At 35.4% G+C, this 59,774-nt stretch overlaps 9 protein-coding genes and 1 pseudogene across 12 annotated transcripts; 8 read left to right on the top strand and 2 right to left on the bottom strand.

Moving 5' to 3' along the window:
* Window positions 1-444: 444 nt before the first annotated feature.
* On the top strand, window positions 445-3,103 carry LOC106619968 (larval serum protein 1 beta chain-like; annotated as a pseudogene).
* A 1,838-nt stretch (window positions 3,104-4,941) lies between these two features.
* LOC118681657 (larval serum protein 1 beta chain-like) lies at window positions 4,942-7,639 on the top strand. Its single transcript, XM_070111205.1, has 2 exons — window positions 4,942-5,207; window positions 5,289-7,639. Exons 1-2 carry the CDS (start codon window positions 4,998-5,000, stop codon window positions 7,419-7,421), a joined length of 2,343 nt encoding a protein of 780 aa, XP_069967306.1. The 5' UTR covers window positions 4,942-4,997; the 3' UTR covers window positions 7,422-7,639.
* A 3,974-nt stretch (window positions 7,640-11,613) lies between these two features.
* LOC106619961 (larval serum protein 1 beta chain-like) lies at window positions 11,614-14,300 on the top strand. Its single transcript, XM_014238318.3, has 2 exons — window positions 11,614-11,882; window positions 11,954-14,300. Exons 1-2 carry the CDS (start codon window positions 11,673-11,675, stop codon window positions 14,084-14,086), a joined length of 2,343 nt encoding a protein of 780 aa, XP_014093793.3. The 5' UTR covers window positions 11,614-11,672; the 3' UTR covers window positions 14,087-14,300.
* Window positions 14,301-16,224: 1,924 nt separating this feature from the next.
* On the bottom strand, window positions 16,225-19,594 carry PolH (DNA polymerase eta). Its single transcript, XM_036358139.2, has 4 exons — window positions 19,313-19,594; window positions 18,973-19,240; window positions 18,386-18,897; window positions 16,225-18,316 (listed from the first exon to the last, which is right to left on the bottom strand). The coding sequence occupies exons 1-4, from the start codon at window positions 19,471-19,473 to the stop codon at window positions 16,426-16,428; spliced, it is 2,832 nt and encodes a 943-aa protein (XP_036214032.2). The 5' UTR covers window positions 19,474-19,594; the 3' UTR covers window positions 16,225-16,425.
* A 1,086-nt stretch (window positions 19,595-20,680) lies between these two features.
* On the bottom strand, window positions 20,681-26,583 carry dbo (Kelch-like protein diablo). The gene is made up of 7 exons (XM_014238341.3): window positions 26,034-26,583; window positions 24,848-25,615; window positions 24,214-24,783; window positions 24,028-24,149; window positions 23,764-23,953; window positions 22,322-22,509; window positions 20,681-22,248 (listed from the first exon to the last, which is right to left on the bottom strand). Exons 2-7 carry the CDS (start codon window positions 25,559-25,561, stop codon window positions 22,224-22,226), a joined length of 1,809 nt encoding a protein of 602 aa, XP_014093816.1. The 5' UTR covers window positions 25,562-25,615; window positions 26,034-26,583; the 3' UTR covers window positions 20,681-22,223.
* A 412-nt stretch (window positions 26,584-26,995) lies between these two features.
* Window positions 26,996-28,703, top strand: Atg3 (Autophagy-related protein 3). Its single transcript, XM_014238321.3, has 5 exons — window positions 26,996-27,248; window positions 27,311-27,446; window positions 27,507-27,697; window positions 27,758-28,081; window positions 28,156-28,703. Exons 1-5 carry the CDS (start codon window positions 27,177-27,179, stop codon window positions 28,435-28,437), a joined length of 1,005 nt encoding a protein of 334 aa, XP_014093796.2. The 5' UTR covers window positions 26,996-27,176; the 3' UTR covers window positions 28,438-28,703.
* A 644-nt stretch (window positions 28,704-29,347) lies between these two features.
* On the top strand, window positions 29,348-37,594 carry LOC106619975 (uncharacterized). The gene is made up of 9 exons (XM_036358212.2): window positions 29,348-29,673; window positions 29,728-30,065; window positions 30,124-30,325; window positions 30,385-30,700; window positions 30,769-31,677; window positions 31,746-32,472; window positions 33,184-33,252; window positions 33,299-36,489; window positions 36,733-37,594. Exons 1-9 carry the CDS (start codon window positions 29,462-29,464, stop codon window positions 37,576-37,578), a joined length of 6,810 nt encoding a protein of 2,269 aa, XP_036214105.2. The 5' UTR covers window positions 29,348-29,461; the 3' UTR covers window positions 37,579-37,594.
* Window positions 37,595-40,357: 2,763 nt separating this feature from the next.
* On the top strand, window positions 40,358-50,574 carry Cln7 (CLN7/MFS domain-containing 8). Of its 4 annotated transcripts, XM_070111704.1 has the most exons (7): window positions 40,358-40,535; window positions 47,604-47,618; window positions 47,697-47,954; window positions 48,015-48,521; window positions 48,589-48,740; window positions 49,047-49,667; window positions 49,731-50,574. In XM_070111704.1, exons 3-7 carry the CDS (start codon window positions 47,778-47,780, stop codon window positions 49,957-49,959), a joined length of 1,686 nt encoding a protein of 561 aa, XP_069967805.1. In that variant the 5' UTR covers window positions 40,358-40,535; window positions 47,604-47,618; window positions 47,697-47,777; the 3' UTR covers window positions 49,960-50,574. The 4 variants fall into 4 exon arrangements, with proteins under 4 accessions (XP_069967805.1, XP_069967804.1, XP_036214108.2 ...); XM_070111703.1 differs by having other exon boundaries at window positions 47,604-47,954; XM_036358215.2 differs by lacking the exon at window positions 40,358-40,535 and adding an exon at window positions 47,413-47,544 and having other exon boundaries at window positions 47,604-47,954.
* Window positions 50,575-51,498: 924 nt separating this feature from the next.
* On the top strand, window positions 51,499-52,933 carry LOC106619964 (farnesol dehydrogenase). Its single transcript, XM_014238322.3, has 2 exons — window positions 51,499-52,153; window positions 52,607-52,933. Exons 1-2 carry the CDS (start codon window positions 51,575-51,577, stop codon window positions 52,775-52,777), a joined length of 750 nt encoding a protein of 249 aa, XP_014093797.1. The 5' UTR covers window positions 51,499-51,574; the 3' UTR covers window positions 52,778-52,933.
* A 4,201-nt stretch (window positions 52,934-57,134) lies between these two features.
* Window positions 57,135-58,384, top strand: LOC106619966 (farnesol dehydrogenase). The gene is made up of 2 exons (XM_014238324.3): window positions 57,135-57,816; window positions 57,920-58,384. The coding sequence occupies exons 1-2, from the start codon at window positions 57,241-57,243 to the stop codon at window positions 58,088-58,090; spliced, it is 747 nt and encodes a 248-aa protein (XP_014093799.1). The 5' UTR covers window positions 57,135-57,240; the 3' UTR covers window positions 58,091-58,384.
* The last annotated feature ends 1,390 nt before the right edge of the window (window positions 58,385-59,774 follow it).

The following is a 59,774-nucleotide window of genomic DNA, read 5'->3' as shown; positions in this document are numbered from 1 at the left end:
AAAAAATTACTTAAAAAAATTTTAGATACTCATAAAATTTTGAAATTTCACAAAACCAACCTCAATTTTTTAAATAAATAGCAGCTGCGCTTAAACAAATGACGCGACAAAAATGTGTGCACATATGTCTGTTCACCTTATTACCTTCCATAATGAGAAAAATCCAGCTAGCTCAAATATTTGTGGTGTTTCACTTTCCTCACAATAAAATAAATAAATTCAAAGCATTCCAATTTTTGTAATTAATCAGTTACAAAAATAAATAATGCTCGAATATAAAATAAGGTCAACCACTGCACAAACAAAGAGGAAAAAAAAGATATAAGGCATATCAGATTAATTTTTTAATTTATTTTTAGCAAATAGCATATCACCAAAATGGAGTCATCAAATAGAAAATTTCGATATAAAAGCTGTAGTCGATGCTTCTGATATCAACAGTCTTAGAGCAAGGAGCTGAATATCTACTCCGAAGCTTTTGTAGCAATGAAGACAGCCATCGTTCTACTGGCCTTTATTGGCCTAGTGGCTCCCACCGGCGTTTCTTCACCCAACATGCTTACCACCGCCGATAATGCTTTCTTAGAGAAACAAAAGTTCCTCTTCGAAATCGTTTACCGCGTGGCGGATCCAATGATGTTCGAGGAGTACATCAAGATGGGTCACACTTTGGTTTACGACAAGGCACTTTACACCGTAAGTTTCAATTAACAGCCGATTCACTACTGCTCAAATGAAGCTAATTTGTTATTAAATATAAACTTTCTAGCATTTCGACCAACATATGGTGAAATTCTACGAGTCCTATAAAATGGGCGCACTCTTGCCCAGAAGTGAATTCTTTGGTGCACTCGTTAAGACTCACCACAAACAAGCTTACGGTTTATTCAACTTCTTCTACTACGCCAAGGATTGGGAAACGTTCCAAGCCAACGTCGCATGGGCTCGCATCCATGTCAACGAAGGCATGTTCGTCTATGCTCTGACTTTGGCTGTCATCCATCGCGATGATTTCAAGGGTTTGATGTTGCCATCCATCTACGAAATCTTCCCACAATATTTCCTCAACAGCAAATTGATTTATCAAGCTGAGAAATTCGATTACAACACCTGGAGCAAATACAGTCAATACGAAAAGGAATTGAACGATGTCTACCACAAGAACCACCAATATTACAACCAGGGCTATTTCTATATAAAGGATTTCAAGACATACCAATGGTGGAGACTTATGGGTTTGGATGAACAGTGGTATGCCGCCGAGAGGAGCTTGCCTCTGCGTGAAAACTCTTATGAACCTGTTTCTGACGATATATATGTGTCATTAATGAAGAATATCAACATGTTCTGGCATCCGGTTGATTACACACGTGACATTGTCTCATACAACGAACACTCTGTATTGTCATACTTCACTGAGGATTTGGGTTGGAACTCATATTGGTACTACTTGAACATGGATTATGCTTTCTTCTTGGATGCAAAAACTTTGGGTTTGAATAAAGATCGTCGTGGTGAATGGTGGTTGTACAATGTGGACCAAATCTTGAGACGTTACTATTTCGAACGTTTGTCTCATGGTTTCGGTGAAATTGACGACTTCTCCTGGAATCACGCTTACGAACATGGTTATGATCCCGAACTAACTTCATATAACGGTATTGGATTCAGCTGTCGCTGCAACTACTTCGAACGTAAATCTCATGGCAAATACGACATGTTGAACCAAATCCAAAGCGCCTTCAAGCGTATCTATGATATCATAGACTATGGTTACTACACCACCGCTGATGGACACAAGATCGATATGCGCAAACCCGAATCTATTGAGCTCATCGGAAGTTACATGCAATCGAATATGGATACTTTCGATAAGTTCTTCTTCAGCTATTGGAATATGTTGAGTCATATGTATCTCGCTGATGTGGACTACAATGATTCTGAGGTACATCCAAATGTTTTCCTCAACTTCGAAACTATGATGCGTGATCCAATGTGGTACAGCTTCTACAAGAAAATTTCCGATGTGTTCTACCGTTTCAATTATCATTTCACACCATACACACAAGAAGAACTGGTTGCTCAAGTTCAAGTCAAGGATGTCAGCGTTAGTGAATTGGTCACCTATTTCGATTTTGTTGATATTGATGTTACTAACTTGTTGAACGACAAAATGGTCTTCGATGATGGTAAATTCGTGTGGGACAAATCTTTGTACGCTCGTCAAATGCGTCTCAATCACAAACCATTCCACTACGATGTCACTGTGGAATCTGATAAGGCACAAAGGGTTGTCCTTCGCACCTTTTACGGACCTAAATTTGACGAATATGGACGTATTATCTCGCTCAAAGATAATCGCATGAACTTTATTGAATTGGATGAATTCGTCTATGAACTAACCGCTGGTGTAAAAGTCATCAAACGTTCATCTGAAGACTTTTACTGGACTATTAAGGATCGCACTACGTACACTGAATTGTATCAATATGTGATGGCTGCTGTGGATGGTAAATACGAATTGAATCCCACGGTGGATTCCCAGATCGTCTGCTCTTACCTAAGGGTAAGGAGTGTGGATTGCCAATACAGTTCGTATTTTTCATTACTCCATACGATGGCTCTGTCGAACACTCCTCGAACATTGATATTAACCACTTTTCTGGCATTGCTTCCGGACCACATTTCGTTGATAACAAACCATACGGCTATCCATTTGATCGGTCCGTCGATGAATTCGAATTCTTCGTGCCCAACATTTACTTCAAGGATGTGAACATCTACCATTATGACACACTGAAGCAATACTACGAGAACTACAACAACTATGGTCAATTCGACCACAACTTCTACAGCGAATACTACACCAAATACTTCAATTAGAACGAGCAATCAAATCAGGCGATCTTAAACATAACCAATATATAAAATTGGATATTTTTAAGGAAATAATGAAAATCTTGTCAATCAAATGCACTGTGATGTGGTTCTAGTACCTACTTAGTAATTGAAAATCAAGTGTTAGTTTAGTTTGTGTTTAGTGTTTTTCAAGCAAATGAATAAAAGCAATTGCAAAGCAAATGCTAGGGCAATTCAAAACTTATGGAAATGTGTATGACTTCGGTTTATTTGCATATAGCAGTTGAAGTTGATTTCTCTTTGTATATACATACATATTCCTTGGAAAGATGTGAATTCTATGTTATACTGTACATATTTAATAATGGCTTAGTTATTGAGATATGAACCAATTAAAAAAAATTATGGATTAATCATTTTATCTGAAGACTGATCACGTATATGTGGACTGATATTCTGGATGAACTTCGTTTTTGAAAATATTATGTTACACAATTTCAACGTACTCGTACGTCGATAAATCGTAATTATTGTAGAGCAGTTTGCCGCGAAGTTCGTCGGAGATCCTACAAAGTATATATACAAATATAAAGCAAACAGCTGAGTCAATTTACCTATGTTCCTCTTTCTACCTCTTACTATATATGTGTATTTATTTTTATTGGCGAATTAAAGACACGTTTTCAAATATTTTTTATGTTTTCTTTTCGTAATAATATGCATATATATATATATATATATACATATAAAAAAATTAAACTTCTGACCACAGCAACTAAGCGCTACATGAACAGGTGCTTAAAATCGGAAATTGTTCAAAGACACTGATAAATACAATCATTTTGTACTTTTAATGAACCAACAATTGAGTTAAGCTCCATTTCAAGTATCCCGAATTACTGATAACAGATGCTGTATTGTATATACATGTGTACATATCTGTGGAGATGAAACTAATATGATTTTGCACATCTGTTCGGAAATTAATTTTGTTTATAATTTTTTTTTTTTTTTGGTTCAACTGTAATGAAATATTGCTGTGAGTTATATTTATTCCACACATGAATTGGTTCAAATGTTCCGGATCTAAGTGACCCCTAAATTTGCATGAGTTAAGCCACGAAAAAATTCAAAAATAAATAAAGTAAAACACGCTTTTAAAGAACTTCAAACTAAAACGTGAAAAATAATTCTTAATATTAACCGATAGTAATATTGACCGAAAATACTTGTATTATTGAGAGAAAATGGTGATACGCTCGATATACGAAAAATATGGCACCAAGCACCCCACGCTTTTCTCACAATAATGCAAGTATTTTTTGGTGCTGGCAGCGAATTTGCTTGTAATAGTTCTGAACAAACAGATTCCGCTTCAGAAACTGACGTTTGTGAAGAAATTACCTCTGACGAGAATAAAGGAAACTACGACGAATCACAAGGACGAAAAGTCCATCACTCTTGAAAGCCATCCAGACTTCAAGCCAAAGCACCAATATCCGTCTGATGGAACTAAAACGCTTATGGATTGTCCGAAAAACATTAATGAATATATAGTAATGAGTGCGTTCGATTATTCAGACCAGAAGACTGATTCCTATGATTTCTACCGCAAACCTCAAAAGCGGTGAAAAAAAGTCTGCTATAAACGCCAAACGATTGCTTTAACTAATTCATGGATCACCTACACATAAAAATACTAAGCTAATAAAAATAAAAATAAAAGCGTTATAATAAAAAAAAAACGATGCGGATTGTTTTCTTATTGTCTCTGGTAGTAGAGAAAGATTATAATGTCAAACAATCGAAAAAAACTGCATCAACAAATTTCTAAAACATCCGATAAAGTGTACTCCGCCAAGTATAGAACTTAGCAGAGAAAATTAGCTCAAGCCTAAACATATTTTTATCAACTTCAAAATACATATGAATAATATGTTTATAATGCGACGTGTTAGATCACTATCACGGTCATAAAAGGTCAAGTAGAATTGCAATGGAAATATACAAGAACAGACAATAGGCAAGAACTTAACGTTAATGATAAGTGAATTGGTATAAAAAGGCTGCCAAGTTGTCGAAACATCAACAGTCTTTAGGCATTGGAGCTGAGTATCTAATCCGGAGCAGTTGTAGTAATGAAGTTAACTATCGTACTATTGGCCCTCGTTGGCCTAGTGGCCGCCACTAGCGTTTCTTCGCCCACCAAAGTTACCGTAGCCGATCATGCTTTCTTGGAGAAACAGAAGTTCCTCTTCGAAATCGTTTACCGCGTGGAGGATCCACTGATGTTCGAGGAGTACATCAAGATGGGTCACACTTTGGTCTACGACAAGGCACTTTACACCGTAAGTTTCAATTAATTATCGCTTTACGTCTCCCCATCATGAAACTAATATTATACATATATACACACTTTGCATTTCTAGCACTTTGATCAATATATGGAGATGTTCTACGAATCCTATAAAATGGGCGCACTCTTGCCCAGAGGTGAATTCTTTGGTGCACTCGTTAAGACTCACCACAAGCAAGCTTACGGTTTATTCAACTTCTTCTACTACGCCAAGGATTGGGAAACGTTCCAAGCCAACGTCGCATGGGCTCGCATCCATGTCAACGAAGGCATGTTCGTCTATGCTTTGACTTTGGCTGTCATCCATCGCGATGATTTCAAGGGTCTGATGTTGCCATCCATCTACGAAATCTTCCCACAATATTTCCTCAACAGCAAATTGATTTATCAAGCTGAGAAATTCGATTACAACACCTGGAGTAAATACACTCAATACGAAAAGGAATTGAACGATGTCTACCACAAGAACCACCAATATTACAACCAGGGCTATTTCTATGTCAATGATTTCAAAACATACCAATGGTGGAGACTTATGGGTTTGGATGAACAGTGGTACGCTGCCGAGAGGAGCTTCCCTCTTCGTGAAAACTCTTACGAATTTGTTTCTGACGATAAATATGTCTCATTCATGAAGAATATCAATATGTTCTGGCATCCCGTTGATTACACACGTGATATTGACTACTACAACGAACACTCTGTATTGTCATACTTCACTGAGGATTTGGGTTGGAACTCATATTGGTACTACTTGAACATGGATTATGCTTTCTTCTTGGATGGTAAAACTTTCGGTTTGAATAAGGATCGTCGTGGTGAGTTTTGGTTATACAATGTTAACCAAATCTTGAACCGTTACTATTTGGAACGTTTGTCTCATGGTTTCGGTGAAATTGACGATTTCTCCTGGGATCACGCTTACGAATATGGTTATGATTCCGAATTGATTTCCTATAACGGTGTTGGATTCAGCACTCGCAGCAACTACTTCGAACGTAGATCTTATGGCAAATACGACATGTTGAACCAAATCCAAAGCGCCTTCAAGCGTATCTATGATATCATAGACTATGGTTACTACACCACCGCTGATGGACACAAGATCGATATGCGCAAACCCGAATCTATTGAGCTCATCGGAAGTTACATGCAATCGAATATTGATACTTTCGATAAATTCTTCTTCAGCTATTGGAATATGTTGAGTCATATGTATCTCGCTGATGTGGACTACAATGATTCTGAGGTACATCCAAATGTTTTCCTCAACTTCGAAACTATGATGCGTGATCCAATGTGGTACAGCTTGTACAAGAAAATTGCCGATGTCTTCTACCGTTTCAATTATCATTTCACACCATACACACAAGAAGAACTGGTTGCTCAAGGAGTTCAAGTCAAGGATGTCAGCGTTAGTGAATTGGTCACATATTTCGATTTGGTTGATATTGATGTTACCAACTTGTTGAACGACAAAATGGTCTTCGATGATGGTAAATTCGTGTGGGACAAATCTTTGTACGCTCGTCAAATGCGTCTCAATCACAAACCATTCCACTACGATGTCACTGTGGAATCTGATAAGGCACAAAGGGTTGTCCTTCGCACCTTCTACGGACCTAAATTTGACGAATATGGACGTATTATCTCGCTCAAGGATAATCGCATGAACTTCATTGAATTGGATGAATTCGTCTATGAACTAGCAGCTGGTGTAAATGTCATCAAACGTTCATCTGAAGACTTTTACTGGACTGTTAAGGATCGCACCACCTACACTGAATTGTATCACTATGTGATGGCTGCCTTCGATGGCAAATACGAATTACCTTTGGACATTAGCGAACCACACTGTGGCTTCCCAGATCGTCTACTCTTACCTAAGGGTTGGGAGAGTGGTTTGCCATTACAGTTCGTCTTCTTCATTGCTCCATACGATGGCTCTGTCGAACAGTATGCTAACTTTGATTACACCTATTACTGCGGCATTGGTTCCGGTGCACGTCACATTGATAACAAACCATTCGGCTATCCATTTGATCGTCCCATCGATTTATCTCAATTCTTCGTGCCCAACATTTACTTCAAGGATGTGAGCATCTATCACAATGACACACTGAAGCAATACTACGAAAACTACAAGAACTACGGAAAATTCGACTACAACTTCTACAACGAATACTACACCAAATACTTCCATTAAATCAAGTGCTCAAGCTGGCTGTGGACTTAAATATCGCCGATTTTCAGATTATTAATCGTTATATAAAGAACACTTCTCAGATTGAGCTGATGTTCCATTGTTTAATTGTTAATGATCAAAAAATGTTTACTTAGTTTTATAGAATGTAATCAAGCAAAGCAATAAAATAAAAAATAAGCAAATAATTGCTAAGGAAATTAAAAAAATTAAACTCGAAACGTGTTACATATTTTTACAGTAATTTTTATGATTCTGACGACAAGTAATTTTTATGATTCTGAAAAGTAGTAGTGTTATGATAATGAATGAATCCAGTTTACAAAAACTTTAGCAGCTGTCTCTAAAACCGAACCCTTTTGTGACTGATCTCAATGTTTGAGATTCAGCAATTAAGGAAAGAAACGTTACAGAGAACGAAAATACAGCGTTATATTGCGGAAATTACTAACTTTAGTCGAATAAAACCTCTGTAAATTTCGGTAACGTAGAACCATCTTTCGAATCCAGAGCTACAGTTTTCATTTGAGACTCGCAAAACCATTGCTCAGCAAAGGACTGTATACTGTAGCAGGTTAAACACACACCTATTTGACTCCAACATACCATATGTTATGTACAGGGTTCCAAACCAAATTATATATATACATTTTTAGTTGGTCCGATTCTGTCGTCACAGCTCATTTCCTCAACGTCTTGTTAGATAACTTCAACGACAATACCTAATTTATTGTATATTGTAGAATAATTTATGTAGCTGTTATATAAAAAACAACAGGACGAAAATCCACAAAAGGGACGATATGATAGACTTTCTGTATGAACTATTTAAGAATTTGGTTATCTGTCATGAAAGAAATTTGACCCAGTAATTTGACTCCGACATAACAATTGTTTCTTTAAGATAAGAACTCTAGACTCTCTCTATATATACTATAGATACTCTATAAAGCATAGCTTCAACAAATGATCAGGGATATATAGAACCGCATTATAAGCTAACCAAACAAGCGGTAAGGCACACAACACTTCGGCTTTTAATACTATGAATAGGATAGAAAGTTTAACTTAATTATTTGGTATTGACCGGAAACGATGAAGTACCGTCTATATGTAAATACACAATACTAAGCTGATAAATAAGAATAGAGTTCACTCCGTTTTCGATTTCGTCTTGCTTTGCTCCCTGTATATAATAGCAGGAAACCTACGCATATAAAATAAAAGCATAGGTAATCATGACATACAAGGAGCGTTCCAAAGTAAACAGGATTTTTAAAAAAATACAAATGGTTTTATCGGCAAAATCAATTAATTTTATTCAAAATAGTCTCCTTCTGCTTTAATACAGCTTTTTGCATGGTCCAAAAGCATGTCGAAGGAGTGTTTTAGCTCGTTGCCCGGTATGGCCGCCAGTATGCCGGTGCAAGCCTTTTGAATGGCCTCTACGTCTGCATAACGCTTTCCTTTCATCGGCAAATTCATTTTTCCGAAAAGGTAGAAGTCGCACGGTGCCATATCAGGTGAATACGGGGAGTGGTTGATTGTTAAAATGTGATTTTTGGTCAAATAATCGGCCACAAGCGTCGATCGATGAGACGGCGCATTATCGTGCAGCAAACGCCAACTTCCATCTTCGAGATATTCGGGCCGAACACGGCGCACCAAATGCTTCAAAACTCCAAGGTAGAATACCGCATTAACGTTTTGGCCGGGTGGAACAAATTCTTTGTGGATAATACCCTTGGAATCATAAAAATAAATCAGCGTTGTCTTTACTTTTGACTTCTCCAGGCGCGATTTTTTGGGTTTCGGCTCATTTCTCATTTATGTCCTCACGACCACTTTGAAAACGTTTAAACCACGTGAATATGGCTACGGCATAGGCAATTATCGCTATAAACTTGTTTCATCAATTGAAACGTTTCGGTAAAAGTTTTACCATTTTTAAAACAAAATTTAATGTTGGCTCTTTGTTCGAAGCTCATTTTCGCACCGATGACAAAAACATACTGACACTTAAAACGCAATAACTTCATTTCCAATAGATTAAATGTCATGAAATTTTTACTGGAAGTCGATAAAGGATAGCAGATTCTAACGCACTAGTCGACATATAGATGGCGCCACTAGAGTTTACTTTGTTACTTTTTTACAGTTTACTTTGGAACGCACCTTGTGAAAGAACTTAGATCTTAGCTCTAAACCGGGTACAGAAGAAAATCTGGATTCACATATAGCAGAAAACTATTTCTTCACCGACAGAAACATAAGGGAACTGCATAATGAGCATTTAGATAGTAGAACACATGCAACTGGCTTAAATTATTTACAATAAAATGTTTTATGACCTAAGGCAACATGTACTTTTTGGGTTTGATCTAAGCCCTTTTAGAATATAAATGTTCTAGAGATAACAAACATTGAAATTGTTTAGAAAAGTATGCTCCTGGAACTCATCGAAAAAAGTAGTTAATTCACTGAGAAAATTTCCAACAATTTTCTGCTACTAACCCATGCTCATCTAGACTTAGAAGATATCATGATGGTTGATAAACTGAGTCCTCATTTAAGAGTTGCCGATGATAGAAAATCGAAGATATAATGTCGAATTCACATTAATATGTTTTGTTCATGCCACTTTGTCGGAATTCAGAATAATCCTATTCTTCACCAAAGGATAGCTATTATCTCTAAATTTAGGCTAATTAGCACTTTCGACGACTGCGAAACCCAAATGAAAGTCATAGGTGTATTAATGAATATATATTAATTCGAACTATGGATACAAAGGTGTACTAAAATAGTGTATTCAGTTAGGCTGCTTCAAAAAAGCATAAGTGAAACCTGGTGAACCAGCCAAATCAACAACAAAACCGAATATTCCTGACACCAAGATAATGTTCAGCGTTTGATGGGATCAGAAGGGTGTGCTGCATTGTTGTATGAACTTCTAAAACCGGCTGAAGTCATTAATGGAGAACGCTATCAACAACAATTCGTCAAATTTAGCGAGCAATTGTCGAAAAAAAACCGGAATTTGCGACCAGACACGAGATAACAATTTTTCATTCGGTCTCATATTGCAAGTCCGGTTAAGAAGTATTTGGAAAACAGTGGCTTAGTTTACTTTAGTTTTAAATATCCTGCCTTATATCACAGATCTTGTCCTTTCTGACCATCACTTGTTCCGATGCAAAGCAGCCTCACTGGAATAGGGTTTACAACAGGACAGAGTATCGAAAATTGGCTCGATTGATGGAAATTGACAGAAAGTTGGGAAAATGCTTTAGCTTCAGATAAACAATACTTTGAATAGCACTATTGTACATGCTTTTTTAAATACATTTTTAAACTTTGAAAAAAACACACGAATTGGGTATAGACCCAACAGTAAGCGTGCTTCTTCTGTCGTTGGTGTTAAGGACTGTAAAGTCTGTTCCAGCGATATTTCGGTAGAAGTAAACGGGATGGGTCGAGATTTTCTTCCAACCAAAAATTATTAACTCGCCAATATTACTCAAAATTATTTGGAAAATGTTATCCTCCACTATAACACCCAGTAAAGTCTGGTTAGATCGCTACCAATATAATACTTCCAAGGACTTCTTAATAATATTCTGAGAGAAGAAGCATATTTTTCGTAGTGGTATCTAACTTCGAATACCAAATTTACTTTGCAGTTTCGTTCTTCAGCTCTATAAATGCAACAGGAAAACTATGAAACTGTCCACGAGTCCTTAATTTACACTGACCGGAAAATATCCTTGATCAGTATATGAGGTACTGTATAATAAATATGTTCTGCGCATATGCAAATATATAATCAAAGTGTCTGCATATAGCTTATCTCGAATAAGTAAATGACTGCCTACGTGAAGCATTAAATTAAAAGACAGGTTTTTATTACTTTGTTTGTTGTTGGTGTGAGGCTTCACATCCGTTATCAACATAATTATTTTTTTTCGGTTTCAATGCAATTTTATAAGAATATACATATAATTAATTTCGATCTATGCCTACACCAATTTCGTTAACATACAACCAAACTAACACTTAGAACATATAAGATGAGTATAATTTATTTTTAGCAAATAGCATATCACCGAAATGCAATCATTAAATTTTGACCCTAAGTAATGCAAACAATAGAAGTTCAAAGAAAATTTCGGTATAAAAGCTGTGGTCTATGCTTCTGAAATCAACAGTCTTTAGGCATTGGAGCTAAGTATCTAATCCGGAGCAGTTGTCGCAATGAAGTTAACTATCGTTCTTTTGGCCCTCGTTGGCCTAGTAGCCGCCGCTAGCATTTCTCCGACCAACAGGGTTACCACCGCCGATCATGTTTTCTTAGAGAAACAGAAGTTCCTCTTCGAAATCGTTTACCGCGTGGAGGATCCACTGATGTTCGAGGAGTACATCAAGATGGGTCACACTTTGGTCTACGACAAGGCACTTTACACCGTAAGTTTCAATTAATTGTTGTTACATGGAATATAATATACTAATATTATATATACACCTTGGGTTTCTAGCACTTTGATCAATATATGGAGATGTTCTACGAATCCTATAAAATGGGCGCACTCTTGCCCAGAGGTGAATTCTTTGGTGCACTCGTTAAGACTCACCACAAACAAGCTTACGGTCTATTCAACTTCTTCTACTACGCCAAGGATTGGGAAACGTTCCAAGCCAACGTCGCATGGGCTCGCATCCATGTCAACGAAGGCATGTTCGTCTATGCTTTGACTTTGGCTGTCATCCATCGCGATGATTTCAAGGGTCTGATGTTGCCATCCATCTACGAAATCTTCCCACAATATTTCCTCAACAGCAAATTGATTTATCAAGCTGAGAAATTCGACTACAACACCTGGAGCAAATACAGTCAATACGAAAAGGAATTGAACGATGTCTACCACAAGAACCACCAATATTACAACCAGGGCTATTTCTATGTCAATGATTTCAAAACATACCAATGGTGGAGACTTATGGGTTTGGATGAACAGTGGTACGCTGCCGAGAGTAGCTTCCCTCTTCGTGAAAACTCTTACGAATTTGTTTCTGACGATAAATATGTCTCATTCATGAAGAATATCAATATGTTCTGGCATCCCGTTGATTACACACGTGATATTGACTACTACAACGAACACTCTGTATTGTCATACTTCACTGAGGATTTGGGTTGGAACTCATATTGGTACTACTTGAACATGGATTATGCTTTCTTCTTGGATGGTAAAACTTTCGGTTTGAATAAGGATCGTCGTGGTGAGTTTTGGTTATACAATGTTGACCAAATCTTGAACCGTTACTATTTGGAACGTTTGTCTCATGGTTTCGGTGAAATTGACGATTTCTCCTGGGATCACGCTTACGAATATGGTTATGATTCCGAATTGATTTCCTATAACGGTGTTGGATTCAGCACTCGCAGCAACTACTTCGAACGTACATCTTATGGCAAATACGACATGTTGAACCAAATCCAAAGTGCCTTCAAGCGTATCTATGATATCATAGACTATGGTTACTACACCACCGCTGATGGACACAAGATCGATATGCGCAAACCCGAATCTATTGAACTCATCGGAAGTTACATGCAATCGAATATTGATACTTTCGATAGATTCTTCTTCAGCTATTGGAATATGTTGAGTCATATGTATCTCGCTGATGTGGACTACAACGATTTTGAGATATATCCAAATGTTTTCCTCAACTTCGAAACTATGATGCGTGATCCAATGTGGTACAGCTTCTACAAGAAAGTTGCCGATGTCTTCTACCGTTTCAATTATCATTTCACACCATACACACAAGAAGAACTGGTTGCTCAAGGAGTTCAAGTCAAGGATGTCAGCGTTAGTGAATTGGTCACATATTTCGATTTGGTTGATATTGATGTTACTAACTTGTTGAACGACAGAATGGTCTTCGATGATGGTAAATTCGTGTGGGACAAATCTTTGTACGCTCGTCAAATGCGTCTCAATCACAAACCATTCCACTACGATGTCACTGTGGAATCTGATAAGGCACAAAAGGTTGTCCTTCGCACCTTTTACGGACCTAAATTTGACGAATATGGACGTATTATCTCGCTAAAGGATAATCGCATGAACTTCATTGAATTGGATGAATTCGTCTATGAACTAACCGCTGGTGTAAATGTCATCAAACGTTCATCTGAAGACTTTTACTGGACTGTTAAGGATCGCACCACCTACACTGAATTGTATCACTATGTGATGGCTGCTTTCGATGGCAAATACGAATATCCTCTGGAAATTAGTGAACAACAGAGAGGATTCCCAGATCGTCTACTCTTACCTAAGGGTTGGGAGAGTGGTTTGCCAGTACAGTTCGTATTTTTCATCACACCATACGATGGCTCTGTCGAACACCCCGCGAACATTGATATTAACCAACTTTCTGGCATAGTGTCCGGACAACGTTACGTTGATAACAAACCATTCGGCTATCCATTCGATCGTCCAATCGATTTATCTCAATTCTTCGTGCCCAACATTTACTTCAAGGATGTGAGCATCTACCACAATGATACACTGAAGCAATACTACGAAAACTACAAGAACTACGGTCAATTCGACTACAACTTCTACAACGAATACTACACCAAATACTTCAATTAGAACGAGCGATCGATTGAGCGGATCTTGAACATAACCAGTATATAAAATTGGATATTTTTAAGGAAATAATGAAAATCTTGTCAATTAAATGCACTGTGATGTGGTTCTAGTACTTACTTAGTAATTGAACATCAAGTGTTAGTTTAGTTTCTTAGTGTTTTTCAAGCAACATGAAAATAAAAAAAATGCAACTTATTGCTAAAGCAATTCAAAACTTCTAGAAATTTTTAAGTTTTCGCTTCAGTTATGGTAGTTAAGGTTATGATAGCACCTTATGCAAATTTTGTTTCTTCGGTTTTGGCTCCTTTTTGGCGCACTATTCATTCAATATTTGTACAGTTTCGACGCCATATTCATAAATCGATATTTGGTAATGATGTGAGAATGAATATAGGGTCTTCAGCTACATTGTCAAGCATATCTCTTGCGACTACTACACGACGTCATTTTTGCAAAAGATTCAGGTCTTTTGGTACGAGTCTAGCGCTGACAAGCTTCATACCCAAAACATTAACCAAAATAGTTGAGTCGATGCATAAGTGGCGTTGAGATCCTCTGTTAGCTCTCTGATGCCAACACGACGATGTTCAAGTACTGTTTCTTTAACTTTTGAATCGTCATTAAAAGAGGTGGATGGACGACTCGCATGAGCCAAGTTTTCGGTGACTTCATGACTTTCACTGAACGCCTTGAGCCACTCAAATAGTTGTGTTCATGATAACTCTCATTCGTGATAGACTCTCCAAAAGACTTCTGCAATATTTTCAACCATTCCGTAATCATGATTTCATTGGAAACCCAAATTATCAAGCAAATTCGTTGTTGAGACAAACTTTTCGCAACAAACACTAGTTGACATATGTAGATCAAATTGCGCAGGAACATAAAAAGGTGGTAGCAGTTTAGGAAAAATATATATACAGTCCGAGTCAAATTTGATCAGATGGTAAATGCGAAAACTCAAACCTACAGACCAAAATAGTTGCTTAAGCGAGTGAAGGTATAGAACGACTAATCTCATTTTCTTTGTATGCGGCTAAAGAAAAAGATAAAGTGATCTACTTAACTTTTGGAATAAAATCGCTAGATGTAAAGCTTGGTTTAAATATGTTTCTTGGCACTTGAGAATTTTAGGAAAAGAGAAAGCACAGCTGTTAATTAACAGTTTACAGCAACATTTGAAAGACGCAACGATAAAGGAGCAGAGCTCGCTTGATTTTTTGAGTATTAAAAATAATAAGGTATCAATTGTTTTAAAATTGCAGGGATATATTTATATATATTTAAAATTTTTGAAAAATTATATTAAATATTTTTCGAGTTTCACGCGATCTCCGATGGTGCTAAAATTTCACTACTGCAGTGATTTCGGCCTACTCCGTGGATAAAACCTAAAAAAATTCTCTATCAGAAGATATTGTCCATAGAATCATCTACGCTCGAAAATATTAAAGATTGATAAATTGGCGGCGTTTTGAAAAAAAAAAAGTTGAATTTTACACAAAATTTTGTTCGTTTTTGGTTTGCTAAAATTCGAATTTTGATCAGATCAAAAAACGGGTAGCTCATTGTATAGAGAACTGTATACAGAGCATTCAGAAAAATTGGATACTGATTGGATCATTTGTCTACGAATAATCATTGCAGCAAATTCGAAAAATGCTGTTTCGAGGAGAACGCGTTAACTCAAAAACTATTTGAGATATCGCTTTAAAATTTGAGTATGGCTTTTTTGAAGCTATAGACTATCGAAATATGCAAAAAAAAAAACATATTTAATAAAAAAAATATTTTCAAAATTTCACAGCAGGCGTGTTCCTTAAAAAAGCATTGAACGTTGCGCTGACGTATTGTTGTTGTAATTTTATTTTTGACAGTGAAGCCTTCGCATTCGCAAATCGCTTGTATAACTTGAACAGTTATTTTCGATTTATTTTTGAATTATTTAATATGAAGTTATATAATATTTTTGAGGCAAATTTGGATTTTTAGATTTTCATATTTTCATATTTTTTGTCATATTGGTTGATTTTTATACAGTAGGGAAACAGGAGCCGCAAGTGCTAACCTAACCTCAAAAATTTAACTTGAATACGCGAAATATGAAAATAAATTGAAATAATAATAACACGCTTACCTTATGCTTTTTGTATGGTAGTAATAGTAGTAAAAATTGAAATGAGTGTGTGTATTTGAAAGGCTCCACACACGGCATATGATAATCTTAATGATGACCTTAATTCATAGATATTTACTTGCTTACTTAGAACACTTATACTGGCTTACTTGGAACACTTATGTATGTATGTATGTGTGTAGGTATGTATATATTTATTTGACTAACAATTTGATTGTGAAAAGAATTGCGTTATTGATTTCGCATTTTTAACACTCGCAGGACTTAAATGCAAGCTATTATTATTACTAAGTGCATGTGGCTTTTTCGCCACCGACACAGTGCGCACTTCCAACATGTTGAGTTGACGTTGCAGAGCTTTGGCAACATGAAAATCTTTATGCGCTTGCAGCTCACTTGTGGCTATGGACACGTGACACTCTTCACAAACCACTGCATCCTGCAGAGAGGCATCTAGAAGATCTATTAACACAACAGCAGGCGCTGACTCGACAACAACTGAAGTTGCATTTGCGGCAGTTGTTGTTGTACTAGCAATATTGGGTTTTAGAAATTTGGTTATGCTGTTGTTGGCGGCTTTTGTTGCTTGCACTGGTGACTTTTTGGATTTTTTGTTGTTAACCGCTGTAATTGCTGTGGACTTTTGAGCATTGAGTTTAGTTTTGACCGCCGTGCGATATTCGTCACGTATTTGTTGGCTAAGCTGCATGGCTAAGTGGTGGTCCTGATGCAATTGCATGGAACGTGCATCGCCTGGTATATTAGCTTGGCAAGTAGCACATTTTGTCATCTGTATGAATTCTGGACGCAATTCAGGCACCGCAAATTCAGCATAACTTGCTTCATAAGTTGGTGAAGGCGTACGCGTCACCGTTACTGGTAACTCATGTTTTAGTGATTTAGGAGTTGGCGATGTGTTGTCGAGCAAAACGGTATATTTACGTTTATTTGTTGTTGTATTAATATTGTTAGTGGTTTCTGTTGTCGCTAATGCATTGGTTACGGCCGCTGCCTCGTGAATTGGTTGTTCTGGTTCAAGCGATGAATCTGTTACAATGGTTGTTGTTGTTATAGTAACGGTTTCTATTATACTGTTGCTTTGGCAGGTTGCCTTATGGTTTGCGATGTTTGCGCGTTGATTCGTGTTTTCTTGTGCTACTTTTGTCATATTATTTGCTTGTATATCCGACTTTTTCAAGAACTTTGCGAAGAAACTTTTGGAAATATCAGCTTCTGGCTCTTCTACATTATTATTGATGCGCATATTGTTTTCAGCTGCAACAATAGTGGTAGTTGACGTGCATGTATTCTCCTTAGATTTCTGCTGCTTTAAAGCATTAAGAAAGAAGCTGCGTACTTCTGTTGGCTTTGAGTTATTTTCAGTAATACTTGTTAAATTTACAGCAGTTTGCTCTGCATCGCTTACTGTTGAATTTCTATCCACTTCACTTGTACTGTTGTTAGCTTTTGAAATAGTTGAGTTATTTGTTTTAGCGTCACGTTGCAAGAAATTTTGCATAAATGTTGGTTTTTTTGCAGCAGGCTCTACGTTAACTTTTATGTTCTTATCGGTGATTGCATTCGCTTGTGTCGACGCATGGTCCGCTTCGTTTTTCTTCTTAGTTGCCATATTGGCAAACATTTCCTGCAATTTATTTTGTCCACTTTGTATTGTTTCAAACTTGCCCACACTAATACCCAAAAATTTAATGGGATTGTTTAAAGCTAGCGTGCTGCCGGTTTTGAAAAACTGTTTCGTATGTGTCTGCAGCACTTCCAAGCTGCTTTTGGTTAATGTCTCCTGCTCGTAACCCTTAAGCGGCACTGAACGTGAGCTAGATATCTCTTCGCCATCGAATTCTTGCACAAAGCTGAGCACCATTTGCTTGGCACGCCGGTTATTCTCCAGCATATCTTTCTCCATGCGTTCGCAAATTTCGTTAGCCAACTCGCCCAGCCAATGACGCAGTGTATTTAGACCAGTTATATTATTGCGTCCGGGAAATTTCTTGCAACAACCGATACTTTTGGAATAAAAACGCGGCGTTACCGCTTCCAAATCAATGCCGCGGCAAATATTATATAACCAAGTGCTAGTAAACAGTTGAATATAATGAAATAATTAATATTTTTCTTACTATGCTACGCTTTGTAGAACTCACCCATTTTTCTCATCGAATTTCCGTTGCAACTCTTGCTCAGAAAATGGCAATAGCTCTGCTAGAAAGCGTATATTCAAACTTGTGCATATGTTTTCGCCAAATTTTCCACCTAATCCTTGTATTTTGGTAAGTGGTAATGTTTGGAATAACTGGGGTATCTGTGCCAACGGCAAGATGGTCTGCTTATTCGGCTTATTAATGCCGCAAGCCAATTTTGCGAGAATTTTATTGTGCGCAATTCCAGCGGAACATTCATAATCTGTTTCGGCTTTAACAGCAGCACGCACTTCACTTGCCACCGCTGCGCCTATGAGCAAGCGAATATCACTTTGACGTACAATCGCCATATCGGCATCATCATGTGCTTGTGAATAGCAACCATAATCGGCATCTAAATCATCCGCATTAGGCTCATTAAAACGTTTTGTGATTACATTTAAATAATCACCAATGCCAGCATAGCCAACAGCATAGGTATTTATAAGCGCTTGCGGTTGGAGCATAAATGAACCCTTCGAAAAATGGCGAAAAAGTACATTATTCATTCAGTAACGATTAAAATTATTTGCATAATTAAGTATATTTACCGCATTCATGTCACCTAAGCGTTTATTAACCTCTTCCGTTATATCTAAGTAAGCCTCATCGACCGAAGCGCGCCCCAACAATGGTGTAAAACGTTGTAGCACATTCGCCACTTCTTTGCCTGCCTCACGATACTTGCCCAAATCGGCTTTTTCCCGTATATTTGGTACTTTAACCAATTGTATTTCCGGGCAACGTTCCTTCGCCTCATCACCGCGCATATGGCGCGTTACACCTTTGGCACGCGCAGCGTAGTTAACAGCAATTATGCTTGATATAAATATAAAATAAAATAAAATTATATTTGATAAATTATTTATATGGGATATTGTTGTAGCTTACCCGCCACCACGCCATGCATTATACTGCACTACGGCCAGCGGCTGTCCTTTAAGCTGCGGATTAAGTTTCTCCTCCACTTGACAAAAGAAACAATCCATGTCCACTAGCACAACTACACGATTATACTTTTGCTGCATCGGCACACAACTGCGTGTAGACATTTTTGCAACGGCATAAATATATTTTTTCAAACAAATTTATATTTTGCACACTAAAAATTAAGGCACGAAATTTCATCACAAACAAATTAGTTGAGATTGCGCGCCAAACCTGTTATTTACAAACGTCAGCTGATATAAATCAAGTACAGTAAGCTCCATATTAATGTTACCATTTCATTGTGCTAAATTGTAGTTTTTTTTTAAATATAGTTTTTTGAGCATTTTTTGACAGTAAATATCTTTTATTTATTGTAGAAATTTATAATGTTGCAATTTGACTCTTTGCACCATAATGTATTTCAATAAAATCCATAATTCACTTGCTGAGAACTTGAGTTGCCAACCATGACATTTGTGCATGCGAACAGTGAAGTCGTATGTATGGAGACATTATTGCTATTCCTAGGTTATGTTGGATATATTAAAATATATTTATATTAATACTATAATGCTATATTTATATATATCTTATAATATTTTTTACTTACCAATCTTCACAGGGCAAAATCCTCGTAATACAGCAATTGGCCGGGTAAAATTCAGCTCAATTCCGATAACATGGAACGGTCTGCTATGGTTATTGGATTATTTACTTACCGATCCAAACAGGATTTGATTTGGATTTAGATTTTAAAACCTTCTTTAAACTTACCTTAGAAAGTACACCAGTGTCCAAATGGATTTAGCCAAGCCAAATATCGGACTATTATAGCATATTACTGCCATACACACAGACCCATAAAAATCCAGTCCTTGTGGGAGAAACTGTTCTATTTTACAAGATATCTTCCCGAAATTCAGTATATATTATTGTAAGGCAATGTTACAATCTCTGAACCATTTTTTTAAATCGGAAATCTATAGCATATAGCTGTCTTACCAACTGAACGATCCAAATTAAGTTCCTGTAGGAAAAACTTTTTTATTTGACGAGATATGTTCACGAAATTTAGCATTGATTATTCTCCAAAACAATGCTATAATCTGCGTACAAATTGTTGACATCGGACAACTATAACTAATATGTAACTACCATTTGAACTGACTAACAAACGCATAGGATCACAAATCTGTGGAACAACTAATAAATTACCGTTCAGTTGGTATTGCCATCACCCATTATTCTAAATATTTACAGTTACAGAGTGAAGCTCAGCGCATTTAACCTAAAAGGTAAACATTTTCTATATAAATTAAATACAAAATATTTAAAACATATGAAATAACTCATTGATCACGATCAACAATGTTTTGTCCAATTATTTATTAATATATTCGTTAATTTCGTCACAGTAGAACGCGATTTCAAGTTACAGCTTTTACCAACGTTCTTTACGGTTTTATGATCATTACTATATTATAATAAATTCTTAATTTAGCTGTCAACATTTGATTTCCAGCAAAGAACAATGTTTTCATTAAGTTTACAAACACATGCGTGCATACATACACATGGACATGTGGTGCATGCTTACACAAATACGCACACGTACATACAATATATATATTTATATTACTTGTATTTTTAATGCATTAATTCATTGAGAAATGCAGTTTAACTAAAATTAAAATAAAGTTACGATTAAAAAATATATATTTTTTCGAAAGGAAAATTTATACGGTTTAACAACAAATTTTATATTAAAATTAGCTGGTAATAAGCTGACTACTCCGATATAATTATGTATATTTTTGGTTCTCAACGCTTGCGTTTTTATAGTTTTTATTTAGCTGCTTTTTAGTTTTTTAATTATTTTTATTTTTTTTTTTGCTTTTATAGTTTTTTAATTATTAATATTATTACTAGTTTTTTACATGTATTTAGGTGCTTACTACTATGAGTGAGAGCTGTCAGCTTCAGGTTCGATTTTATATTTTTATATTCAAGACAACAAATAAAGTTAATTAATGCGAGCTTAAGTGTACTGTACCCAATGCAGTTGCAAATTAGAAAATTCACTTAACGGTCTCAAAATATATATCATATTAGCACAACAATTTGTAGTGCTTTTTAAAGCATTAGTAAAAGATTTAAAGATATTTTCGTGTTTGAACTGCTAATGGATACTGGTGCTAGGCTTACATAATTATTAAATGAAAAAAATTTCTTATTTTTTATTTTTATTTGCAATTAGAAGGCAGCTAAAATTTTTATACCGTTATTTTCATACAACTTTTTAAAAACGAGTTCAATCTTTCAATCTTTTTTTTTTCACGCAACTTTTTAACTTTCGTTACATTGCATTTTTATTCGTTTACAAAAAAAATTGGTTTGCATGTCCCGTGCACCGCACAAGCAATTGCTTTATTTTTTTAGTTTACTTGTTTCAGCAATGTGTTACAGCGCACGGGACAAATAGCTGTTCCAAACAGCTTTGTGGAAATGTTTGTTTATCAATTTTACAAAGTGAAATTTGGCTAAGCGCAACATGACGACCTCTCGCACAATTTCACAATCCACATTTTCATCACAGGCAAGCGGCAAACAATGAATTTCATTTGTTCTAATGTAAATGGAATTCATGCGCAATAGTTTTTTTTTTGTTTTTGTGTTTAATTTATATATATATAATTTTTGTTATAATTAGTTTTAATTAGGTTATTCGATTTTTTGTTTATGTTTGTAGTTTTCAATATATATACTCTGCTTATGAATTTAATTTAAGCTTAAAAGCCTTAAAATGTACCGTAGCAACGCGCAAAATGTTTAAGGCGTGGCCACGGCTTTAATGACACTCCTCTGTATGCAATCAAACAACGGAATCTTTGCGTATCCTAGAAGGGCAATAATAAATTATGTTAATTTTTGCACAATTTCAAGCAAATATATATGCACACAAAAAATTACCACATATAGTTTTCAGTCTGTGGTGCTCTCATCACACCAACGCCACCACCTAAACGACGGTAATTCATACAACCACATAAACGCCATTGATTGGTTTCTGGATCGTAAACTTCAATTGTTTTTAAGTAGGCCGAGCCATCAAAGCCGCCAACGGCATACAGCTGCCCATTCACTACGGCCAAGCCAACCTGATAAAAGCAAATATATTAAATTTATATATGTATTTACATATTTATAACCTAAATAGGGTATATTAAATCACGACAGTCGGGAGCCATATAAAGTTATATCCATATTTTTATACGCGAACTAGTCCCTCAGTTTTTTAGATAATAAGCTGGAATTTCGCACCTGTCTTTCTCTTCCCAAGCAGCTACTCATTTGTTGGAGCCGCCAATATCGGTTTACTATAGCATATAGCTGCCATACAAACTGACCAATCAATATAAAGTCTTGTATGAAAAACTTTTCAAATTGACGAGATATCTTCACGAAATTTCGCACAGATTATTGTTTAAGGCAACACTACAATCTCCGAAGATATTATATAGATCGCACCACTACAGTATATAGCGGTCATACAAACTGATCGCTTCAATTTTAAGTGTTTGTATGGAAAACTGTTTTATTTGACGAGATATCTGCACGAAATTTGGCATGGATTATTGTCTAAGGCAACGGCACAATCTCAAAAGAAATTTGTCGGATCAAACTACTATAGCTATCATTCATACAATTGTTGCTATAAGAAATGCATCTGTGAAGGGTATTGTAGCTTCGATGTAGATTAAGTTTAGGGAGTTTCTTGTTATAAATTGTCTTAGTTGTTGTTGTTGTATCATGTAATTAAGTTTGGGGAAATAACTAAGACCAATTGGCTTCTAAATCATTTAGCGGTAGGCCTAGGAAACGTGCTGTTCCGACGGGTTTGACCATAGGAAGAAGGGTGTTAGATGCGTGAGGTTCGTTGAGCATGTAAAGAGGTGGTTAGTGTCATGCGAAGACTCGTTGCATGCTGGACATATATTTGGTATGTCGTGGTCGATTCTGGATAAATAGGAGTTTAATCTGCTACAGTACCCTGAACGAAGTTGCGTAAGGGTTACTCTAGATTCTCGTGGCAACTCGAGCTCTTCGTATGTAACGGGCTGCTTCGATGGGGCCGGACCAAAGGGAGTGGGTTTTGTTAAGTAAGTAGGTTTAACGGGGCATGCAAAGAGGTGGTTAGTGTCATGCGGCAACTCTTGTCACGCATTACATAACTTTACTGAATCGGGGTCTATTCTGGATAAGTAAGAATTTATTCTGCTACAGTATTCAGAACGAAGTTGCGTTAAGATCACTCTAGTTTCACGCGGCAGCTCGAACTCTACGATGGTCATATCCAAGGGCATACTATTTTGTCGCGACATATATTGTTTTAGTTAGATAACTGCACTTACACCGCTGCGACGCGAAGTCATTGCCACGATGGGGCTCCAGGTATTTGTATGCGGGTTATAACGTTCAGCTGATGATAATTCCATGCAATCATCACGTCCACCGACAGCGTATATGTAGTTATTGAAGACTGCGCAGCCTAAATGCTTGCGACGTGTGGACATTGGATTAACAGCGCACCACTTATTTTGTCTAAATAAAAAAAAAATATATAAAAAATTTATTATATGAGTAATATTTTGTATACTGAATTGTTTATGACTCACCTTGGATCATAGCGCTCGACCGTGTTTAATGGACATTGACCGTCAGAGCCGCCAATGGCGTAGAGATAACCACCCAAAACGGCTACGGCTACTCCTAAACGACGGGTTGTCATTGGTGCGACCTTGTATTGCAAAAATAAATAAATTAATATATATACATATAAATTTAAAGCATTACACACGCACCTTTGACCATTTGTTTTCCTTAGGATCGTAGCGCTCAACATGATTCAGACACTGTACGCCATCCTGCCCGCCAACAGCATACAGAAATCCGTCCAAGACGGCCACGCCAACACTAGTGCGACAGGAGGTGGTTGGCGCGACATCACAAGACCATTGATTTGTTTGCGGATCATAACGTTCGATGCTATTCAAATAGCTTTGTCCATCATGACCGCCAACGGCATAGAGTAGATCATTGAGTACAGCAACACCGACGCCACAACGACGTTTACTCATCGGTGCAACCATTTTCCAATCATTCGTTTGCGGATCAAAACGTTCGACGGAGGCAATGGCGTCACCTGAACACCAGCCACCGACAGCAAACAATACTTCACCACGACGTGTTGGTTTACGTGGACGTGTGCGTGGACCTTGCATTAGTGGACGTTCTTGTGGTAACAGCAAATAGTTCTTAGCTTCATCAACGAGATCACGACATGCTTCATCGGAACGCACTAACAAATCAGAGCCAACAGTACCAACGAGGAATTTCGGTGACAATAGCGGTAAACGTACATGTTGCAAAACCTGAACATAATTTTTATCAATAATTAATTTGCATTAAATAAAAAAGTATACAATAAGAGTTAACCTGTGCCAAATGTTGTCGACGATCGGCCACATTGTATTTCAGCCAAGACATAACAGCATTGAAAACCTGCTCTTCAGAGCGCACATTCAACTCATCGCTGCATATAATATCCACAAGTTGTCCGACGGGTAGCAATAGAAACTCCTCACTTTCCATAACATCTTGGAAGTTGTGTTGTGTAAATTTGTCGGCAATGCGTAACAATTCTCGACACGAGTGTGTATCGGCAAAAGCGCGTATGCCCAAACAATTTGTCGGATCTAATTGTCGCTTTAGAAATTCGCAGCAAATATCCTGTATTTCGACCAACTGCAGTAGGCATGCTGCTGGTAGCAAAGTCTGCACATTGGACTCCTCGACAATGATGTGTGCAGTGTAGCAAAAGTCGATAAGTAACTCCATGGCATTTTCATCTATATCTCGTATGGTTACTTCTGTTTGACGTGATTCTTCCAATTCACCAGTGAACATGGCGCGAAAATATGGACTGCAGGCGGAAAGTATAACGCGATGTGCGAATATTTTACGACCACCAACATTGAGTACAACATCACAAAGTTCCCGATGGCGTCGCAGCATGTTCAACTCCGATAATGTAACCTTGGGGTGTTTCTCCGAGGTGTGCGATAGACGTGCCGGAGACGGTGGACGATCGATGGCACCAGTTGAAGTGCCAGCGCTGCCAGCCGCTCCTGCCAGCATTGGATCGCCCATCCTGTTCGCCGCTAAACGCAGCGGGGCAGAAGCCCAACCCCACACCGCGTCTATCTGTAAACGATATTGAATTACAAATTATTCATTACTTATAAACTTATGTGTATTAAAAAAATTGCTAACATATTACTACTCACGAGAATTTATGCAAAAGCCCATTTTATTTTTATATGACACCAGCAACATTTAAAACATTTTTATACGTCTCAACTTCAAAAATATCACAAAAACACGTTGGTGTGAAGAACTAAAACAAAGAAATCTATTTTCGCCCACCAATTCAATTTCAATGTTTATGCCCACAACAGCTGTCACGGCTTCGCCCTACCACACACCAGACCATAAATCAACAATTGAAGTATCTATGCCATTACCATAGTTTGACGAAAACTTTTGCCTACTTTTTCTGAGCTAATTAACAATTGCTACCTAACTGAAATGCATATGTATAACATTTGTTGTATTTACTTACCTTAGCGTTTTTGTCTACGGCAAGCCCAAAACACCACGACCAACTCCAAGTGGCAATTCTCGAAAAGGCAATTTTCGCTGTTATCTCAGTATCTCTGTTGCATTGAAAATTCTAATATGTAAAATTTTAGAAACGCGACATATATAAAATATACGCCGACTTTTAGTTTTTCGCACACTACTTTTGCCCTCGGTCAAATAATCGACCGACCTTCCTTCCAAAATGCTCGTCTGCGTGATTGCTGCCGCCCTAAGCTGGTGCCACACCGTTCTGCTGCTGCTGCTGCTATTTTTGTTTCGTTTTGTCTTGACTTTCGTACGTTTTTGCAAGGCAAAATTTTCCAAACGTCACTATAGCATACTAACTTGCGAAAAAATTCGCTTAATAATGTATTTTCATTATAATTGAATTCATCTTTACGTTGATTATATAAAAATGTTAGTTTTCTCACTTATTTTCACAATAAATTGCGAAAATCTTAACTTTTTCTCGATTCACCTCACTGCACAACACCAACACACATCCGACTTGTAATGCTGCCAACTGCGGATATGTTTGACCAAAAATATGTTTTGAAAACAATTATTAATTGATTATGAATTATAAGCTTTATTATTTTTATAAAATATATTTTTTTAAATTCTAAAAAAAAATAAAAATTGCTTTATACACTATTATCTGAGTTATTAGTTTTACTGATAATTATCAAATATGGCAGTTCTATTTTACATTCTCTGGTAAGCGCAAAGATAACAAAATAATACAGGGTCGACCAAGTGATATTAAAATTGTTCATGTCAACAAATCAATAAATACTATGGTTTTCACGCATTATATTATTTAAAATGTTTTGAAATCATTTATAAATACTGCATATAATTATGTAAACTTATTATTATGCCTTCCCTACTAAGTCTGAATTCACAACTTGAATATCAACACTTATATTTGGCAACGCGATTGGATGACATTTAACGGCTCCAGACGGTCGACGAGAGTTGAGGAAATAAAATCTCCTATTACAGTATATTTATGCGAGTAGTGAAAAAAGTGATAAATTATTAAATTCCAGCTAGTTTAATTATATACTTATATACTTTATATTGTTGACTAGTGAAAGTATAATTTAATAGTTTTGAAATAATGCAAAGTGTTTTAAACACTGTGAAAGGGACAGCCCTAAATGTGGCAGAGTATCTTACTCCAGTTTTAAAGGTGTGAGGATTGGCTGAACTCTTAATCCCATATTAAAATTAAACAACACTAAAAATTTCCAGGAATCTAAATTTCGAGAGACAGGTGTTTTGACGCCGGAAGAATTCGTAGCCGCTGGAGATCACTTGGTGCATCACTGCCCAACTTGGCAATGGGCTGCAGGCGATGAATCGAAAACAAAAACATATTTACCTAAAGGTTTGGTTTATATAAATAGTGAATCGGGCAGTGGTTGAAATATTATATACTATTTTGTAGATAAACAATTTTTGATTACTCGAAATGTAGCCTGCTATAGGCGTTGTAGACAAATGGAATATGTGGGTGAGGAGACTGTGGTTGAAGAGGAAGGTGGTGACGGTGGCTGGGTCGAAACACACCAACTAAACGAAGACGGCACAGCAGAGTTGGAAGAAAAAGTGTGTGAATTGACACTTGATGAAAATAAGGTATGTATATGTGAGTTTTGATTACATACACGTTATTAACAAGCTTTTTTATAATTTTAGGATGAAATGCGTACACCAGATGAAGATAAAGGTGCAAATGGCGTTGCTATGTGTGATAACGATAGCGATGACGAAGAAGATGACGAAGCGATTGATATGGATGAATTTGAGGAAAGTGGTATGCTGCAATTAGTCGATCCTGCAGTAGCCACTACAACACGTAAATTAGATGCGGAATCTGGAATAAAAAAATCAAGTTCTAATGAAGCTGCTGGAGGTGCTGACGCTACCGACTCAGTGTTGCATACACGCACCTATGACTTACATATTACTTATGATAAATATTATCAAACACCACGGCTTTGGGTTGTCGGTTATGATGAGGTAAGTTAATATTTTTTTATTACAAATTTATCTTAAATAAGATAATTAAATTTTTATTTTTGCTCTTTACACAGAATCGAAAACCTTTAACTGTTGAACAAATGTACGAGGATGTTTCACAAGATCATGCTAAGAAGACTGTAACAATGGAAAGCCATCCGCATTTGCCAGGACCAAATATGGCTAGCGTACATCCTTGCCGCCACGCTGATATTATGAAAAAGATTATACAAACAGTTGAAGAGGGTGGCGGTGAGCTGGGCGTACATATGTATTTGATTATTTTCTTGAAATTCGTGCAAACTGTTATACCGACCATCGAATACGATTTTACACAAAACTTTAATATGTCTTAAACCATTTACTTATAGTGCTGAAATAAGGCTTTTGATCACTACATAGGCAATTTTAAATGTTAATTATAAGGTTAAAACTTGAAAAGCTGCTAAAATTGCTTATGCCTTTAGAAATAAAATATTTTGTATATGATTTATTACCACTTTAAAATATATGTTTATTTTTGCAAAAAAATCCGTAATCCATATAATTAAAAAAATATATCTAGGATTATAAGAACTATTGCTTTAATTTCGAAATGCACGAGAAATTGCAAAAACAATAATGACTTTTATTTTAAAGAATGGTAAAATGGGTACTTGGGCTAAAAATCATTGGCTCCTCCAACATTTCGTTAGCGGTTTGATAATTGTGAAGCTGCGAACCATTTAAAATAGGTGTTCGCTTGGCGATTGATCTGCGCGTTTGAGTGAAATCTTTTTCCAGCGAGCCACGTTATGAATATGGGTGCCAAATCTGGCGACTATGCTGGAAATAATAATAGGGTAATTGCTTCAAATTTTCTATGATATCAAAAGCGGAACTGAAGTGTTTTCTTTGTAAAAAAAAATTCGTTCGTTAAATATGGGCTCTTGACTTTGATCTCTTCCATCAGGTCATTGTTTTGCATCAATGGTAGTCTCCAAACAGAAAACAACGTATTATCCAAACTCTGAAACCTACTTTTTTTTCATTGAAAACTAAAATAGCAGGGACTGCTAACTTGAGAATAATATTCAGGTTTATTTATTAGATATCATATAATTAAAAAACAATTTTCTATATGGTTACATATTTTTTAAATTTGTAAACAAAACTCATAAAAAATAAATAAAAAACAAATAATATCAATTATAACAAAGAGCAAAGAATACTTAACTTGTTGACTCCTATCTTTATGACACACTATAATAGTTGGCAACGCTTACACTTTGACATTGCTGCAACTCGTCAATACACAATTTATATTATTGTTATATTTCGTGCCGCCAATATTATCTTATTTCAAACTTTCTTATTTAAAATTTTTTTGGTATCGAAATTATGAAAAACATGAAGAAGGCGAGTTGTCACAATCAAAGTATAAAACGATTTTTATCGCCACAGCCTTCAAACATTCCTTGTAAAAAGCAATGCAAGCAAATGGATATGACAAATAAGTGCACTACTACTCGAAGAGACAAGAACATTTGCCTCTTTTCACTTAACGCCACTAAACAATCATCTGATGAAATGGAAAAAAGACAGGATTTGAAGTAGGTATTTAGATAGAAATCAGTTTAAAATAATAAGCAAACTTCTGTTTTCAGTACTAACAATGCAGTGAATAAGTTTGATTGGAACAGTTTTGTGCGAGATCCTGGCGAAATACAAGAGAGCCGATATCCAGTAACCCTTAACACTTTCAAAACTATGACCCTTTGTTTGAGTATCGTCAATTGCATACTCGAGGATATAAAAAGTGCAACAAGTCTCGACTTTTTAAATGATGACCTGATGAAAGAGCGAGTTATAAAAAACTTTTATATTCAATTCTATGAAAACCCACAAATTCGCAATATATATAAGCTAGAAACAAAGCCATGCCCAACATTTGTAAAAAAGAAAATAATGCAGGTACCAACATTGGAAAATATTGAAGCTAAAGGTAATTTTGAAAAATAGTTAAAATTAAGATACTAAACGTGCACATTATACATTTCCAGATAGTACTACTAATGCTGCCAAAGTAGCCACTGCAAATATTGCGGACGGTGAGGATGTTAGCAAACCAACAGAATTGAGGGTACCTGTAGAACACGCTCTTAAAATCGCTGAACCTATAGAACCGTTAAACAAACCAGCAGATCTGGAACGAGTTGAAGCAAAATCAACCAAATCACAAGAATATGAAATATCGCCACAGCAGTAAGTCATATACGTCCTTTTTCTGATCTTGGTAACTAAATAGTATTCTAATGGTTTAGGGCTAAGGCAAAATCGAATATATTGTATATATCGAAAAATACATTATTTATGGATGAGACATTTTTACGCAGGCATGTGAGTCGCAATATTCAACAAGAGGAAAAACTAGAAAAAATTTTAGAGCAGATATATGCCGAGTTGCTGCCACGAAAAAAGTCTGAAGTAAAACAAAAGCTAAAACCTACAACAGTGCAGGAAATAGCAGATGAAGTCGCAATTGACATTAGCAAAAGTCCTGAAGACACTACAGCTTTAATATCAAGGGAACAGCGCTTGGAACAAGCTAAGCACTTATATTTTAAAGACTATACAAAAGTATGTTTACGTGAATATTAATATGAATTTTATGCAATTTAAGCAATTTCTATAATTTTTTATTGCAGACAAATACATTAGCATATGCTTTACGTTTTTATAACGGCTTAAAGAGGCGCATAATTTCAGCCGTTCTGGATATGTCAATCGATGAGTTCAAAAAGTATACAAAAATTCATGATGCTCCAGAACTTTATGATGATGCCAAATTACTAAACGATTGTTACAATTATGCGATCAAAGCACCTCAAATTTGGCCTGTCAATCTGCATATGCAGTTGAGTGATTTATATGAATATCTCAAATCAAGAAGTGTTACAGGTGTTAGTGTTGATAATTTGGAAGATATTTCACCGATGTTGTTGCATTGGACTGAGCTAGCTGTTATAACGAATTTTGATAAAATTATGCAATGGGATTTTTATCGTTGTAATGGTAAAAAATTTCGTCAATTCACGCATATGGATGTATTTCGTAAAAAATTTTATGAGAAATGTTGGATACATAACACTTGGTTGCAAGAAGTACCAAAGCTGCATATCGATGTGCAAAAACAGTTAGAAACGAGAATGGTAGTTGTTGAAGATGATATTGTAAAAGAAGAAGAAGAAGCTAAAAAAGATGAGTCTACAAATTTCATGAACGTAGATGGTGAGCACAGCGCAGAAGCGAACACTAATAATATAATAGCAAATGCTGCGCACGCGCAAGATGCCAGCGCTGGCCCCTTAACGGAAACTAATGAAGAATTGTTGTCACATAATCTTACCGAAGCAAGTTCGGTCGAACAAGCAGTAACTGTAAATAACGTACCAAATACTTTACCCGAAGCAACTGTAAATTTACAGACAACAACAACAGCAGTTGTGGAAATAATTACCAATTCAAATGAGAATATTGTGGCAAGCAAACGAGCAGTAGACGTACAACAGCGCATTCAAGCAGCGCAGAAATTGTACTTTTATAAAGTAGAGAAAGTAGGAGATTTGTATAAATAAAAAAAAAATTACATATTTACTACAAAAAATTTACTTTTTTCTTTCAGTCATGTACTCTACCCTATCTACTACGCCTACATAACGGTTTAAAGCGGTGTATACTACACGCCATACTAAATATGACCTACACAGAATTCAAACAATACACACACATATACGATGCAGCAGAGATTTACGAAAATAACGAGCTTTTACAGCATTGCTATGACTTTGTGGTCAAAAAGCCGCAAGTATGGCCCGTTAATCTCTATATGCGTTTGGTAGATCTTTACAAATTTCTCAAAATCAAAGGCGTTACACTTACAGCAGCCGACTTGAAGCATGTATCACCGAAACTTTTACATTGGCATGATCTGATTGCGTCAACTAATTACGATTACATACTATTTTGGGACCACTACCGGAGTCGTGGTAAAAAAATGCCTAAAAATAAGCCGCCACCAAATACATATCGTCAAAAGTTTTATGAGAAATGTTGGATTAATGACAGTTGGATATGGCATACGCCCAAAATTTGCGACAATATACTTACTGATATCTTTGGGGCAGTTGCAGCAACTGAAGATGTGGAGAATGCCAATTTTGAAAGAGCAGTTATGACACATGCGCTGGAAGAGCGGGTGACGGAAAGTGTCTCGCCGACAGAAGACGAAGCGATAAATGACGCTACAAATGGACCACCGCCTGTGCAAGCGATTGCGCATGAAAACGTAGTGCTGGCCACGAATAATACACGAAGCGTTAATACTGTTGATGCGGAGATACAAACATCACGTAAGTTTGGCTAATACGCGGCACGCTTTGGTTATATTTATTTATACCCTGAACAGCGTAGGACAGAATAAAAAAAAAAAAATTTATATACCATAACATAGTATATAAATAACGATTTAGCCACGTCCGTCTGTCTAACTTTATATACTTGAACTAGTCCCGCAGTTTTTGCGATATCGTTGTGAAATATAGCACAGATCCTTTTCTGCCCAAGAAGCTGCTGCTTTGTCGAAACCACCGATATCGCACCACTATAGCATATAGCTGCCATACAAACTGTACGATCGGAATCAAGTGCTTATATGGAAAACTTTTTCATTTGACGAGATATATACAAGAAGTTTGGACATGGATTATTGTCTAAGACAATGTTGTAATCTCCGAAGAAATTGTTCAGATCGGAATACTACAGCTTATAGCTGCCATACAAACTGAATAATGAAAATCAAGCGCTTATATTTAAAACTTTTCTTATTTGACAAAATATCATTTTTATTTGACAAGAAAATTTTACAGAGTTTATTGCCTAAGACTGCGCTACAATTATTCAGAACGAACTACTATAGCATATAGTTGTCATACAAACTGACTAAAAATCGAATTCTTTTATGGAATTGTTATTTTTACTTGTGAAGGGTATTATAGCTTCGGTGCAACTGAAGTTACCATTTTTTCTTGTTTATTGCTAATAATGTTATATTCTGCCAATAGAACACCTACTTGCTGCATTTACCAACTCGTTAACAGTTATGCGCGAGCCAGAAGTAACAGCACAAAATCGTAAGTCTATAAATCCTTTAATTTTTTTTAACAATTTTTTTTTTAGCTTGCCTTATCGTTTCAGCCAACCCAGTCATATTGCCTTGCAAAGCGATTAAAAAAGAGAAGCTCTCACCACTCGATAAATTGCAATTCAATCTAACGAACGATGAGGAGAATTACGAATGTATGCCAGTGCCGGATGATGTAGTCGATCTGGAGGGTTCAATATCAGCAAACGAGTCTCAAGAAGAGTTATTGCTGCCACTTTCGAATACTGAAAGTTTGTTCACACCTGTCAACAAATTGTTTTTGTCACTTGATTCTACAGAAGATAAATTTGCACAATTGACAGAAAATGTGGACAATGAAAACATAAGGGAACAACAACCAAGTCTCGAATTGAATAATCAGCAAACGCAATTGATGCCAGAGTGCGCAGTGGAAATGGAAATTGAAGTACAGTCGACAGAAGATCTACATGAGCAAACAACAACAACAACACAGCAATCACTGACTGTTGCAGTAATAGAGAGTAACCAAGCTTCTTTTGAGCAGCCACCAATTGAAACGCAAGCAAAAACAATAAAAACATATTCTGCACAGCAAACAGCGGAGACATGCTCGCTACAAGAACAACAAAAACAATCGAATATTGTCGTACAACAAGTGTTAACAAGTGAGCAAGTCAACGTTCCGGCGTTTATTTCACGCGAAGTGAAGCAAGAGCTGCTGCAACAAGTGCAACAACCTACCGGTAATTGTACTGAACAACTGAAACAAAAACAACAAACAGTGAAACAGTTAAAAAATACAGCTATAGAAGTGACAACAGCACTAACAAGAATACTTGAAGCTCATAAGTTGGCGCAACAACAGAAGCAACAACATAATAGAACAAAAAGCGCACCGGCGACAGTGGAATTGCAATCGGAACAACAGCAAAACCAAACACTAGAAACACCTGCAGCGATGGAAAAGCAACAACAACCTTCACAACAAAAACAACCTTTACAGCAACAACGATTTTCACAACAACAATTTTCACAACAACAACATTCACAAAAGCAACAACCTTCACAACAACAACAACCAAAAACAACAATCGATCAGCAGCAAATACAGAAACATCAACAAGAACCACCAACTGTTATGATACCACTGTCAAAATCGCAACAACAACAGAAAAAACATCAACAGCAAATTGCAGTTTTAAAACCGGCGACGCAAAAGCAGCGAGTGATAAAAGCGCCACCGACAATACAACAGCAACACGAAAGCGTGACAATAGCGCCACAGCCAATACAACAACAACAAGAAAGCGTGACAATGGCGCCACAGCCAATACAACAACAACAAGAAAGCGTGACAATTGTGTCACAGTCAATACAAAAACGACAACAACAAAATACATTTACAACAATCACTGAAATATCGTCTAATCACAAAAAACAGCAACAATACACAGAGTTGCAGCCAAAACAACAAACATCAAAAGAGCAGCGGCCAACACTACAACAACATACCTCGCTTCGGCAACAACAACAACCACCGCTACCAACCGTGGTAATACCACTGTCAGCACTACAACAACAACAACAACAACAACAACCGCTATCAACAGTGGTAATACCACTACAACAACAAAACGAAGCAGTTGAAAAACAGGCAACGCAAAAGCTTAGAATGCCGGTAGAACAACAAACCACACAGCAACAACCAGAAATAATAAAATCTCAGAGAACACCTCAAATATCTCAAATTACCGAAACACAAAAAGTTACTCATACACAAAAACCGCTAGAGCCGAAGCGATTGGTCAAGCCAATTCAGCCGAGTCCACCACTAACCACACAAATTCATGTACAACAACAATTGCAGCAGAAGCAGCAAAAACAAGAACATCGACAAATTGAAAAGGAAATGAATGAGTTGCTCCAAGAACAGCAATTAGTGCCACAGATTGTGGCAATAGCAGCCGATACGCAAACTCAACCGAAGTTGCAAGAGTTATCGCAACAACTAACACAAACAGCGCCACCAAACCATTTAGTAGCACAACAACTAGCAATAAATAACCAAAACATAACGGAACTTGCTGAAAACGCACAGACATTGATGGAGCCAATTGAACAAAATCAAGCCTTGCAACAACAAATAATAGTAGAAAGCTTCAATGCAAGCAAACAAGCTGGAATCGAGTTCTTGTCACAACCAACTGCACACCAGCGTCAACTTAATCAACCGCAATTTATTCTACAACGCACAAGCACTCAGATACAGGAGCAGCTAATGATTCGACCAACCTGTACGCTGTCGCAAGACTCTCCAGTCAATCTGCCGCCAATGGTGAACCTCGCCAATAAACAAACAAGCAACACAACAAAGGTGAAAACTGTAAAGTCTACAAAAGCAACAACACGCAAGGGCGCAAAGAATAGCGATTATGTGCCACAACTCACGCACGTCTTCCAACCGTTACCTGTTGCCTTAAACACCAAAAAAGCAACTACTCAGTCAATAGCCACTGACAGCTTGCGACAATTTACCACAGACGTTGCAACACCAAATAACCAGCAACCGCAACAATTAACTTCAGCCGTCGGAGAGCAATTAAGCACAGCTAGCAATATAAACGTATCGCCACCAAATGCGAATGCCATGATTTTAACGCTGCCCGCAACCATGAACGCGGCAAGCAGCAGTGCGTCCAATGCATCGTATGTGTATACGCTGAGCGGCGATAGTACATTCTTCAATAGTTCGGAAATCTTGAAGGCGATTGAAAATTATCAACTTCAACTTAGTCAACAGCAACTGGCGCAGTCAGATCAATCGATACAACAACAAGCATGCGCACAAATGTCCGAATTAGTATACGTACAAGCGGATATGGCACAGCTACAACAACAACAATGCGCAGAAATGCAGCAGGAGCAACAATTTGAACACTACAATCAGTTGCAAGTTACACAGCAACAGCAGCAACAACTACAACATTACCCAGCAAGCACACAAATTTCACAGCCCCTAACATTTGTAGCGAGCGCCGAACAGCAGCAGGCGACACAACAACCACAACAACAACAACGAAAGTTACATCAGCAACAAGTACCGTTACAAATGTCACAACCATTGGTGATGTGGGATCGCGCCAAACAGCAACAACAGTCACAACAACAACAATCATATCAGCTATTATTACAACAACCGCAACAATCGCAACCAATTGTATATCAATTAGTGAATGTCAACCAGGTAAACAATATAGCACAAATCAAGGATTCTGATGCTGCTGCATCAAAAAACCCAAATGCACCCTAATGGCATATATAATTCGCCACTACTTAATATACATACATACATATAATGCATAACAAATGTTTATGTATTTTAAACATAAACATTTCCTATGTACATAGCCACATTTATGTACAACAAACAAACAAACAAACTCGAAAAAATAGTGCTGTTGCTTAAACTGCTCTTCTTCTTACGTAGGCGCCGCACACCGCCGACGCCGACGCCGTTGAACAAGCTCAACAGTATTTGCAGTTGTCCGCAGAGCATAGACAAACATCTAATTTGACACAACGTGAAGTACACGAAGCGTCCACCACACAAGCGCAACAATCTACCACACTCGATACCGTTAGCGAACACTTACCGTATATGAGCTCAAACGAAATGTTGCAGGTAAATGTTTGGTTAGAACACAATTATGCCATGACACCACTATCACCCGCACTATTATTAAGATCATTGCCTTCACCAAAAGGTGTCTGTCGCATGCGTACACGCCCACCGCCTAAACCATTCTTCTACCGTAGATTAGAGAAAATTGACTACTTTCGCGAGTTGACGGCGCTCAATATTGCCGAATATCAGCTGCAGTGCACCAGTTTGGGCAAATCATATTTGCAAGCGAAAATTCGCACAACACACCTGCGTACGGTAGTGAGTGGCGATATACTGGCGGCGTTGTTGCCACGCCTACCGTCAGATGTACTAAAACACTTGCAATTGGTGCTACAATATCTTGGTGAATTTCATTTTAATACCTGGGAGCAGCGTCAGCAAAGAAAATTAATTTCGAAATGCTCACAACGCACGCTGCACACCTTGTGTGCGCATATCCTGTTATTATTTTTCCAATACTCATCGTCATTCCAAAGTAAATGCTTGGATTTGGCAGCAGCAGGGTGGCAATTAGAGCAGCGCGACTGCTTGAGTGTTGATACAGCGCTTGCATCGACTCAACGAACAGATAATATGCTCGAGGATTTGAGTTTGGCCATTGATTCGTGTATACTAACGGAGATGGCAGCGCTTAAGCGTAATTTATGACATTTCAAGGCAAATTCACGATGTGTTAATAATAATGTAAATAAGCAGTAATTTTTCAATTTTTCATGTTAAGATTAATACTAAGGTATTTTGTACATGCATACATACATATGTATATAACATGTGCTTGTAGTATTTATATAAATATCACACCTTCTCCGCTGAATAGTACTTTTTTTTCAAAACCCGTTTTTAGAAGTTTTTTTTTTAGAACAGTTTTTCAAAACCGCTTTTCAAAACATTTTTTCTAAACCTCTTTTCAAACATTTTTTTTTTCAAAACCGTTTTTCAAAAAAGTTTTTCAAAACTTTTTTTAAGTTTCTTTTCAGAACCGTTTTTCAAAACATTTTTTTTCCAAACCGTTTTTCAAAACATTTTTTTTCCAAACCGTTTTTCAAAACATTTTTTTTTCAAAACCGTTTTTCAAAACATTTTTATTCAAAACAGTTTTTCAAAACTTTATTTAAAACCGTTTTACAAAACAGTGTAATTTTTTAAATCTTTTTGCAAAACTTTTTTTAACCGATTTTCAAAACTGTTTTTTTCAAAATCAAAATCATTAAAAAAACATTTTTTGGCTGTTAAAGTAATAATACAATTTTTTAGAAACCCCTCCTCGTCTGTGGTGTAAATTGTTAATTGTTATTTTATACTTCTTATTTGTTGTCATACTTTAATTTAAGAAGTGTAGAAGAGACTTTTCAAAAAGAACTATATATAATCTTCATTTTAAGTATCGAACAAAATGTGTGCTTTTTCTAAGTTCTCAAATCAATTTTAAATCCTCATTATCTGCGCTGATTTCCAACTATCATAAAAGGGAGTTATTACTCACCATAGCACTTTTCCTCAGTACGTTTTAAAAAGGAGTAAAAAATAGTGTTTTTATTTGAAATATGTAGTAGGTGTTAGTTTAACCAGCACTTTAATCAATGGTTACGTGGTCGTATCATATCACATTTCAACAACAGTATTTTGAACAACAAAAAATGTTCAGAAGTTGTAGAAAACAGGTTTTTGAATTCACTTTAATTTAACCAGCACTTTAACCGCCGGTTAAGTCTTTTTGTGCACATGAAGGATCTACCACAGCTGCTTTCATAGCTCGGCAGTCTCGAGTGCCAATATATACTTTAAAATTGCAGTATTTAAAAAACAACTTTGTATTAAAATACACTATTAATATATTAATAAAAATTATAAGTTTTTTAAGTGTTAAAAATATCAAGTTAAATTAGTTATAGTAATGTAATAATTTGCTGTTAATATATGATTTTTTTGTGAATACAATTGGTTTAATTTTTTTTGGTGGTAAATGATGGTTTATTTTATTTTCAGCAATATTATTATTATTTTGTTAATATGTAGCGCGCCAATAAAATGTATTTAGTTATATAAATTTTTTTTTAATTTTGCATTTTACACATTTGGCTCACAAGCGCACAGTTGCACTTAAAAAACTTCACTCATTTTTAAAGCAAATTTTATGTTCCATTTTCGCTTTCATTTTTTTTTTTTGCAGTCTAATACATATCATCCACCATACATTTCATCGTCAAAAGAGCTGATGTGGTGGTGTTCGGATGATACAATAAATTAGGAAACAAACATACATATCTATATACTAAATATATGCTCAACATATAGTATTTTTATATTTATAAATATATACACGTACTTCCAATCGGGGCATAACATTTTTTCGCCTTCGAATTTGTGCAATTAAAAAAAAAAATAATTTTCACTTACAACATACTATTAAAAGTTTATACAAAAGTTTGGAAAAAATTAATTATGGCGCGGTCCGACAAGTAATAAGTAGAAATAAATTTATAAACGAAAAACTAAAATTTATAAAAAAATCGCGAGTTGTTTCTTAACATATGTTAGTCTCCTTTAAACTCGTTATACTTGAACTTCTTAAAACCGTCTAAAAGATGGATTTCTGGAGGTCTGTAAGATCATTTGACTTAAATTTCTGCTGGCAAGCGACTAAACCGGTGAGTTTGTAAGCAAAAGAAAAACTCGCAGGGAGTCATACCTCGAAAATACGGTGTACAGGGCAGCAGTTTTTAGCCTTATTCGACCAATTTGGAGTGCCGACGTTGGAGGTATGAGCTAGTGCCGCGTAATGGCGGAAGTGCCTTTCCTTTGTCAAATGGCACCTTAATAATTCGGCATAGTAAAGTGCTGAGACCAATTTTCTCTTGTATAGATAGTTGAGATGGATCACATCTTGTTAATCTCAACACGTTTCTGGCCGATAGCACAGTTTACGTCTCTTTGGGAGTAGATTCGCAGAGTGAAACTCACAGATGCTTGGTTTCTGATGTGCAGTAGTGGATCCATGTTCCTTATGGAATGAGGGATAAACTCATATAAAAACGAAATTAAACTCGAAATAAAACTCGAAATTTTTGAAGTCTAAGTCGGTTTGAGTGATGTGAAAGAGTAGAGAATAAAAAAACTTTTTGGAAAGTGGGTTTCAGTCAGTTACATTCTTCGATTTCAACAGATTTCGATCTCTCAACCAACATGTAGGCGCTACATTGTAGGGTATTAAGTAACCCATATTCGTCTTTAGTATGTAACCAAATTTGTCGATCGCGTGCCAAAAGTTGTTAACCCAAAATCGTGGACTGTGGAAGAGCGCGAGAGCGCCGTACATGTTTCGAGAGCACTCACGATGCAATGATGAAACACTCATTGCATGCTATCAAACGCAAGCGCCACAATGTTAATGTGACTTTGTTGTTAATGCAAGCCAAAAGCAGCAACAGTCACCAGGCAGCCAGTAGTCGCGCCTGAATACTCGGCCGTGCAGCGTGCGTTTGGGGAACAGCGGAAAAGTGAACGTAGCGAACGAGCGTGTTGTGAGGTGTTTGCCTTAGTTGTTTGTTGTCACAAGAAGAAATATAGCAAACAATTCAGGAAAAGCACAAAGGCAGCCAATACAAGTAAATCAAAGTATAAAATAGAAATAACATACATACATACAAATATATATGTATATTACTCGCATTAACTCAGCTGCCAAGTTAATAAAATGTAGTCAGCGGCTAGCAAACAACAACAATAACTGCTAAATTTAAATAAAATCTAATGAAAATGTGTTTTTTAGTGTGTGTATGTATGTGTGTGTGCGTGTGTGTATTGCTGCATCGCGTGGGCATTGAACGAAAACAAAACAAAAGTGATGAAAATGCACTCAAACAACAACAATGTATTTAATATTGACCCAATTCAGCAAAATCGAAAAGCGAATGAAATCATTAGAAAGCAGACAAAGCTATTCATTGAGTCAATTGCTAACTGTTAAATATTTTAAGGGTTCAAAATTGTTGTGGAATATAATTGGAAGTAAGACTAACCGGTTTTTTAGATACAAAACTAGTTATGCATGCGTTTTTTTTGCATATTTTTTATGAAGCAATTTTTTTCTCTAAATTTTTGTGTTCATTTATGTTTTGTAGGCTGCTTGTTGTTTACGGTAAAGCGTAGTTTGCAGACTAGTTAAACAAAGAATTCTGCAAAAAAGTATTAAATATTTTTCGCAAATTTATTACAATAAAGTTGGTGCTAGTTTGGGTCCGTAACTACGAGACTTAAAGTAGAATACCGCGAGAGCCGGTTTCATGTAACAAAATTGACTCGAATTTTAAGCGTCAAATTTGAATATTTCTATAAGAACAAAAAAAAAAAAAATTTCTAGAGTACAATAGCTATGCATATATATACTGATGTATATAGTATGTATATAAGTCTTTTCTCTTTCGGCTTCAACACTTTTTTAAACCACATTGTGGCTGCCAAACAATCAATTAGGTTCCAAGCCTAAGAATTTATTGAAAATTATTTTCAAAACAGTTTATATAATATTATATTATATATATGTATACAAAGATATATAATAATTAAAAAAATATATATATATCTAGTTATAAGCAACTAATTTTCATTTATTTTAATTTTGTGAAAAAATGTTAAATTTCTCTTTCATACAGAACTCTATTTTATCATCTACCACTAAAGTAAATTCAATTAAATTTGATTGCGTACCTAATCAATGCAGATAAGTACGAGACACACGCATCATAAAACCATAATAAAAACAAAACAAAGCTTAAGCGTGAAAAATCGTTAGATAAAGGAATAAAATAAGGGAGTAAAAGTTCGAGTCGCACCGGCGAATATTAACTATTATTATTGAATATCGAATCACTATAATTAATAAGAAGTTAGTAAATAAATAAATTTTGCCAGCTGACGTTATATTCGACTCTTCTAACTTCACTTTACATTACATAGGATGTTTTTTTAATTAAATATAGATACTCTAGAGAGATAACTGTCAAACAGCTGTCAAAGTAAATACATGTGTTTCACAGTTATGCCAATTATATTATGACATGATCATCACATTCCTAAAAATATTAGCATTTTAAGTTTTAGCTTCCACTTTATATTACATTGGGTGTTTTTTTTAGGGATATACCTACATAGATATAAATAGTATAAAAAGATAGCTGTCAAACCAGCTGTCAAAGTAAGCGCTTGTGCTTGAATAAGAAGCTATCAAACAAGAGTTAGTTATGTCCAATATGTTATGGAAAAATATCACAAAAAAACTTGCAACGGAACAACGTTCAAAAATCATAAAAATTTATTTTCAAAACACGCGATCTATGCGGTAAGTACATGCAAATTTTTGCTCTACATATGTTTTAGCGAAGAGCCATATTTTGAGCTTGAACAGGTACTGTAAATGACAAAATTACCGTACCATAACTGCGAACAAGCCGGAAGAGACTCTCCGAGCACCTTAGCATCTAGAAAATTAGAATTTAGTGTGGATTGCATGCCGTAGCATTATTAGTCCATACATTTTACAAGTGAGGATGTAGTCAAAGTTGGCGTCTATGTCTGTCAAGCGCTGTAGACAAATGACTCGTGAGTTTTTGGTTCCTCACGCCAATTTTAATTATTTTCTAAGTGCTAAATGGTTTCAATAGGACGTTAGAATTAATTTCACTGTGCTTGAAGGAATCACTTTACTAGAACGAATTTTTGTCGGCTGAAGATCAAAATCAATTTTTTATTTGACAGGATATTAGCACGAATATATTCGGTGCGCTCAAACACACCCTTTATAATTTATCAGGAAAGAGACACTTGGCACAAGTTCTTTGCCAACATATTTCAATGTTTACATGAGCTAATCGTGACTCAAAAATTTCTTAGATACAACCAATATATATATAACACCTACTCTCTGCCAGCCATAGTAATACGTCGACAAAGTCATAATACCCTTTTTGAAACGTGTTCATCGGCTCGATTATAAAACTGTTAAACGTCAGCTATTTCGTTTGCAACACGATTTCTTAGCAAGCAACTATTTGCTTTTGTTTTTGTTTCTATTTTCTTCTTCGGCTCTCGAATTTTTATTGTATTTGTTGTGACAACAAACAGCTGGCGTTGGTTGTTTTACGAGTTTAACAGTTTACCACTCATACACACTAGTTAGACGGCATCTGTTGCGCTCTGTTTCATATATTAAATAATAATAGACGCTTATCAGCGTGCTAATGCAATCACTTAGATAAAAGCAACAATAACAAGCACATAAGTACTATAGCTGTATATATGTATGTATGTGTGTGAAGTAGTAATCATTTGCATGAACTACACTACCACAAGTTTTATTTAAACAGAATGATTAGTGTTTTTTAAACTCTGGTGAGTGAAGCATTTTATTATATAACTATTATATATATTTTTTTTAATATATATTTTCGTTTAGTGCTCCAATGCTCTTGTTAATTTTCCACTACTAATAAATATAATAATAATTACACCAAATATTAGGTGCAAAAAATTTGAATTTCATATCACATAAAACAACAATAAAGCAACCGGAAGCTTCACAGGTGGTCGCATACCTGATAATATATGCAAATACAATGCTAATTGCTACAAATTATAAGCTTTTAAGATTAGCAAATTCTACACACTTACATATTTACAAGTTAAAAAAAATTAAAAAAAAAAGAAAAAACTTTAACATTGCCTGCATCGAAGCTAAAATACCCTTCACAAATACAAAGGTTCCTTACAAAAACTTGATACCGATCGTTCAATTTGTATGACAGCTATATGATATAGTGATCTCATCTCAACAATTTCTTCGGAGATTTTATTATTGCCTTAAATAGGAATCCATGCCAAATTTCGTAAAGATATCTCGTAAAATGAAAGAGTTTTCCATACAAATACTCGATTCCGTTTGTTCAGTTTGTATGACAGCTATATGCTATAGTAATCCGATATAAACAATTTCTTCGGAGTTTACATTGTTGACTTAAAAAATAACTCATGCCAAATTTCGTGAATATATTACGTCAAATAAAAAAGTTTTTCATACAAATACTCGATTCCGATTGTTCAGGGTATAAAAAAAAAAGTCCATGGCTGCACCAAAATATATGCCAAATTTCGTTAAGATATTGCGTCAAATAAAACAGTTTTCCATACTTTAACGGATCGGACTACTATAACATATATTCGCAAGAGTATAGTCTTGCTTGCAGTTCTGGATCCCAGTTTCTCTTTTTGATTGCAAATTTAAATTTTTAAGCATTTGTATACTTCTAGTTGATCCTGTTTAACGCTTTTATTTAATGCTCTTATTGTCGTTCGACAATTAGTCGAGTGATCTTGTTTTTTAAATACACTTTAAAGCTCAAATCAGTCAGAAATTTAATAATATATGACAGAGTTTTACAGATTTGCTCGAAGTGTATAAAAAACCCAAAAATTCCTTATTTAAATGCGTCTATATGTACATACCATATATAATAGACAAGAACGTCTTGCAGTTAATTAACGTATTCAGTTAAGGAATTTAAGGCGAACTCATTCGAAAAAACGATCTCGCGAACGAAGTGCAATAAAACGCTTATCATTATGAAAATTGTCTTTGTTTAACTGAGAGCTTTGGCATCATTTCGCATATTATAAAAATGATGAGTGCGAGTTGAATATATATATGTACTTCTATGTATGTAAATGTAACTACAAGTATATGCATGCGTGCAAGCGTTAATTTATCTTTAAATATATATAAGTTACGTTTGCTATATGTACATACATAAATCTGTATTTGTAGAGCCTACAGCACTCGCTATTAATATGAATACTTATACTCATTTAATTATGTAGTATGTACATATGTGTGCACTTGCACTGCTGGATATTCGCCAGTCACGCAGGTGAATCTCATTGCAAACAAAGTGAGGATTGAATTTTTTTTTTATTATTTGTACATATATATGTATGTATGTATATACGCATAAAAGTAGGTATTATGTATGTGATGTGATACATTGCATTTTTAAATGCTTTAGTCAGTGATGTGCCTTGCACTCATGAATCAAGTGCAAAGGGGATCTTCAACACATTTGTTTTGCACAAATGTTTTAGCAAATATTAATTATTAATAATAAATAAATGTAAAATAATATTTATCGATGTCCGGATTGTGAGTGGGAAAATAACTCACCGAAAAATTGAAAAGCGATTGCTACTCAACAGCGGTTATCGGGCCTATGTCTGCATTACCGCAGAAAAGTTTCAATTTTGTTCGAAAGTGTTGGCTACTGACGCTCATTGTTTATTGCTTGTCTAAAGATGTTTCAACACAAGCTTCTGTAAAAGATTTATCAAAGTCGACTGTTCAATTTTCTATATTTTATTATAAGACTATATTAATAAGCTTCAGTTTAGCGTATGTCCTTAAATAGTTAAACTTTCTCCAAACATAAGAGGATTTTTCGTGACAGAGGTACCCTCTCAAGTATACGCAATATAGTCTATGTTTGCTCCGATCGGGGTAGTATCCGAGCAAGCACTGCGTATTAGCTATGCATTCAACTTCTCATTCAAATTCACTGAAACTCAACTTCCGGTATGCACATAGCTTATGATCGAGCGAACACTATTTGGTTATCGATCACTACTCTTGGTCGGTAAACTGTAAGTGTTCAAGGCAAACAATTTATGTTAAAGAGTTATTTTAGATATTTGTCTTACCACCTTTTTAAAGAAGTCTTAATAAAGCAAATCTATCTTAAGGACATTTCCTAGAATTCGCTCCTTCAAAATTCCTATACGAAATGAAAGAAGTGTGCTCTCCTAACTCATTTAAAAATCATTTCTGACAGTGCACTTTTTAACTTTCGCTTTGAGCGTTACGACTTTGCTTCGCTTTATCAAGCGAATCCACAAATCGTCATTATATTTGCATTTACATTTTGGGAATAAAAGTTTTACAATGAACGCGCTCGAAGAATAAGAAAGTACACTTGGAATAACAAAAATTTACCCAGTCATACAATTATAAACAGTTAAACAGTGATTTTGGGTAAATATACAATAATTGTGATTACTTATCTCGATGAAATTGTCACAATTTGCTTAATTCTACTACCCATCTGTTTATATAGAGGTATGAGGCATGTGCTCAGCGATTTTAGTAATCATATTTTATTACAATCACTTCAGCATTTATGTTAAGAACTATACAAATTATACTCATTCACGTGTAGTATCTGATTTCATTTCGTCAAGTACTATGTCTAGGTTCTGACTAATTCGTCAACTACTAGTTATATGGGATAATAGCTATAATTCGTTATCTGCATGTTTCATGCGTGTTAGGTAATAGCCCTAATCTTGAGAAGTTTTAAATTATTTTATTTACGATATTTCGACATAGTGCTCATACATATTGTTTTAAATAGAAGGTTGTCGTTTGTTGCTGCAAAGCCTGTTAGAACCCTGAGCTTGACAACAGCACTCAAGCAGCTATATTCGTGTTGGAATATCCACTTATCCTAAGGGTAAGCAAAAAAACTCTTCTTAGAACGAAATAGCGGCCTCTACACGTTGTTGGTTAACGCCATTTGCATTTATTGAGCTATTGACCATTAACACCTACTTAAAATTCAAAGTATATTAATTTATTCATCTAGTGGTATGTTGCTTCCAATATATTTAAACCTGTTCGGTAATAAATCTATTGATGGTAAAGTAATCTATTGATGAAAATAGATACGTTTCTTTGATGGAGACTTCACAGCTCTCTTAATTATCATATTACACTATTTTCAAGCTTTTCTTCGTATATTTTTAAAGAGATCATCAGGTTTTTTTGAGGTGTATATTGAGCAAAGCTGATACGGTTTTGTGACGATTCGTGAGAGCCATTGTAACTATCATACAGCCCGATATTTTTAAACTATTTTATTAACATCGGCAAAGAGTTGATTGATATTGCTAGTTAGAAATGAATTCGGGTTCATTGCAGTTCCGACTGTATGGGAAAATAGTAACTCTTTAATGTAATCGGTATCGAGTTTAGCGTGAGCCTATTCAGCATAAGACTATCGGTGAAAGCTGCGATCATCAAAATAAATCGGATTACGGTGGCTTCGATCATATAGTTTTCAAATTATAGACAACAGACCAAATCGCATACACACATACATTATGTGTTTCATAAAGAGATCTGAATAGCTTAATAGGCACATACAATTTTTTTAAGAGTAGTCAAAAGCTTAACAGTTATCTTGAACTATTTCATACAGTTTAAGACGCCTCGCTTACTTTTGATACTTTTTCGTATACACATATACATAAACATATTGTGTTTAGTGATATCATCGACCGCTTAAGCTTAAGAAGAGCTTTTTTGGCATACCTAAGCACGTACACACAGCAGTAATTTTGCAAAGCTTTTTGAATTTTGACATTTTATTCTACTGTTTTGACATATGCTCTGCAGCTGACTGCATATCCTGTCGTTTGTTTACGAAATTGCATTTGTTGAAACGGTATAGTTTGTTATTGCACCAAGCAAAGCTTGGAAGCAGAATGCAAGAGTTATTATTAACAGTTACTGTCGATGTAAGTATTATGAAGTGAATTAATGATCTCATTTCTATCAATTTCTCTATTAACTACAGTTTCCGACTCAGCATGTAAATCAGCATATATAAATCGAAATTGGTTTTAGCAAAGCATCGTATGCTTATATCTAAATTTTCATCAATGTTCAGAGAGTTCAAATGTCGAGCACAAAGCTGCCAAACATAAACTGTAGACTCCAAGCTTCTTAATTAAAAGTACAATAACCAACAATGGGCAATTCTTGTAAAAAATCACAAAAAATACCAGACGATGTTGATGATGGCCTTGAAACATTGGAGGAATATCGGAGCCGTTGGCGTTCTGTGCGCGTCATTTATTTCACAATGTTCCTGATGTCACTTGGTTTCAGTATAATACTTACTGGCATATGGCCGTACTTAAATAAGGTATGCATATAATATAGTTAATAAGAAAGTATAAATTCTTTTTCACATACTACTTCATAGCTAGATCCAAAGGCGGGAAAAGAGTTCATGGGTCTCATTGTTGCTGCAAATCCGTTGGGTCAGATGATTTTCAGTCCGCTCTTCGGTTGGTGGAGCAATAAAATTGGCACCATTCGTTTACCCTTACTATGCTCGTTAGCGTTATTCACATTCGCAAGTGGGCTTTATTCATCACTAGAAATGCGTCCTGATCATGTCAAATACTGGATGTTGATCTCACGTTTTTTAATTGGCGTCAGTTCGGCAAATATTGCTGTTTGTCGTTCGTATTTATCGGCGGCGACACGTTTGAGCGAACGCACAAAAGCCGTTTCGATGGTGTCGCTGGCACAGGTATTGGGTTTCATTGTGGGACCCGGTCTACAGACGGCTGTAACACCATTGGGCAATGATGGCTATAGTTTTCTTTGGGGTTTCATTGTTTTCAACATGTATACAGCTTGTGGTTGGATAAATGTACTTATGAGCATTGGTAACTTTATAATGTTTCTGCCGGGACTTTTTGAGGTAGTATAACTAATAGCTGGTCAATTAATTGATTTGTAACACAAATTGTTTACTTTTTGACATCCAGGAACATAAGATAGCTGCGCGCGAAATAATGATAAAACAGGGTAAAAGTTCGGAACGTGAAACGTGGAAGGCCATCAAACCGGACTACGTGTCAGCGTGGACCTTGATTATGGCATTTTTCGTGTTGGTCTTCAACTTTGTGCTGCTCGAAACGTAAGTACTCTGATGCAGTCATATTCGTAATTCATTGTCTCACTCAGTTGGTTTGTTGAATAACGACGGTGGAAGAAACTTAAAAAAGATGTATGTAGATAGAGGCCGTGATCTTATTAGAGTACCTTTGATTTTTATTTTCGACTAAGATAAGCTCAAGAGAGGAAAAGAAGGAGAAAGTTCATTATTCTGGACTTTCAAATCTTGACCTTTGCTTCGCCAAATTCTTCGTCAAATAATTATGCTCTCCACTTAATACCCATTTCAATTTTTGAACATCTGTATTAAAAATCTATTTTCTTTCAGACTCGGCACCTCTCTAACCATGGATCAGTTTGCATGGAGCAATCATGAAGCACTCTACTACATGGGCATATTGATGTCAGTGGGTGCCATTGTGGCGCTCGCCACATTCGTTGCCATCAATCCGCTTTGTAAAGTTTTTCCCGAACACTATGTGCTCATATGGGGTGGCTTTTCCTTAATGGTACTCGGGCGTGTGCTGTATATACCTTGGGGCGATGGACCACCTGTTATTGCTGAAGTTTACAATGACACAATACCGCTGACGGGCAATGCTACAATAGATCTCGAACCGAATGATATAGTATTTCTTGGGTGTCCTAAAACACAGCCATGGTGTGAGCTAACACCAGCGCTGACCTTAACACAATTTATCATCGGCTATGCATTCACCTCGATCGGTTATCCGATCGGTGTCACTTTGATACAAACGATCTTCTCAAAGGTATTGGGACCACGACCGCAAGGTGTTTGGATGGGTCTGATGACCGGTGCCGGATGTTTGTCGCGCGTATTGGGACCGGTTTTTGTTGGTGTGATCTATACACGTTATGGTACGTACTGGACGTTCGGCATAACGTCGGTGATGATGTTCGTAGCGATGATATGGTTGCTATTATCGAAGTGAGTGCTTTATTTTCGAAAACTCACATTTTATATATACTTATGTATGTATATATTTTCCAGAAAACGTCTGATACCACCGAGTTTCGACAATTCTATGGGTGCCGAAATGCAAACACTGAGTACAAATAAAGTGCCACTACAATCAGAGGAAGCCGAGTACAAAATAGTGCCACAAATTGATGACGTAGTGCCGGCGCTGATAGAGAATGAAGATGAACTGAATACTGCTCTAAATACAGCGCTGTATTCGAAAAGAAATAGTATAACTATAGTTGTAGGGGAAAAGTAATGTTTTTATACAGTTATAAGTATAAAATGTACCGCGGAAGCTACCTTTTTAATAGCTACGACTTTTAGGTACACTTAGTTTCGATAGGGAAGAAAAAATTGTTTGTTGTATATTAACCCAGGTTCGAAAAAAAGTATAAGCTACAAGTTTGTAAAAACATATGAAAAAACACTTCTAACCTTCTTTAAAATGTTTTTTTTGTGAATATAGAGTTATATATTTCTAAAAATAAATTATGTATATGATAGTATTAAAATTAATTAAGTTTTAAATTATAGTTTTTTTACAGTTGACAAGTGTATTGCCATTGTTTACTTAAGAAGAATCCATAATTTTATATATTTATATATGTTTACAAATATATGTATATGTATTAAATTTGAATATTTTTATAAACACATATTTAACTAAAGTTATGAAACATTAAGCAATAATAGTATATTTTTGAAATATTTTTCAAGGTCAATATTAAAAAATAAATTTTTGAGAATTATAAACGTTGATTGAGCATATCGTTAAGGTTCCAAAAGAACGAGAGCGAAATTTGCTATATTTACTCATTAATGAATAAACGGCTCGACGAGACATTTGTTTCTTAACGGTTTCTAAATTAAACCTGAAACGTTTAGATCTTATACCTTTAATAGAACTAATTGTAATCTAAATAAATCGCCTAAGCAGATTTGTAATAGGTCCAATCCAAATATGAGGTTAGGTTCGCTTAGGTTACGTGGTCAATCTTAATAGGAATTTGATTTGAACAGTTTAGAACGCTGCTTTTTTGTGGTACTTATATAATATGTAGATCATTAGACTCTTACAAATCAACATCAACGGCTAATGTCAGTTTCGGCTATGTCTTCTGGTTCACCGAAGTTAAGACTACCAAAATGTTTCTATCTCAGTCTTGCAAAGGCTGGACAATGAACAATGTTTCCGCCTCACTCGCCACCATATAACTTACGTACGCAATGAATTTAAACCTTACCGCAAGAATGCCTATATGGACAATGTACAGTAAGAGTTCAAATATGAGATAGGCCAAAGAATTTAACTTGCAACTGTTGTTTTTGCCATGTGTTTGTAGTCCGCTAATAAACAAAGCTGCTTGCAATCAAGAACATGATAAATATTATATAATATTTTACTTTTAAAACAAGCAAAGATTCGTTTGAAAATAATATTTTTACAAATTCGTGTTCGCGCTAATATTTCTACTTGTATTCACTTCAGTATCAGCTATTGTTATCGGCTTGCATTGTGAATGATTTGATCTCATATAAATAACTCTCTTAATAAACAAAACGTTCAAGACTCAATACACTTTAAGAGAGCCATTTGTATGCAACTGTTTTCTTGACTGCTATGTATACTTTTCTGACTAGCTTTTACAAAACTGAAAGCAACGTACTGACCCAACTTGTTTTACTGATGGGTTCTTCAGAGACCGGTTAGTGATTTCACTAAAAAAAGCTTATAGAACTACTTAATACTGATTGCTACGCTATCATTATCGATATAAATAGTAACGAGATATTTGTTAGCTTTTCAGTCTTTCACTAGCCTTCAGTAAAGCAAGTCGTTGTTGTTCTTTTCGAAACTAAGTGTTAATATAATGGAACGTTGGCAAAATCGTGTTGCAGCCGTTACCGGCGCTAGCTCCGGCATAGGTGCTGCTACCGTTAAGGATCTGCTGAAAGCTAATTTAATTGTTGTCGGTCTGGCGCGTCGCTTGGAGCGCATGGAAGAACTGAAGGCACAATTACCAGCTGAACAACAAAAACGCTTCCATGCCGTCGCTTGCGATGTTTCATCACAAGAATCCGTTGATGCGGCATTCGATTGGATCATCAAGGAGTTGGGTGGCGTCGATATTCTTATCAATAACGCGGGTATCTTTAAAGCTGGCCACGTTAGCATTATGAATCCGGTGGAAATGCAACAAGTCATACAAACCAACGTTATGGGCGTGGTATATTGCACACAACGTGCCTTTAAATCGATGAAAGAACGTAATTTTGATGGTCATGTAGTTGTGGTTAATAGTGTCTTGGGTCATAGTATACCTTTCACAGTTGGTGACAATAAACCACCGATAATGAATGTTTATGCGCCCTCTAAGTTTGCGCTAACTGCCCTTACGGAGATACTGCGTCAGGAATTTAAAGGACTAAGCACCAAGATTAAGATTACTGTAAGTATATTTTACCTATATACATATACATTTACATATCTAAGTAAATATGATATGTAGAGATATACTTATGTACATAGATTGTTGGCGTAAATTATCCGTATCAAGTTTCGATTTTCAATTAGATAACGATAAATGCTAGTCATAACGCCTATGACATTCAAACCCACATAAACGTATACATATATAAATTGTGTGGGTAATACAAGTATTTTAAGAGAGTACACGCGGATTTTTCTCTACAGCGCACAATTGAGAATAATTCATAGTTCTAAATGAATATGTTTAGGGTATAGTAAGAGATAGATTAGTTGTATCTCTGCCTAAATTTTCTTTCATTGCTGCTGTATAGAAGAAACTACACTTTTGTACGTTAGATAGTTTCTACTTGTGGTCAATGTTTTTTGGAAGCTTTTATTAGCATTAATATATATATATTTTTTTGTCTTGCAGAGCGTTAGTCCCGGTTTAACCGATACGGAAATTGTGCCAGAACAATATAAGAGCGCTAAGATTCCATCTCTAAAATCGGAGGATGTTTCGAGCTGTATTTTGTTTACACTCTCTACACCACCACATATGCAGGTGCACGAGATCACTGTGAAGCCGGCTTTGGGCGAATAAATCCATTAAAAATATATATGTTTATATATATTTCGTTAAGTAGCTCCATCAAATGTTTATGATGTTCTAATATATATAATAATAATACTTAAATTGTAAATTATCTAATTAATTGCAATAAAATTAATTTTATTTGATTTCAATATTTTCTCTGAACATCCTTAATGTTTTATATCTATGCGTGTTATTTATACTGCTTCATCTTCTTTATGTAATTTATTTAGCTTGCACTCTTGTTGATAAGGTTTAAATAAATGTAATTAATTATTTTTACTGTTGCATGTATGTAACAAGTAAATCAACCGTTATGGTTCTTGCACTTCTTTATCGGTTAGTAATTTTCCATTTGTGTATAATAACTACTGATTATTCTTATTAAAGTGACCAGTAGCTGGCGAGTCAAAGTATAGAATGTACAAAGATTATATTTGTATATTAAAAAGGGCATTATATAATTCCATTGGCATAAGCACATAACCTAAAATCTGCTTTTAACTCGGGAACTTGACAACTATTTGGGTTGTGAAAATTGTTTTATCACTCAAAATTGTTTTATGGGGTTGGATCAAAATACATCCATATTTACTAAAATAAAGATATAAAGGAAGCAGTTGCATAGACGGCGTTAAGACGGGGACTCTTTTGTCGGTCATTATTATTATACAATATATAAAGCATATTTGGGTGCATATATGCTTATTACATACAAAAACGGGGTAATAATATTTAAATTTCCGAATATTATATACCATAAATATTCCTCTGAAACCGAGCTCTGTTGCAACCATGGAATGGAATTTCAAAACGAAATTGAATCGAATTGCGTGGCGCAGAAAACGGTTCTGTCAGTTAAGGCTATCAGCCAGTTAAGCTACCGGCGGTTCTCAGCTAAGTATTGAGAAAACGGCAGTTAACATACAACAAAAAATAACCCAGTGTTATGATATAAAAAAATAATATAAAATTTTTTCTGTTGAAAATTTGCGGTAATTTTTTTTTAATTTTTGATTTGTTTTTGAGAGAGCAAGGTATATATTACCTTGTATATCTTTTCTTAATGCAAATTTATTTTGCCAAATTAGTTTTGAAATCGCTTAATCTGGTCACTTGCTAATTTATGAGTAGCATAATAAAGAGAAAGTTTTGCTGGTGTATCTCTTTTAATCTCTGATTTCTTATATGACCTATGTACTTTGTATAAAGCTTTGCCATTTTTTTTTAAATTTAATTTGTTGTTTTATTTCCTCATATATTTATGTATATTAAATATATGACTGTTCGTTACGTATGAAAAATGCTTGTGATGCAACTGCCCTGTTTTATTTCTCCCAATGTAAACAATTGACAGTTATGAGACTGCTTGGGTTAGTAGAACTATTAGCTGACAGATGAAGTTATTTGTTACAAAAACTGTTTACTCTTTGATTGCCAGGAATATATAATTGTTGCATGTGAAATAATCATAAAACAGCGTAAAAGTTCTGAAAATGAAATGTGGAAGGCAATCAAACCGGAATTACATATATACATATATGTACGTCAGTAGGGGCTTTAATTATGACATTTTTCGTGTCGGCCTTCCATAACTTTTTTTGAGCTACGACTTTCAGCTACGCCTAGTTTTAGGTTGCTGGGCAAAAATTGTTGTTGCGTTTAAGTATAAACCCAGGTTGAGAGAAAGTAAAAATTACAAATTCATAAAAAAAAATGGGAAATACTTCTGAGCTTGTGAAACCTTTTTATTTATAAATATAGTCATAAATACATATATATTCAGTTAATTTTCAATCTTCATCCAATATTACATTTCGACAATGTAGGTGACAAAATGCGCACAGAAGTTACGCCTAAAATTGATAATCTTGTCTATTATTGCCTTTAGCTGAAGGCTTGTGATTTAGAACATTATTTCGGTAAAAAAAGAGGGAAATAATACTTTTTGTCTTATAGATATGATATATGATAGATATGATAATGTACACAGATTTTTAGGCCCAAAAAAGTTGCTAAAAGAGAGCTAAATTTACAATCATTTGTAAAATTTACAAATTCTCTCCAATATGAGGTATTTCTTTCATAAAATCTTATTATATATAATATATCTTTAAGTCGTATACATTTGTTCAGTCATCCAGGTGAACTAGTTGGAATTGAAATAAATCGTCTAAGCAGATTTGAAATGGGTTCAAGACGCTTAGTCCATACATGAGATTCAGACTTCAAGATATTTCGGACATCATAAAGGACTTATGTACCTATAGCTATCCAAGTATGAGAACCGATACTCCATTGAAGATAATACAATTACAAATTCGTCTGCGCACTATTATTTTATGCTTTTAGGACCTAAAAGAGATTACTCTTTACTCTTCACTAATCATCAGCTATTGCTACATAACTGTGATTAATAAATAAAACGATTGAGATTCAACACACTTAAGAGACCCATTCAAACGGAACTTTTCTCTTGGAAAACTAAAGATAAAATACTTGTTTTTATCGGTGAGTTCTTTAAAAACCTTTTAGCCACTACAAAATGAAAACATTTATTATAACTACTTAATAGCTACGCTAGCATTAGCGATATAAATAATAGCTATATTTTTGGAAGTTCTTCAGTCTTTAACCAGGCTTCAGTAGCGGAAGCAGTTGGCAGAGATAAAGAGATTTCTTTTTTGTTGATTTTGAGAGAATAAAAAAAAAGTACTATCATATGTTTTTTTTTCTGAATGCAAATTTTCTAAAATAATTGTGAAATCACTTAATCTGGTCACCCTCTAATTGATGAGCAGATTAATAAGAGCAGCTTTCATTGATGCATCTCTTTGAATCTTTGAATTCATGTATGACAGATGTATATTGTATAATGATTTATTAATTTTTTCAAAGAATTTGTTGTTATATTCACTCTATATAGTACAAGCAGAGATAAAGACATGCACAACTCATCTGTCACTGGAAATGAGAGAACAAATGCTTTACATGAAAACCTCCTGAACTCAGCCAACTGTCAAAGTTCAGAAGCTTTTTACGTTTAGCAATTGGAAAAAGAGGTCGATCAGATTGAAATCCTACCAAAAAATATGCGAACAGAGAGATTCGTGGTCGCGGTTGAAGATCACTAACAAAAATGAGAAAATAATGAAAATTAAAGAAAACGCGCAATTGAAATATTTGTGATGAAATCTTTTGTGATGCCAAGCTTCGTAGTATTATTTTCAATTGCAAATGATAAAAAAAGGTTATTAATTGAAAGCTAATACATTTATTCACTTTATTAAGCATTGAAAGTTCAAAAATGAATTGTTTTAATTAAACACAAAATCACAAAAAGATTTTAATAGTTTCTCCATATGTTTAACGGACATATGTATAACATAATAATATTTATTCTTAATAAATGTTGGGTATTTTAATTTAAATGTACAAAAATTATTATTTTTTGCAAACTGGCCACACTGCCAAATGTTATACAAAACGTTAATATTGAGGCGCTCTCACACTGGAATAAGTTGGACATCCCTTTATCCCTGGTATAGTCCGTACCTTACATATGAGAGATGCTTGTCATGCAACAGCTGTCAGTTGATGTATTTATTAAGTGAGTACATAAATATGTAGATATATTGAGACTACCTGTTTAAAAGCAATTTAATGTCATATAATTACGTTAAAAGCTTTTCTTCTCTGTAACTTTAATTATATATATGAGCGATATGCGCGAATAAAAATGTACTCGTACTATGGTGCGTCTTACTTATATTTTGTAACGCAGTGAAAATAAATATTTTCATTTAGTACGAAATAAAGCTGTTTTTATAGCCTAAATAGAGTATATTACGTTTGCCACAAAGTCTGTAACTCCCAGAAAGAAATGTCGGAGACCCTCTCAAATATATTGTAGATATGTACAAATGTATGTATAAAAGTTCAGCGTGAGGAGCTGAGTTGATTTAGTCCATGGTTTTAAGATACCGCTCTAAAAACTTGCACGAGAAATCAGTTGGGTGGAGTAGACACAATGAAGCAACTGTCACACTACGTGTGTAATTTCATAAAAAATAAACAGTTTTTCAACAGCGTTTATATAAAATTAAATAATAATTTATATGAAACTGCACTTTGGAATAAAATAAAGATTTCACAAGTTTTTCTCCACTACCCTAATGTACAGATATTCCAGTAACTACTTACATATATAAATAAATATCAATCTATTTTTCACATGTGGATAGATAACCGTATGCATACGGTATGCAGTTTTGTTGTGCCCGACAACGACTTCTGGGAATAAAGAAAAAAAAATGACAAAACAAAGCCGGTGTTTATTACAAAGTGTTTACCAGCTATATACTGTTGCTCAATTTAGTATACGCTCACATTTCGTAGTGAACAGTTAATAAAAATTTAATCAACTGCTTCGCTAAATTCAACTTAGTACATAAATTTTAAAAATACTTAACATGGAGCGTTGGTCAAATTGCACAGCTGTTGTCACTGGTGCCAGTTCGGGCATTGGTCTCGCCATTGCTAAGGACTTGTTGAAGGCGAATATGCGCGTAGCCGGTTTGGCTAGACGCAAGGAACGCATGGACGAATGGCGTGCAACATTGTCCGCGGATCAGCAGAAGCGTTTTCATCCCGTCAGTTGTGATGTAACCTCACTGGAGTCGGTTAATGAAGCATTCGATTGGGTTATCAAGAATTTGAGCGGTGTCGATGTGTTGATCAATAATGCTGGTATTTACAATGCCGGACAAGCTACCGAAATGGATCCGGCCGCTTTGCAACAAGTATTGCATACAAATGTCATGGGTGTGGTCTATTGTACGCAACGAGCTTTCCGTTCAATGAAAGATCGCAGTGTTGACGGGCATGTAGTGATCATTAATAGTGTCATGGGTCATTATGTGCCACATAGTGAACCACACACGTCGCCAAATTCCAATTTGTATGCGCCAAGTAAATATGCGTTGACCGCTTTAACGGAGGTATATCGTCAGGAGTTCAGAGGACTTGGTACCAGAGCTAAAATCACTGTGAGTATAGAGTGGCATCCAAATATATATGTATTGTATATACACTGCTTTATGTAGGTTTTTATATCTATTAATATGACTATCTTGCATATTTATTTTACAGAGTGTCAGTCCCGGCTTAACCGATACCGATATTGTGGCTGCACGCTCGCGTGGCGGCAAAAAACCTATTCTACAACCAGAAGATATTTCCAGCTGTGTATTATTTACACTCTCAACACCAGTTCATATGCAAGTTCATGAGATAACTGTAAAGCCAATGTTAGGCGAATAGAATGCAAATAGATATTAAAGCTGTGCTCAAAGCTATTCGCTCGTATAGACATTAAATTATGAAATATTAATATACCAATATAAATAGCATAAATAATATGTGTATATATAATATTTTTAAAACAAATTAAGGTGGTTCTTGGGCTTCATAGTCCATATATTCTGATTTCTTAATTTATATAGAATATAATTTTGAAATATTTCCCAAGCTTAAATAATAAATTAAATAACTGTAGTATATCAAATATTATATAATATTATACATACAATAAAAACGGTATAAAGCCAACCATAAGTTAAGCATTTTTATACTATTAGATTATTTATGATCATTGTTATCAGATAATAATGTTACATCAACAGAAAAGTCTTATCAACTGATAATCAATATATGGAAGTAGTTTTCTGTAATCAAAATGTGACGATGCTATGACTATCATAGATAAGTTTTACAGATAAAGCTTAGAGACCTCGAAATATATGTAGTTTGTAACGGCAAAGTAGGCATCATCTTATGGATTTTCAAAACTGTAGCTAATTTTAATAAAGTTGACATGTTGAATGGGAAAGGTAGAGCCTTTTATACCATGAACAGGGTATATTAAGCTTGCTACAAAGTTTGTAACACCTAGAAGAATATGTCGGAGACCCTATAAGGTATATGTATATTTACATGTGTATGTAAATATCTCTCAGTTTAGGAGATATCGATCTGAAATTTTGCACATCTCCTTTTCTTATCAAAAACTACAGCTACCACTACAACATACAGCTGCAATAAAAGCTGGCCGATCAAAATCAAGTGCATGTATGGAAAACAGTTTAATTTGAAGAATTATCATCACGAAATTTGACATAGATTATTATCCATTACATTAACTAAAAAATTGTTGGATATCATTATCTCCTTTTTGAAATTATATATACAAGTATGTAAACATAACAATAAGAGCTTCTATTGACTTGGCGTTTTACTGGGTAGATTTGGTGTCGTACTAAATCTTTGAGGCACCAACGGAGGTTTCACTCACTTTTATTCCAAACTACCGGCTTTTAATATTTACTCGTACATGAAACACTATTAATTTGACTTCGCTTAATGATTGAATCACCAATTTCCGGTTTTATCTAATAGATTTAGCCCAGTGGCCATTTTTTCTTTGGAAGTTAAGAGCACCACTATTAATTTAAATTTGCCTTTAACACTAGCGCATTGAATTTTAGTTATATCGCTTATCTTTTTGTGCATTTATTATTGTATATATTTTATTAATATGGTAAACACAATTGTATATCATGCAAATATCAAACAATTTTCGGAAATTATCAGCTGAAGTTGAAATACCGCAAAACAAACTTCCTGTCAGTCAAGAGCGAGTTGCCAGATTACACAACCAATGCCTGTGAACTTTTCTATAAAATAATTTAAGACACTTTGGTCTCCCTGTTATACAATAATATTACCCATTCATATTTTCATATATAAATATTTTCCAAACACAAATAATACAAAATTCAAAACCGCTTTTCAATTTGAAATGACTAATTTAATAAATTATTGTTATTAGCAGCATACCGTGCCATCACTTTTTGCTTTTCAAATTGTTCCAGCTGCAACACCTACAACAGTTTGAGCGCCTTTGTAAATATTACTAAACAGCTGTTTCCGCATTCTTTGCGCATCG

Source organism: Bactrocera oleae, chromosome 6 (genome assembly GCF_042242935.1).
Source record: "Bactrocera oleae isolate idBacOlea1 chromosome 6, idBacOlea1, whole genome shotgun sequence".
Taxonomy (NCBI): domain Eukaryota; kingdom Metazoa; phylum Arthropoda; class Insecta; order Diptera; family Tephritidae; genus Bactrocera; species Bactrocera oleae.
Note: the sequence above shows the minus strand (reverse complement) of the source record. Positions and strands in the feature narration are given on the sequence as shown.

Bases quoted from the DNA above. Each gene is read 5' to 3' on its own strand.
- LOC118681657 (XM_070111205.1), top strand. From the start codon at position 4,998: ATGAAGTTAACTATCGTACTATTGGCCCTCGTTGGCCTAGTGGCCGCC. The intron at 5,208-5,288 runs GTAAGTTTCAAT...TTGCATTTCTAG, and splicing joins ACGACAAGGCACTTTACACC to CACTTTGATCAATATATGGA.
- LOC106619961 (XM_014238318.3), top strand. From the start codon at position 11,673: ATGAAGTTAACTATCGTTCTTTTGGCCCTCGTTGGCCTAGTAGCCGCC. The intron at 11,883-11,953 runs GTAAGTTTCAAT...TTGGGTTTCTAG, and splicing joins ACGACAAGGCACTTTACACC to CACTTTGATCAATATATGGA.
- PolH (XM_036358139.2), bottom strand. From the start codon at position 19,473: ATGTCTACACGCAGTTGTGTGCCGATGCAGCAAAAGTATAATCGTGTA. The intron at 19,241-19,312 runs GTAAGCTACAAC...ATTTATATCAAG, and splicing joins AATGCATGGCGTGGTGGCGG to CATAATTGCTGTTAACTACG. The intron at 18,898-18,972 runs GTAAATATACTT...CATTTTTCGAAG, and splicing joins GCTTAGGTGACATGAATGCG to GGTTCATTTATGCTCCAACC.
- dbo (XM_014238341.3), bottom strand. From the start codon at position 25,561: ATGGGCGATCCAATGCTGGCAGGAGCGGCTGGCAGCGCTGGCACTTCA. The intron at 24,150-24,213 runs GTGCGTGTGTAA...TTGCAATACAAG, and splicing joins AGGAAAACAAATGGTCAAAG to GTCGCACCAATGACAACCCG. The intron at 23,954-24,027 runs GTGAGTCATAAA...TTTTTTATTTAG, and splicing joins GTCGAGCGCTATGATCCAAG to ACAAAATAAGTGGTGCGCTG.
- Atg3 (XM_014238321.3), top strand. From the start codon at position 27,177: ATGCAAAGTGTTTTAAACACTGTGAAAGGGACAGCCCTAAATGTGGCA. The intron at 27,698-27,757 runs GTATGTATATGT...TTATAATTTTAG, and splicing joins TGACACTTGATGAAAATAAG to GATGAAATGCGTACACCAGA. The intron at 28,082-28,155 runs GTAAGTTAATAT...CTCTTTACACAG, and splicing joins GGGTTGTCGGTTATGATGAG to AATCGAAAACCTTTAACTGT.
- LOC106619975 (XM_036358212.2), top strand. From the start codon at position 29,462: ATGAAAAACATGAAGAAGGCGAGTTGTCACAATCAAAGTATAAAACGA. The intron at 31,678-31,745 runs GTAGGAGATTTG...TTTTTCTTTCAG, and splicing joins ACTTTTATAAAGTAGAGAAA to TCATGTACTCTACCCTATCT. The intron at 36,490-36,732 runs GTAAACAATATA...CTTCTTACGTAG, and splicing joins AATTAGTGAATGTCAACCAG to GCGCCGCACACCGCCGACGC.
- Cln7 (XM_070111704.1), top strand. From the start codon at position 47,778: ATGGGCAATTCTTGTAAAAAATCACAAAAAATACCAGACGATGTTGAT. The intron at 47,955-48,014 runs GTATGCATATAA...ACTACTTCATAG, and splicing joins TATGGCCGTACTTAAATAAG to CTAGATCCAAAGGCGGGAAA. The intron at 48,522-48,588 runs GTAGTATAACTA...TTTGACATCCAG, and splicing joins TTCTGCCGGGACTTTTTGAG to GAACATAAGATAGCTGCGCG.
- LOC106619964 (XM_014238322.3), top strand. From the start codon at position 51,575: ATGGAACGTTGGCAAAATCGTGTTGCAGCCGTTACCGGCGCTAGCTCC. The intron at 52,154-52,606 runs GTAAGTATATTT...TTTGTCTTGCAG, and splicing joins GCACCAAGATTAAGATTACT to AGCGTTAGTCCCGGTTTAAC.
- LOC106619966 (XM_014238324.3), top strand. From the start codon at position 57,241: ATGGAGCGTTGGTCAAATTGCACAGCTGTTGTCACTGGTGCCAGTTCG. The intron at 57,817-57,919 runs GTGAGTATAGAG...TTTATTTTACAG, and splicing joins GTACCAGAGCTAAAATCACT to AGTGTCAGTCCCGGCTTAAC.